Source organism: Ahaetulla prasina, chromosome 3, assembly GCF_028640845.1.
Source record: "Ahaetulla prasina isolate Xishuangbanna chromosome 3, ASM2864084v1, whole genome shotgun sequence".
Classification (NCBI taxonomy): Eukaryota; Metazoa; Chordata; class Lepidosauria; order Squamata; family Colubridae; genus Ahaetulla; species Ahaetulla prasina.
In genome coordinates, this window is record NC_080541.1 from 18,872,277 (window position 1) to 18,944,365 (window position 72,089).

Here is a 72,089-nt window from a genome sequence, read left to right on the forward strand (position 1 = left end):
GGGGCCCAGAAACAGAGCCTTTTCTGTTGTGGCACCTGCCCTTGTGCACAAATGGAGTTTATATGTCGTGTCCCACTCCTCCGCTGACGGCTGGGTCAGGGAAATCCGAATCAGGCGTGCCTCTGCAGCTCTGCCAAAGTCCTAGCAAAGTCCTCAGGGCAGGCAGGAGACCAGAAAGTGACTTCAGCAAGATATGTTTAGACTTTGCCTGACTCAGAGAATGCCAGAAAGCAGGTCCTTTATATAGGCCATGGGGTGTGGCTCCATGACTCAGCACTTATCCAGGCCTGCCCCTCCCTTCCTTCTGTTGCCTCCGTCTATCAAGTCTTCTGACGCGAGGGTCACTCCAGTCTGCAGCTGTTGGTAATTGACCTCCCTCAGGCTCACATGCTGTGGAGGAGGGGGAGGGGTCTAGTTGCTCCGTTTGCCTGGGCATGGAGCCAGAGCTGGGGGCTGGAGATACTTCCTCCTCTTCAGCCTGTCTGGGCATGGAGCCAGGGCTGGGGCCGGGAGGCATACTAGGACATTCCTCCGTGTTCGGAAGCAGATAAGAGGGCCCCGGCTGTGGTGAGATCGGACGAGAGACACAACATTATATGTGAGCAGACATTTGCACACAAGTGTAAAGCACCCTCCACCCACACAAATGTGTGCTTGCCTGTTTCTCCCACGGTCTGTGTTGGAGATCCCTGAAATAATGGAGAGAAGCAGCACGTGTGGTGTCGCTTTGAAGATACAAGTCACGCTTCCTTACTTTACTATCAAGAATGCGGAATTGTGTGTGCTCCATTAAAGCATGTCTTTAGAAAAAGACTGGACAGCTATTTGTCTGGGATGGAATAAAGTCCCCTGCCTTGATCAGGGAGTTGGGACTAGAAGACCTCCAAGGTCCCTGCCAATCCTATGATTCAATAATAAATGAGTGATGCCTTATTTATTTAGAAAACATTTCTGTTCTGCTTTTCCTCATACTGGACACCAGGGTGGGCTCTTACATACACAATCAATTACTTTAAAAACCCAGAATTTTAAAACTTATTATCCAAGAGCGTTAATGATAGGTGGCTGTAACAATTTTTTTTTTTAATACAGAAGCAGATGGAAATGTTATGCCAATTAAAATGCTTGGCTGAGATGCATAGCTTAGCTATACCTCTTTGGAGAAAGCATGTTAAAACCGGGGTTGCAACAGAGAAGAAAAACATCCCTTAGTATAAAATAAAGCATCATTAGTATAAAGAAGATACTAATTAATAGCAATTTTAAAAAAAACCTAAGGAGATAGGAAAAAAGACAGACCTTGTTTTAATACATTCCCAGATTAAAACTTTCTGAAAGAAAAAAAAATTTACAAACCACTTTGTAATTGTGGGCAATGTGGTGGCTCAACAGTTAAGACACTGGGCTGTTAGGCAGCTGCCCAGGTTTGAAACCCAAGCGCCACACGATGGGGTGAGCCCCGATCCTTGCTCCTGCCAACCTAGCCATTGGAAAACATGCAAATGCGAGTAGATAAATAAGCACCACTTCAGTGGGAATATCACAGGGCTCTGTCATGCTGGCCACATGCCCACAGAAATGTCGAGACAGTGCTGGCTTCATGGCCTGCAAATGGAGCTGAGCACTGCCCCCTATAGTCATGTACAAGTATATAGTACATAAAGGTAAAGGTTCCCCTAGCACATATGTGCTAGTCATTCCCGACTCTAGGGGGTGGTGCTCATCTCTGTTTCAAAGCTGAAGAAGCCAGCACTGTCCGAGGACGTCTCCATGGTCATGTGGCCGGCATGACTAAGCACCAAAGGTGCAAGGAACGCTGTTACCTTCCCACCAAAGGTGGTCCCTATTTTTCTACTTGCATTTTTTACGTGCTTTCAAACTGCTAGGTTGGCAGAAGCTGGGACAAGTAATGGGAGCTCACCCCATTACGCAGCACTAGGATTCGAACTGCCAACCTTTCCATCGACAAGCTCAGCGTCTTAGCCACTGAGCCACCACGTCCCCTATAGTACATACATGGCCCTCTGTGTCAACCAAGCAACCAGGCTCCGCTTGCAGACTTTGCCTTTATATTTTTAACAGATCATCTGGGCCGCTCCCAACGAAATAATATAGATATTTTCATGAAGTCAGCAGGAGTGAAGGTGAACCACACCCAAGAGGGAGCGCGCAAGAGAGAAATATGCACTGGAGGTGGGAAGGTTGTCTGATTTGGGTTGCAAAACTCACCCCAAGATTGAGCCAGGAATTGGGGCTTTGGGCTGCCACTCAACGGCCACCCGGATTTTTGCAGCCAACTACAATAATGAAAGGAAGCAAAAGGGTGGGGGGGCGGTGATCTGCGGAGAGGTGGGCGTGGCTGGAATCTCATCCTTCCCCGCATCTAATAAGGAGCAGCGGGACGAAGGTGGAGACGTAAAGAAAAGGCTTCTCTCTCCCCCCATTGGCTGGAAGGCGTGGGTGGGAGGGGGAAGGCGGGGCCACGGCCGGTGGCAAGCTGAAGCCAGTGCGCCTGCGTGGCGCCGGTCTGCCACCTCCCTCCTTTCAGTCCCGCCTGACAGGCGAGGCGGGAGCTGCGAGGCGGAGTTTGTCGCTGCCGCGGTTTCTATCTGAGGAGAGATGCGGCGGTTGGCCGGAGACATCCTCGGGCTCTGAGTCGCCGGGACCGCCGGGCAGGGCGCGGCCAAGGAAAGGCTCGGGACAGACTCATGAGCACCGCTTTCCCCGCGGCCGGGCGTCGCCGCCCTTCTCCTTCCCAGCGCCGGTAGCCGAGCCGGCGGGCGGGCGGCATGTCGTCGCCGACGTGGCTGAGCTGCCGGTTGGCGTTGCGTTTGGGCTCGGCCGGTTCCTCCGGGCGGGCGTCTCGCCTCGGCGGGTGCCGCTGCCTCCTGCTCCTCCGCCGGCGCCTCAGCGCCCTCCGCCGCGCCCCCCGGCCCGAAGAAGACGGACTGTGGCTGCCGGCCGCGGCCTCCTGCTTGGGTTCCCCGCGGCCGCTGGGCACGCACCCCAAGAAGGAGCCGATGGAGGCGCTCAACACGGCGCAGGGGGCCCGCGACTTCATCTACAGCCTGCACTCGACGGAGCGGAGCTGCCTGCTGAGGGAGTTGCACCGCTTCGAGTCCATCGCCATCGCACAAGGTGAGGAGAACAACACCCCCACCCCGCCACGGAGGGGGGTGGGAAGCCCAGGAACGACACCGCCCCCTGCTGCCCCCGTGCACGTGTGAACCGACCCCAGGCGCCGTGGCTCAGCTGGGGGGGGGTTTGTAAATCATTGCGAACACGGATCTCTTCGAATGGGGGGCGGGGGTGTCAGCGAGATCGTCGGCTTCGGGAAGCGCGTTTGGAGGAGGGGTGGGGGTGCGGCGGGCGTGCAACCCGCGTGCAAGGCTGGCCTCCTTGGGAAATCGAGTCAAACACGTGTACGCGCGCAGTCGGTCCCCGAGATGGAGATCAAACAGGGAAAAAAAGAGGCCAATTTGGGGGATGTTGGCATCGGCTCTTGAGGACTTTAAGAGAGTTGGAAGGGACCTTGGAGGTCATCTAGTTCAACCCCCCGCTCGCGCAGGAGATTCGAACCGGTGACCTTTCTGATCGACCAGCTCGGTGTTTTAGTCACTGAACCACCTAAGTCAGGCTTTAGCGATCTTTCCTAGGAAATCTAAATTAACCAAACTGGGTCCGCGGCTGGTGTGTGGGTGTCTATGACAACTTCCCACGGCCAACTTAATCCTTGGACGACTCGCTGCAGGACAAAAGTGACGCTAATATCAAAGAAATACAGTGGTGGGACGGAATCATCATCATCATCATAAAAAAGGATGCAAAAGAAGGGACAGCATGAAATGCGAATGGCAAAAATTAAAATATTTTTTTTAAAAAATTACTTAAATAGAATTGCTAAATTGTCTCGCAGTGAGTTGTTTTCTCCCCCTCTAATTGGCCGTGGCAACTTCGTTGCAGCGAGTTGTCCCGTTCCGGAGCCCGGCCAATGCAGCGACTCTTGGGACTCTGTAATTCCGCTTATTATTTGCATTGAAATAAGCCAACGCTTCCAAATCTCGAATAGGCATGTGCATGCCTGCATTTTTTGCTGTAGGAAAATATTCTGCTCCCTGCGGATCCCCTGTGGGTGGCAGCCAATAGTTGGGCACGTGCAGTTGTGGTTTCTTTTTTGTTTGTTGTTTTTTTCTTTTGCTTTCTACTTGCTTTTCCAGCTGAATCCCACCCAGGATGAGTGTTACCTTACTGGCTGCTGTGACCTAAGTGATAACTGAATGGCCTCTTCTCATATTTTCCTTTAGCTGTTTCAGACTATAGTGCATGACTCTTTGTGTGCAACTTTGATTGCCTTTTCCAGCAGGTCTCTTTTATTAAAAAGAACAAAAACAATGATTTATAGAGGTGTGGAGTGTTTTCAATACTGTAGAATGTTTTTTTTATAGAATAACAGAGTTGGAGAAGGGACCTTAGAGGTCTTCTAATCCAACCCCCCCTCCTCCCACAAGGAAAAATCCTATACCATTTCAAAGGATTGTCCAATCTCTTTTTAAAACCCTTCAGTGTTGGAGCACTACAACTTCTGAAGTCAAGTTGTTTCACTGATTAATTGTTCCGTAAGGAAATTTCTCCTTAGTTCTGGGTTGGTTTGCTCCTTGATTAGTTTCCATCCATTTTTAAAGTTTTTTCTGGCACTTCAGCAGGTGGGATATCCCTCTGTTCTGGTTCTGTCTAATGGTACATTGGTGTGCCTGATAGTGTCCAACTGCAGCTTGCATGCAGGGACTGATAACTTTTTAGCACAATGTTTTGATGGAGCCTCCATTGGTTTGTTGATGTTTTAAGCAGTAGAACTTGAACAGGTACCAATCTAGAGTATTTACAGAGTTGGCTTAATTTCAGTCAGGAATCAAAGCCAAACAGGGTGTCAGCGTTCCAGAAGCTAGGCCAAAGGCATCCACACGCTGCCACAGGGATGTTTTTAAAAAACTTGAGCTAGGACATTGAAGAATATTGTGTCAAGTGTTACTGAAATATGCACGAAAATATAGGGGAAAGTACTGTGTTTCCCTGAAAATAAGGCCCTTTTTTGAACCCCGAAATAAGCGCTTGGCCTTCTTTTCAGGGAAGTCTTATTATTTTGTGGCACATGGAGCAAGACGGGGCTCCTCTTGCCATCTTACCTGATTTCCAGCTCTGTCTCCCTAACCCTAACCAGAGGAAATGGTGGGAACCAGCTGCACATGCATTTAAATATTTTTGGGGAGGGCTTATTTTCAGGGAGGGCTTATTTTTGGAGTGGGGGATTATTTTAGCGCATGCGCTCAAAAGCCCAATTGGGTTATTATCAGGGGATGTCTTATTTTCGGGGAAACAGTAGTATTTTTACCCAAGGTTTGTGTACCTTTAATTTATTTGGTTTATTTTTTTTCTGCACTTTGGATAATGTTGCCCACCCCAAAAAGGAATAATGTGTGTGTTCAAAACATCTGAGTTCACGTTCATTGCCAGTGTTGATTGTGGTTCTCCCTCAAATGTAATCAATTGATTTACTATTTGTTTCTGAAAGTATACGTAGACTACAACTTTCTTCAATAACTTAGCCCTGATAAACAAAACTAGGAAGGAGGCATACTTCTGAGAGTGCTACTAAATAACTACGTTGCATTGCATTGTGACAATACAGTTGCTAATGTCAGTTACTCCTAGCTTTTTTTTTTTGGTGCTAATTGGCAGTTTGTAATTAGCAGCTAACAGGTGCACATGTCTCAGTGGAACTTGAAGAGAGCTGCCACACTACATATATATAACACATATATGATGTTTTATCTAGAGAAGATTGAACATCTTTCAAGTAAAAATTATGTGATGTGGAGGAATACAGATACTTCTTGATTTACAACCACACTTGGGCCCAACATTTCCACTGCTAAACCATGAAGTTTTTCAGTGAGTTGCACTGCATTTTATAGCCTTTTTGCCATGGTGGTTAAGCAAATCATTGTAGTTATTAAGTGAATCAGATGGTCATTAAACAAATCTGGCTTATCCCATTGACTGCTTGTCAGAAGCCAGCTGGGAAGGTTGCAAATGGCAATCACATAACTCTGGGATGCTGCAACTAATATAAATAAATACTGGTTGCCAAGCACCCAAATTTTGATCATGTGCTGTGGGGTTGCTGTAACAATTATTTGTGTCAGGATTGGTCATAAGTCAGTTTTTTCAATTCTGTTGTAACTTTGATTATAAAGGAATGGTTGTAAGTTAAGGACTACCTGTAATTCCTTTTGTTTTGCTGAGAACAATTAGTGTTAGTGTAATGTAGCAAAGATAGTCTAAGGGCATCTTAAAATGAACAAATTTGTTTTTGCAAAATGTGGCTAGATATTTCCAGTGTCAAAGTACTTAGATATCTTATGCTAAATCTTGCTAAATGTAATTTGCTTTGCTTTGAAATAGCCTGATATTGATATCAAATCACTGTGATTTATATGTTAGGATTATAAATAAAATAGGACCCTGCCTTAGTCAACAAATGTTGGTTAAAGAACATACTGGCATAGCATGGTGTGTGAATTAAGCTTAACTATGAGCAATTGCATTAAATTACCAGTTACGTATGTGAGTTGCACCATAGTACAAATAATGCCCACTCAGCTTTTTCCAAAACAAATGACAGCTAATTATGAGTTTCAGTCTGCATGTGTGTAATTGTGCTCAAGACTAAAGTAGCTATGAGTCTACTATTATTTTCACTTTGATTTTTCGCTCTTTAAAAAAAAACGGGACAGCTGTCAGCCAGCTGATAAATTCAGAGCAGTTCTTCAGCTATGTCAACCTTTGAAATGGAAAATATCAAAACTGCTTGCTTTGCTTTTTTTATCTTCATCTGTTACAGACTATTAACTGCAAGCTATTATGCCTAAGTTTTGTATTTTATGTATTTAGGAAGTTGCTTGCATTTGACCTTGATCCGTATAATGGTGTCCTTGAAGATATTGAATGGCTTGAACTGTTCCTAGCCTGGGGGATAAGAGACTGGTGTAATTATTAAGTCTTGGAGGAATGCTCAATAGAAGAAACATTTTCCATCTCCTTCGTGTATGTTTATGTGTTCTTATTCTCTTAATTACAGGCTTTTTAAACTAGAATGTTTAAGTAATTTTCCTAGAGTTTAAAATCCCACCTACAAGTTTTTGCTAATATATGCTGCCAGTCTGAAGCCTATTTAATTTGTGACAATGGACACAAATATTGAAACTTCTATCAGATACCAAGCAGCAAGTGCATAATTTGTATGATGCATTACCATGTGCATGTTGCTATTTTCTACTGGATTGTTGTGATTTATAGTTGCTGTTGCCTGTTCAGAGGACTTTCATTCCAGCACTTCTGTTATATGTTTCCTCACACTTTCCTTAGTGAGAAAATATGTAACAAAGGTGCTGGAATAAATCTGGAATAAAACACTTTTGAATACCCTAGAAGAGAGCTAGCAGTAAATCGGTTCTGCTGAAAAATATTGTGTCTGATTTTGCCTCAGTCCTGTACCTTCCCCATGCTGGGAAGTCCACATTTATTTTTTTATGAATATTTTTCATTCGCAGTGATCTAGAAATGTTGTTTTGGGGTTTCAGCCTGTCAATATTTGAAACTGCAGTATGCCCTCAGTCTTATATATGGTATTAAAGAGGGCATTAGAAGACATACTATCTTAGGCATCCATGTGAGTATGGAAAACAATGGAGGTCTTTTAGTAACTTCATTCCTAAATAGTTTAGCCTAATCCAAGATAAAGAGCTGCATGGTGCAAAGTGCTTCTTTTTGATAGAGGAATAAAGGCAACAGACTTGTGAATTCACTTCACAGCATTAAGTTATTTAAAAATAAAGGTGGGATTAAAGAAAAAACCTTATAAGTGTATTCCTTCTCTTCTGTTGTGGAATAGATAGGAGAAAGAGAGCTGGGGGTTTGGTGAATGTCGAAGCCACTGTCTTGGATGAAACCCAGAGCATCCAGGAGTACATGGGTAAGATGGCATCTACAGGTGAGCTGCTGAGAGAATGCCCGAGATAGCAGAAGACATGGGAGGAAGATCACACAGAGAAAGTGCCATGGCAAGACCAGACCTCTGCATCGACAGACAGCTGAGGTGGCAGATAGGAAATCCTACCAGGGATTGGACTAAAAGACAGCAATTCTCATAGCAGCACAAGACCAGTCTACTACACTGTACAGGATCCAATGTGCAGACTAGGCTAAGCGGCCACAGAGACCGTTTCAACACATAGTGGCTGGATGTAAAATGCAGGAAGGCATAACATATACTTGAATGGCACAATGAAAGAGCATTATGTACAGAAACATTTGCACAATGTATGGTTTAGATCAGGGGTGTCAAACTTGCGGACTGAATGTGTCTCATGCTCGCCATGCCCACCCCCAGTTTAGCAAAAGGGGGAAAAGTTATAATATATCACGTGACAACATCACAAGTTTGACATCCATGGTCTAGATCCCCCCAACTGCAGATGGGGGATTCCACAGAAGGTTGTAAAGAACAAGAGAGCTAAGATTCTGTGTGTCTTCCAGATCCAACCAGACAGACAGGTCCTGGCCAATCTGCACAGAACCCTCAAACCTACTAGGCATCTGGTAGAGGACCTGAGATTGAGAAAGCGACAGACCATGAGAAGGGATGAGAAGAGAATGAATACGCACACAACACACAAGTCTATTGGAAAGGCTTAATTTTTTAATTATTCCTTATTTTGATAACAGTCTGAATATAATTGAAACAAAAAGCATGCTAACCCTTAACGTTTACCCTTAACTTTAACAATCAATCAAATATCATACAGTTATGATTTTGGATAGCATTTTGTATAGTAGAAAATCAAAACATTTGCTTTTATGCTTCCATTATTCCGAACTATCACAATAATCTAGTAATGTTCCTGGAAACAGAGTACTAGTAACTGGAAGATTTCTTTCTGTAACTAGATTTGATTCAGTGAGCTGTGCTTTAATGTTGTACCACTGTAATTCCTTTGGTACATTTACATGAAGGAATCAAAGTAGGTCATACATTTTTCAAGTGTAAAATAGTTTCCATAATTTTCTCTCAAATAAAGCAGAACTTATTAAAATAGATGAAATGAAGACTTAGATTAGCCAATAAATGGCTTATATAACATATAGGCATAAAAATAGGAACAGTTGAACAGCTTTCCTGAAAAAGGTGTTGTATGGGAGGACATGATAGCGACTCAGAAATAGAAATTTTGATTGCAGTTACAAGTGTCCCTTACTTTGGTTTTAAAAAAACTATTCAAAGCATAATCAGACATAATTCTTTTTATATTAATCAAGTTATATTAATTATGTGATATCAATCATGGTAGATTAACAGATGATTAAATGCTACAATCATGCCATAATATTAAAAATATTACAAAGAATTACAAAAAATAATGTCAAACTACGAAGAATAATGTAGAAAACTACAGAACTTTATTATTCCAACTTGCAAAAACATATCACTTGCTTTAGAAGGGTCCAACCTTGGCAACTTAAAGACTTGTGGACTTCAACTCCCAGAATTCCCCTGGGATGATTGTTTGGGGAATTCTGTGAGTTGAAATCCACAGTCTTAAACTTGCCAAGGTTGGACAGTATTGACTTACGTAATTATTTTTGCATTAGAATACATGCAGATCACAGATCTTGCAGCTAATTATTGTCCAAAGTCTTTCTGGAAGCTTTCCATCACATCATAAACATTGCGGGAAAACTGGAGTTATTATTTTACTTATTATCAGACCACAAATAAAAACCACAAGAATACAGCTTCGCAATAAGAATCTATAAAGTGCAGTGTGTTATTTTCATAAAATTCTTACGAATTCATATTCCATCTGGAAATTGAAGTTCTATTCTCTAAAGACTGCGATGGGACAATATTTGAGGAGGATTCTCTAGTTTGTAGTCTGGGCTTTTTAAATCCAAATACTTGCCAGTAAAATTGATGGTTGCTGCCGGCCTGCTGGCAGGGACTAAAAACACCTGTTTGCCTGTGGACTTGTTGACAGATTACTGCTACAAGGTTTTTCCCAACATGCAACTGAAACCTTTCTTCCTGTAACTTTATTATCTCATGTCTTGGCATGATGAAGAAGCTGTCTGGAGCTTCTGAATGAAAATTCTTAAAGTACCCAAGTCTCTGTTTCCAAACTACAAGTCATCCTAATTATTCTTCTCTGTCTTTGTTTCAATTTACTTGACTTTTCAAAGTCAGTTACAAACTCTGAACTCATGGAAGATGAATGGAAAAAAAGTATTCCCTGCTGTTTGGGAACTACTACTAAAATTTCATGTTCTCCTTGGTATTATTATTATTATTTTTGGGGCATGTACGGAATTGCTGATTCATTCACTTCATACTGACTGCTGTTCCTATGTCAGATTTTTTCCCCCTTTACAATGCCAGTTAGCTATTTCTGAGGCTGCTGGGGAGATGAAAAGTGGTCTGTCTGTCTTCTTAGTCTTTTGTGCCAGTTTCTGCCTTTTATAAAAGCAAACGAAAAAACAATTTTTCTCCCATCAGAAAGGGAGGGCTTTGTAATGACATGAGACATTCACTGACCCCTCTGAAGATATTGATTCCGTGTCTAAAGTGAAGAGAGTGGACTGAATATCAGACAGCTCTGTCATTGAATAGGGGTCAAGAGAGAAGGCCTGCATTTGTTCATGACCTTTGCATTTGTTCTGAATTACAGGTCACTAAGAAAGACAAAAAAGAAAAAAAGATTACATGTATCTATCTACCACTCATCTGTTTGGAACCTCCAATTACACCGTAGCCCAATTTTTTTTGGAAACTGGGTACCTCCAACCCCCTGATTTAAAATTGCAGTCAAAATCTGGGACCCATTACTTCCATGTAATTGAAATTTCAAGGACCTTTACAGCAGTTGTATTAACAAAGTTGTGATCGCTGCAGTGCCACCACACCAAATCGTTTTCAACTTAGAATTGCAGGCAACATTGTTTTGGCTGCTTGCATATTTTTTGTTATTTGGTCAAACCCTAATCCCCAACAACTCAAGGCACTTAAACATATACGTACCGTATTTTTTGGAGTATAAAACGCTCCGGACTATAAGATGCACCTACCTTTTTGGGGGAGAAAAACAAGAAAAAAAATCTGCCTCTGCCTCCAAGCAATTTGCTTCCTTTCAGCAAACAGCCTGCTGTATTCATTTTCAGCACAGCCTGATTAGCACAAGAAAAAAAAATCTGCCTCCCAGCAATTTGCCTCCTTGCAGCAAACAGCAGAGGCCCGCGCGGCAATAAGCAATGGAAATCCCTGCAGCCTGAAACAGCTTAGGGTCGGGAGGCCGATCCAACCAACAATCAGCTGCTTGTGCTATTCAGGCTGTGCTGAAGCTGAAACAGGCTGTTTGCTGCAAGGAGGTAAATTACTGGGAGGCAGAGGCCAATGGGTGGGGGCCAATGGGTGGGCAGGGCTACATTCCGTGTATAAGACCCAAATTTGCACCCTCTTTTGAAGGGGGAAAGTGTGTCTTATACTCCAAAAAATATGGTAGATAAAATCAAGAATAAAATAGCATCTGGGGTGAACAGCAACCATTGCCCCCAAAACAGACCAAGAAGTCCTCCAGTCAGCCTAATATAAGAGCTGGTGAAAGAGCCATGTTTTCAAGGCTCTTTTAAAACTGATAAGCTGGGGACAAAAGGTCTACTACCTGAGTCCTGCTAGATGATGTTGAATTGATGGAACAAAGAATGAGCCAACTGTCGGATTTATGAGATGAGCAAAAAAATAGGAAGCAGGTAGTCTCCCAAATAACCTGGCCCTATGTCACATAGGGCTTTAAAGATGTCAGCCGCCAGCTTAAATTGCACCTGGAAGTCAGCCAATAACATGGGCATGATGCAGTCCCCATCATTGCTTGTGTTGCTACATTCTGTATCTTCCAAATGGTTTTCAAGGGCACAGGGCAATGTTGCATCTCAAAGCGACCAAATAAATGATTGTAAGAAGTGCCTTCTGATTCAGAAAAGGGTACAGCTAGTGCCAGATATCCCATGTGAAGGCCCTCCTGAGCACAGCTACCACCTGTTTTTCAAGCTGCAGCTGTGGAACCACCAGATTGCCCACAAGACCTAAACAAGGCAATGTAGCCCCATTCAGGAACACCGTTGGAGGATTCCCAACACCAAGGCCCCAGACACCCACAGCGACTCAGTTTTGCCAGGTTGAGTTCAGCTTGTTCCTACGTGTCCAAACTCTCACAGCATCTAAGCCAGGGATGTCAAACTCGCGGCATCACATTGTCATCAGGGGATGATTGACAATCCCGGTGTAAGCATTGGGACATGATTGCAACAGCATTGCTTGTCCAGTCAAAGGTCAAGATACATAAAAAGCATATTGGTGCTAGTTGATCTTGAATCAGCAAATGGACTTACTCAGTGGCCTCCTGTACATGTAAAACAGATGTGAGAGCATCAGGCTTTGAGGTACCCTGGGTGTGTAGGTTTTGTTGGGTAGCATTTTTTTGCCCTACACTGTTGCTCAGTTGAATGGTGGACTGATTGTTGCACAAGTTGTTTATAACATTGCAAGAAAGACATTGGTAAGGAAAACCACAGGATACTGGGAATCAGTCTATGATGCCATAGTGACACTGAAAATGGTTTGTGAAAATGTCCCATCATCACCTGGTCAACAACGTTTTGGGTTGGAAGCATGAAAAAACAAACTGTACTGCCATTGATTGTGTTTTATTTTCGTAATGAATTAATACTGCCTTAGAATTCAAGTCAGAAAATCTTCACTCAACTAAACTGTTTCCTGCTGCAAATCACAAATATTTCAGTTTTTTTGCATGAGAATTCATATGTTTGTTCAAATGTTTTTATGAAGTGCAGTGGACCAGAGTAAATGAGAATATGGTTACAATATTTAACTTGGTGAAGGTGAAGAGAAAGTTCGCTTTCAGTTTAATGTTCCATCCTATAGAGTAAATTCCATTAGTGACACAGTGAGAGGATGCAAGATATACAGTATTTATAATGAAGTAATATCCATTAAAATCAGTGACTGTTACGGTTACTTCTAAATAAATAAACTTGGGATTCTAGATTTGAATAATGAAAATTTAAAATTTTCAGCTGAAAGTAAAATAACATGATGTTTCTTTTGTATGAAAACTTTTTAGCATCCAGATTTCCTAAACCGCTGGTACCATTTAAGATGTCAGTGAAACAGGTAGCATCAGCAGAAATACCTAGGGCTTTGGGTACAGTAAATTTTGCTATTTGTTGATAAATAAGGCATGATGTGAGTAAATGGTGCTGGTCATATAATAACCGAACATGAACTTACTAATGTTTCCCCCATCAAATGATCTGGCATGTTCTTATATAAATGCTTTTGGTTAATTCTGTCTGCATCAGCATTTGATTTCTTTCAGAGTAACAGTAAGAAGATGAGGACTTTTGCTTCTAAAATAAAAATTATCCTAATTACTGGTAACTGCCGAACTGGTCTAAATTCTTAATTAAAATTTGCTTGCAGTTTAGTTTAAACTGATCCCACTTTAATTACAGGACTTACATTAGTGTTTTAAGCAGGTACATTAGTTTAGATGAAGTGAGAATGGTCTGAAAAGCTTATACATTCTGATAAGGCCTCTAACATATGTTTTACTATGGGTTATTTTCAGTTTAATTTAGGACATTTTGACATTTTTGTCTTGTTTGGATGCAATAGCAAACCATGGAATGAAGAATACTTCCCAGTCAGACCAAATAATCTATCATTTTGTTATGAAGATCTGCTTGTAATAACTAGTTTAACCCTGAGAACAGCAGTCTTTTTCTGCTGCTTGCTTGCTTCCAAGATTGTCTTTATTTTATTAATATTGTTACTCTAAAAGATATTTTTGAAGAGGCATTTGGCTTTGGACCACATCTAATGTTAGGCTACAGAGGGTTTTTTTGCATGAGATTTAGAAACTCGCCCCAAGTGGCTTAATCTGCTCTTTTGCATTTGAAACAAACGGTTGTTGCAATTGTAATTTATGGAAATTAATTATTACTGTAATGATGAAAACAGCTGCTTTTCTCTGCTTACTTTTTCTGCACTGGCTGAAATTTCATTCATTTCTTCTCCCAATCAAGGTATTCCTGCCCATCTGATAATTTTCTTACATTTCTCAGCATGTGTTGCAGACAAAGCATGATTCAAATGTGGGTGACTCAGAAAAAAATGGTTCATAACTTGATAATACAAGCACGTCCTTATTCTTCCCTCTCCATTTACTGATCCAGCACAAATGCAAGCTATAGTTCATAGGTATAATACCAAACCGTTACCAAGAGTGATGTGATTGTAGCACACAGTGGAAGAGAAAATACTGATAGTCTTTGACTTAACAGTAATTCATTTAACAACAGTTTGAAGTTGTGATGGTGCTGAAAAAAATGACTTATGACCAGTTCTCACATTTATAACCACTGCAGCATCTCTACTTTCAGGTGATCAGAATTTGGACACTTGGCAAATGGCATGTATTTACAAATGACATGTATTTATAACGTTTGCAGTGTCCTGGGATCATATGATTGCCATTTGCAACCTTTCCAGAGGGTTTATGGGACTGTGGTGGTGCAGTGGTTAGAATGCAGTATTTGCAGGCTAATTCTGCATACTGCCAGCAGTTCAATTCCTGCTGGCTCAAGGTTGACTCAGTCTCCCATCCTTTCAAGATGGGTGAAATGAGGACCCAGATTGTTGGGGGTCAGTGTGCTGACTCTGTGAACCGCTTAGAGAGTGCTATAAAAACACTATGAAGCGGTACAAACATCTAAGTGGTATTGCAATTTCCAACAGGCAAAATCAATGGGGAAAGCTGGGTTCGCTTAGCAACTGCAGCAAAATAGGTCATAAAATTAAGCAGGACTCACTTAAGGGCTGCATCACTTGGCTATGGAAGTTCCAATTCCAATTGTGATCATAAGTCAAGGACTATTTGTAAGAAAGGTTGAAAACATTATAGAAGATGATACATTTATTTATACATTTTGAATGTGGGTTAGTTTTAATATTTAATATTACGCAGGAAGGTACATATCTGAGCTCCTGGGATTTTTTTTATCCATGTTTGAATGATAACTACTTTTTTGCACTAATGAGGCCAAAGGCACAAAGTTATTGATAAAAGTACGGGTTGATAAATATTTGCATATTCATGTAAAACCTGCAGATGAGCCATTCAATTGAAACCTTTTGTTCTCATAATCTGTTTATGAGAGAATATTCCACTTATTGAAATAAGGTTAAAATATTGATTTGATTGCTGTGCCTCTTATCCAGCAGTGCAAACATCTTTTATTGTACTGTGCCATTTTTAAAGGATTCTTGAATAAAATCTTTGTACAAAGAGGGGAAACAATGCTTTTTTGTAATGCATTTAAGATTCTCACCATCAACTGATTTTCTGACTTTGCCTTAACAGACAGATTGGAGAGGGAATACATATTTATATATTCTGAAATAGTACCAGATTTGAGGTACAGAAAGTAAACTCAGGGAAGATAAAATCTTTCATTCCGTCTATGTAGAATTCTTTATGTCAGGTCATCATTCTCTCAAAGGCTCTGAACTGGCATATATTTATTTTGCATTGTATTGTTTCTATTCCCTCCTCTTATCCAGGAGCTTTGCATGGAGAAACAGGTTAGATTGTGCTAAATAGTCACCAGTAAGAGCAAATTTTGATGCAATATAGTATTGTGTGTGCACATTACTCAAAACTGTAATGGACTCTGGGTTTTGTTGAATGTGATTTGGGAAAGCAGCCACTGTGATTTGCAAACCAGGAGTCAAAACTTAATGTTAGCCTTGACACCTGACTTGTCTGAAACATGATTAAATGGTATCCATTTGCCGTAATTTTTTGCCAACCATGATCAGTATGTTTGTTAAATCATAATCAACTCCCTATAGGTAGCTTATTACAAAAAATGGATTTAGAGCGTATGTCTGTAATTGTTTCAGTCAAGTGAATCTAAGCAGCTTAAATAGAAATATACTACACATGGCAAACAGAAATTAGAATCTTTATTTAATAAACCACAAAACTTAAACTTCATAAAATTGCGATAAATTTTACCATATGGTTGCCAGATACCTCCTCATGACATCCTTAATTCTCTATTTATGGCTGGTGAATATTAGTTTCGCTGCCAATTTCTGGTGATCTACTGCTTGAGCAATATCTTTCATTGTTAATTAAATCAATTTTTATTTCCTGAGTAATCCTTGAAGTCAGTGGAAATTGATAAAAGATTTCTGTCATGGAACTGTTTGATAGCCATAAACTAATGTTACAAAATTATTCTGGGCAGTTTAATATTTTTTATAGTGCTGGTTCAGATGTTAAAGTAGTTTTGCCTTTCCTGGTTAAGTATGAGTTTTATCTAGAATAATGAAAATATCAATGATTTTTTCCCCCCAAAGTCTGCATCTTGCCCATTCCTTGAATATGATAAGCCATTTTAAATTGTGGGACACTGATTATAGTGATAACAAAGTTAAGAAAAAATGTTGTGTCATATTTAGGGACTGAAGAGAGGTTTTTTAAAAATTCCAATGAAGTTTGTTATATATTTTTTTTGTTAGAATTATTATTTTACATGTTCACATTTAAACACTGCTTTACAAAATAACTAGCCAAATTTGTCTATGCTTATAGATTCCTTTTTTTTAATTTAGAGAAGCTGGAGGTTGCACCACCATCCACTGGACAACTGAAACATGGTAAATGCTTATATCTATTTTATATATTTTTTTTAAAAAAATCAGATATTTCCATGGGTTAAGGAATTGAAAACCTCCAAGAACTGCAGTGTTGCCACTCTTAGTATTTGGTGTTACTTTTCACTTTGGTGGGGTGTGGGGAAGGGAATGAGACACTATTAGCCATGCTAGTTCAGGGTCTACACAGAGTCTGCTCTGATGAGGATCTCTTGAATTCTTCCTCATTTCTCTCTCTCCCAGATACAGATTGGCTAACATCCCTTGTTTAGCTGTGTCCAGAGCAATTCCACCAGTGACTGTCACTGATTCCTCTATGTATGTGCTGCTTTTCCCCCTGCGTCATTCTACTGCAATGGAATTATCTAGAAAGTGCTCAGAATGGATCGGGCCTTTCAGAGATAGTCACTTTGGTGTTGGCGATCACAGCATACAAATTGCTGGTGGTTAGCTGTATTCAAAAGACTAGGAAAAGACCAGTGGTGAAATGTAAAATTTGTTACTACCGGTTCTGTGGGCGTGGCTTGGTGGGGGGTAATGTGACTGGGTGGGTGCGGCCAACTTTTTTTTTAACTTTTAAAAGCATTTTTTCTACAACCTTCGGATGAAGAGGTTGTAGAAAAAATGCTTTTAAAAGACACTGACAATCCCAGCTGAGCCGCATGATCATCTGCTGAAGAAAAAATGCTTTTAAAAGTAAAAAAAAAACCTGATGATCACATGGCTCAGCTGGACAAGGGGTGGGGGGAGAGGGATTTTTGCTACCGGTTCTCCGAACCACCTGCCGCCATCGCTACCGGATCAAGTGATCCGGTCTGAACCACCCCTGGAAAAGTCCCTTTTGGTTTAGATAAATAACAAACAATGCCATATTATTTGATATAATTGCAAATGGCGATTAAAACATTGTACACCTCTCTTTTTGTTCTAGTGTTCTTCCACAATGCACTACCTTTTGTAGGCTTTGGATTTTTTGATAATGCCATTATGATTGCTGCGGTAAGTCATCTTGATACCAATCTGTATATATACTGAAATATTTCTAGTTATTGCAGCAATGCAGCATTGCTAGTTTCAGTTCTGCTTTAACACACCATTATACCAATGCAGTAAAATGCATATTGCTTTGGGGTCTTCTAGAGCAGGAGTGTCAAACTCGATGTCATTGAGGGCCACATCAGGGTTGTGTTTGACCTCGGGGTGTGTGTGCTGGTGGGCATGGCCACCTTGATGTCACCTGCGGTGGCCAAGTACTAAGGCAGGACTTCCCTCAGAGCCTCCCTCACTCTCATTATAATCTCCCTTCTTTCCTTCCTTCCCTCTTCATTCTTCTTTCTTCTTCCCTCCTCTTTCCTTATTTTCCTTCCTTGTTGTCTTTCATCTTTCCTGTCCTTTCTTGCATGAATTGCAAAAGGAGAAGATTTCTCCTTTTGTTTTGATTTTAGTTTGTTTTGCTAGCTCTCTGCCAGTGAAAATAGAGCCCAGGAGGGCTGCATGTGCCCCCCGGGCCCCGTTTTCGGCCGCGATAGCCTCCTGCAGACCTCTGCCACTGAAAAAGGGGCTCAAGAAGGCCGCACACAACCCTCCTGGGCTCCATCTTTGTTGGCAGAGGCACCGTGGGCCAGTCCTTTGCTGTTTCTAGGGCAGCCCTGCGGGCCAGATCTAAGCATCTAAGGATCCAGCTCACAGGCCTTGAGTTTGACACCCCTGTTCCAGAGGAACTGGTGAGCAGGTGTGCCCTCTTCCTCTTTTTACACTTGCATTGTTCCTTACAAGTGATTCCTGACACATTGTCTACAAATGGGCCTCTGGTGGCTCAGGCTGGTAAGACAGTCTGTTATTAACAGCAGCTGCTTGCAATTACTGCAGGTTCAAGTCCCACCAGGCCCAAGGTTGACTCAACCTTCCATCCTTTATAAGGTAGGTAAAATGAGGACCCAGATTGTTGGGGGCAATAAGTTGGTTTTGTATATAATATACAAATGGATGAAGACTATTGCTTGATATAGTGTAAGCTGCCCTGAGTCATCGGAGAAGGGCGGGATATAAATGCAAAAAAAAAAAGGTTATGGGTGATAATGAAACTCTCTTGTTATTTTTAGGGCACACAGATAGAGTTATCAATAGGGATTGTGCTTGGAATTTCTACCATGGCAGGCAAGTAATGAAGGTCATTGCTGTTTATGTGGATTTTTATAGCTGTTTATTTATCATTTAAGTTTATGTGCACAGTGAAATTCATAGGACCCTTTGCTGCTGTTTGAGGAAAGCATGCGCTTAACATCAGTGGAAAATTTTATCATGGGATAAAATTAGGAACACATCCATCTTTGTCTGACGTTTCCTGATATTTTTCTTCTACTTCTTCCAACACAGTTTTGAGAAAATCGTATCTGTAATAATATAACATTTCTACTCTTTCAGAAATAGCTGTATCTGAGTGCTGTTTCCTTATATGGATACAAAAATATGGGGGAGTTTATTTTGTAGAAATAATTGAAAGAGTATGGATTTATTTATTTTTTTGCAAAGGGCAAATAATTATGACTTACTGTCTGAACAATAATTGGATGATTTATTATTGTCTTTGGAGGAAACAATGGTTTGGTTTAGTGACCAAGGCACCAATGTAGAAACCAGGAAACTGAATTCTAGTTTTGTGTTAGGCATGAAAAACAGCTGGGAGACTTTGAGCCAGCCTACAATATCAGCCTCGGGTGACAAGTCAGTTGGTCAATTCTTGTTGCAACCAATGGATCAACTGTCAATTCATTCGAAAAGAAGCAGATCTTGCACTTTTGGGGGTGAAAAGTGAGGAAAAGGAAAAATAGGTATTATTGGAGGAAAGAAGCCTCTATTGACCTGTCCTCCTGTTTGGACACAGCTTTTTGATTGCTTTTCTAAAAACAGATTAACGGATGAGTCACTTGGCCTTAGGCCATTTTGTGATGTTGGATTTTGGCTAAATCTGCTGTTAACAGTTTAACAGTCTGTGGTTTAGTGTGAATACGGTATATACACCCAGACTCTCCATATGAAGTATTGGCCTCCTCATTTTACTTCCAGCTTTTGAAGAAATTTGTTTTATCTTTTACGTGTCGTTATTCAATACTTTGACTTTAGAAAGTTTTGATATAGTTTTGAGAAATAGAATATGCTTTCTTTCAAATACCATAAACGCTATTATACGTAGTTTTAAATTGAATTTTGACTATTAGGTTATTGTAGATCAAAGTTTGTCATGATCTTGCTCTAAAGCAGTGATGGCTAACCTTTTCCGGACCGAGTACCCAAAGTGTGTACATGCATGCAAATGCACATGTGCCCGAACCCCAAAATCCAATGTGTGTGTGGCCCCTGCCCATGCACATGCGGCCCCTGCATGTGTCCTGCCCCCTGCACGTGTCCCACCCCCTGTGCATGTACACGTGGCCCCTGAACGTGCTCCATCCCCCAACATATGCATGTGAGCCCTCCCCCGTACGTGCCCCGCCCCTACGCGCTTGTGCAGCAGAGACCCGAAGACCAGATGGTTGGTGGGAGGCACACGCACATGCGCGGCAGAGCTGAACTGGGGCGACAGCATCTGTGCCCACAGAGAGGGCCATAGGTTCGCCATCATGGCTTTAGAGAATATAAACAGTATATTGTTGGAGCAAATTAAAGATCTGTCATATCAACATTCCCTTCCCATAGAGGCCAGTGGGATATACCTGCAGAAAATAGCACTTAGCTTTCATGAGGCTTCATTTCTATTTTGAGCTAATCATCCATCCATATTTATACTAAAGAGTGGAGAATGGAGGTATAGTCATTGTGGGACATTAAGTAGTTTACAATTCATATTAATTTCCCTGGTTTCCAAGTTGTTTCTGTGCTCAGATCAAACTCGTGTTTTGATTTAAAACCGCTTCTTGGGAATTGCCCATTTAAAAGAATTTTTTTTCTTCAAGTTCCTCTTCTGAGGACTGTGTTTCAGATTCTCTTGAGTACCCCCCAAAAAAATAAAAATCTGAGACAGCTGCTTTAATTTTAATAGCAATAAACCTAGATGTGCTTATGCGCCTCAGGATCAACCATGGCCAATTACTGAACAATTTTGTAAATTATCCTGCTAAATTTGCGATGTTCTCATACTTTTTAAAATTTTCATGACGGTTGATTGACTGATGTATATTTTTATACTATGTTGAAAAGCAGCTTTTATGAGGTACATAAATCTAGCCAATAATAGTCTTAGAATAGAAGAATTTTAGTTTTAAGCAATAATATGGTTATAAAACATTTTCTGGGTATTCTGCCATGTTACTAATTTATATAATCCTGTAATTTTCCAACTAGCTGCTGCTTTGGGAAATCTTGTCTCAGACTTAGCTGGATTGGGGTAAGTTTAATTATATTTTTTTCATGGACTTGCAGTATTTTTCTATAATAGAACCATTTGAAGCTCAAAATGCCTTAGTCTTAGCTCAGAATGAAAGCTGGAAAAGCACCATAACATTTTGAGTAACTAACAACCTGATTTGATCATGGACATGTTTTGCATGTTCCCTCGTGTTTTTCAATTTTGATATACAGGTAGTCCTTGACTTACAACCACAATGGAGCTCAAAATTTCTGTTGTTAAGTGAAACATTTATTAAGTGAGACATGTCCTATTTTACGACCTTTCTTGCCACAGATGTTAAGGGAATCATCGCAGTTGATAAGTTAGTGACACGGTTGTTAAGTGAATTTCCCGTTGATTTTGCTCATCAGAAGGTCACAAAACATGATCACATGACCTTGGGACACAGCAAAGGTCATAAATGTGAACCAGTTGCCAAGCATCTGAATTTTGATAACAGGATTATGGGGATGCTGCGAAGTTCATAACCGTGAAAAATGCTCGTAAGTCACTTTCTTCAGTGTCTTTGTAACTTTGAACGGTCACTACATGGACCGTTGTAAGTCGAGAACTATCTATATTTATTGGGATTTGAGGATAGGCTGGTACAGAGTACTATAAACTGGAACTCCAGTTCAAGTTAGGGTGTTGGAGCAAAGTGTGTAACTTCATAGATTAGTCGAGCCTGCTCAGTGTTGAGATCTGAACTGGTTTACTACTGGTTCGCTGGCTGCACATGTACTCGCATTTGGTGCATGGTGCGCACTGTGCATGCGCACGTGCAGTGTACACCAAAGGAGGCATGGGGTAAGTACAATGGTGCGGGGAGAGGGTGATCAGCTGTGGCGCACAATCTTTTTTTTTACTTTTAAAAGCATTTTTTTACAACCTATTTGGCCGAATAGGTTTTTTTATTATTATTATTATTATTTATTTTTTATTTGCATTTATATCCCGCCCTTCTCCGAAGACTCAGGGCGGCTGAGGTTGTTAAAAATGCTTTTAAAAGTAAAAAAAAAAGGCGCTGACGATCGTGCAGCTCAGCTGTGATTGTCAGAGCCTTTTTTTTACCTTTTAAAAGCATTTTTTAAAAGAAGCGGCAAGCAGGCGACCGGGTGATTGGGTGGGGGACCAGGGATTTTTGCTACCAGTTCTCCGAACCACCCGCTGCCATTGCTACTGGATCGATTGATCTGGTCTGAACCGGGAACATTTCACCCCTGTGCCTGCTGCTTTCGGTCAAGTTCATATTTCCTCCTTCTGTTTTGAATTCTTACCTAGTTCTCAAATCAGGTAAGAATAGGTGTTTATGTGAAGAAGAATGGGAACTTCAGGAGCTGACATTGTAGTATGACCCACAGAATCATCTAGCAAGGAGCTGTGTTTTTATTAAATTTATATTCTGGTTTTCCAGGGAAAATTGGGCATTTAAGCAGGTTTAATAAATTTAACATGATATAAGAATATAATGATTCAAAACAAAAATATTTCACATTAAGTATTTTTAAAAAGGCAAGAATGATAAAAACACTCAAAGTGGAAAGGAAGGAGTTTAAGTTTATGCCACCTAATCCATGCCTAAATTAGAATGTCCATGCGCTTACAAATCATGCAAAACAATATTACATTCAAGATTAAAAAGGCTCCCTTTTCTACTATAAGTTGAGTTGTCTGAGTTGTCATTGCAGAATTTTACACAGCTTGAATTTTCTACAGTTAATCAGAATTAAGCAAAACTGGTCTGTTTGAGAGATTCATGTGCTCAATCTATTTGTATTTTTTTCTCCCAAGTCTTGCAGGCTATGTTGAAGCTATGGCCTCCAGATTGGGCCTTTCAATTCCCGATCTCACCCCCAAACAGGCTGACATGTGGCAAACACGGCTTAGTGCACACTTGGTGAGTATGTGTATTTATGGATTGAGACCACAAGGGAAACCAAGACAGAGAAAAATAGCAACTTCAATATTGCCTAAGCATTAGAATTTGGATACCAATTATGTATGCATTATTATCAGTTATTCCTGGGGGGGATAAAAATAGAAACCGAATCTTTTAGTGTAGATAATAATCTGCATCAAACTGATTTTAACAAGAGGAATTCAAATCTACTTAATTGCACGTTATTTCCTGTGCAAAGTGATGAGCGCCTAATCTGAAAGCGTCAGCCTGAACCACAGGTAGTCCTCGACTTACAACAGTCCATTTAGTGACCGTTCAAAGTTACAACAGCACCGAAAAGTGTGACTTTATGACCGTTTTTCAAAGTTGCAACCTTTGCAGCATCCCTGTTATCCTGTGATTCAAAATTTAGATGCTTGGCAGGGCTACTGCTTCGTACTTACGACCGCTGCTGTGTCCCAAGGCCACGTGGTCCCCTTTTGTGACCTTCGGACAAGCAAAATCAGTGGGGAAGCTAGGTTCACTTCACAAACAGGTTACTAACTTATCAGCGGCGGTGATTCACTTAACAACCATGACAAGAAAGGTCGTAAAATGGGGCAAAATTGGCTTAACAACAGAAATTTTGGGCTCGATTGTGGTCGTAAGTCGAGGACCATCTGTACATAAAATGATGTTAATTGGATGTTCAGTATTGGATGTGATCCTAAATCTCAGGTCTGCAAACTTAGCTCTTTTAAGACTTGTGGACTCCAACTCCCAGAGTTCCTCAGCCAGCTTTGCTGAAGTCCACAAGTCTTAAAAAGAGCCAAGCTTTGCTGGCTGAGGAATTCTGGGAGTTGGAGTCCACAAGTCTTAAAAGAGCCAAGTTTGCAGACCCCTGTCTGAAATGAACCTCCCATTCTCTTTGTCCCCCCCTCCCCATGTTTTTTAGGGTAAAGCTATTGGAGTGACCATTGGCTGCCTTTTAGGAATGTTTCCGTTGTTCTTCCTTGGAGATGAAGAAGACAAAAAACTGGATGGGAAAAAATAACCTTTTTACAATGTTATCTATACATATATAAACTAATGTACCTCAGATATACAACTATGCTGTCCAAGTATATAGGAATTTAGAGACAATAACAAGCAGCATGCTATTTTACAGAAGCACTTAACTTATTGTGGCTGTGTCTTAGTAACATCTTTTTTATAAAGGGTTTTTCCTTTTTTTAAACGTAAATTGTTGACATGCAATTTCACTTAACACTGATGGTGGACCTTTACCGTATCTCCCTCTTTGTTGGTTTCCTTCACCTGGATTGTTACTTTGATTACCTGTCATCGATGCCGTGTACACCTTTTGGGTTTGCATTTTTCTTAGCCTTCGGAAACGCATGGCACAAATTGCCCCTGGATACCCATGAAATCTTCCGCTCCAGATTTAGTGTAGTTAGGTGACAGCTGCCCTAGGAAATACCATGCTGTAACTTCCTTGCTTTTATTTGTCTTGTGGCCATATTTGTACCCAGGTGCCTGAAGCAAAGCCAGTTGGAAAAAGTGTTGACTTGTGAAAAGAGTGATGGAGAGATATTTTGGCAAGGCTAATGTACAAGACCCATTTTATGGTCAGAGTCCCCATCCCCACCCCCGTGTATTGCTAAATTACCCAAGTGGCAGCTTAGATCAAAGCAACCCCTACAAATTGATATTGCCAATAATAGATAGCATGCAATGCAGCAAATTTGGAAAGTGTCTAAAGCATCTTGCCTCTGCAAGATGCTTTAGAAGTATTGGCCATCTTCATTCTCAGATTTCCAGTACCGAATATTCTCACTAAATTATTTGTGTGCATGTTTGTTTTGCCATAGTAGTATATTTGACTCCACTCGACCCGTGAACTTCCCACCTAGTTTGTCTTTCTAAACAAGAAACAAGCATAATATTAATTAGGCCAAACTCCGTTCCTGATCTGAAGGCATTCAGAAAAGGGATAAAGAAATTGGATGCAGAAGAGAATTGAGCCGGTATGATGCCAAACAGAAGAGCTGGGTGAAGGGGAGCAGTTGGCAAAGATGAGAGCAAAGGAGAGTTTAGAAGGAAACTAAAGCAAAATATTAAGCCTTGACATATATGGCTGTCTCTTTCTCTCCCCCCCCACCCCCCCAAATGCGCTGATTCTACTGTAAAACAAATTTCTGCCACTGTTGCATGTTTTTTCTGCTTCAGCAATTCAGGAGTAATGATATTTGTGTCTTTGTCTGTGAATGTCAATGGGGGAGAATGGTAATCAGGTGGTCTAAAATTGATCCTGTCCGGACGAGTGATCAGTCTGTGCAGAGTTTAATTTACAGAAATAAACTTGTTTACTTTTCATTTAATAGGGTTTCTTTTCATTTTGCCTTGTGCTTGCAGTTAAGTGTGCAGTATTCAAACGAACTGAAACTTCCTAAAGAGCATTATGTTTTCTTGATTATGTGGTGGGTATATTCTAAAGCATTTTGTTTTTATTAAATAAAGAGGACCATTTGTTCATCTGATGTTTCCAGTGAAATGTATTTACTGAAAGACCTAAATTTGATCGCACGTTTGATCACAAAAATTCAGGTGCCTCATGTTCTGCTGTCTAGAAATTTTACAATAAGTCAGAATTGGCAAAGGGTGGACCACTTGCAGTTCCCAACTCCCAACATCAAGAATTCCACTGCTAAAATTACTGACAAATTACTACATTGGAGGAACACCGCAAACCATTGCTCATATAGGAATGGACCAATCCGGAAAAAGGAGAACAAGTTGGGGAACATTATTTGGCTTTAAACACCCACAAAAATGTAGCGAAACAACATGGAAACTTACCCTGGTCCTCTATAAATCATTTTAAAAATACAACCACTTATTCTAAATAATCCCAATCCCCATCTTAAACTTCCATATAATTCCTTCTAGTAGGTGAAACTACTTATCCGCATATACCTTTACTTTCTGGGTGAAACCAGATAAAAATTTGATAAAGGTAGTGAAAAAATGGGCATTGCCTTGAAATAAAAATGGAAATCCTTTAGTTTCCCCTCTTGCCTCTAAACATGTACATTGGGTGAGACACACAAAACACTAAGCTCGAATGCTGTACATTTAGCATTTTGGAACAACCGAGGGCTGTCATTGCATGATCTAGAGAAAAACAGATGATGAAATAATACTTGTAGGCTGATATTATGGAGACTCCTGTGTGGCCTGAGGCATCTTTTGGCCCTTGAAGCTCAAGAACTGTACATCTCTTCAAAGCTACTTTGCACATACCGGTAACACTTAGATTTATATATCACTTCACAGTGCTTTACAGCCCCCTCTATGCGGTTTACAGAGTCAGCAATCTTACCCCCCAGCAATCTGGACCCTCATTTTACAGACCTCGGAAAGATAGAAGACTGAGTCAACCTTAGGTGTGATGAGAATCGAACTACTGGCAGTGGGCAGAATTAGCCTGCAATAGTGCATTCTAACCACTGAACCACCACAACTATCATACCAACCAGCTATTGTGGTTTGGTTTGGTCAGTAAGCCATGATTGATTAAACCAGCTTAGTATAGTGGTTAAATAATATTCCTTTGATTATCGGTTGTTGTTTTTTTTGTTTACATTTATACCCCGCCCTTCTCCGAAGACTCAGGGCGGCTTACAGTGTATAGGGCAATAGTCTCATTCTATTTGTATATTTTTACAAAGTCAACTTATTGCCCCCCCAACAATCTGGGTCCTGAAGTTTGTCTTCAGAATGTTCAGAAATGGACATGTAATAGTAAATACAATTATTTTTGGTTGTTCAGTGCATTAATTTTGCATCAAAACTCTCATTATTAAATATATATTCCTTGTTTCACATTGAATTTTCATTCTGGTTTCAAGAAGTTGCATATAAATGGTAAGTATACATTTAGTGATTTTTATTTTCTGTTGAAATATTTTGCTTCTTTTTTCCTAACTTTTGGCTTAACTTTTATGTTGTGCCATTTGAAGGAATTGGGAATATCCTTCAATTAGACAATACACTTATGTGAGCTGACAAACTGATTGGACACAGCATTCTTTTTACACAAGAAAACAAAACCTATCCAATAGGGCAGCAATATTTCGTGTTCATGGAGTATGTACCTTAATCTTCATTTGTGCATTTGATTATATTTTGTTGCTATTATGTATCAATTTATTGAAATGGAAAACATTTTTAACAAAGGGAAATGAACTACTTATCTGATACTATACAGCATATCTGGGCATCTTATGCTCCCTGGGCCACATCGGGTTCACATGAGGTTAATCAGAAATTAGAAACCAAATATAAGTCTATGCCAGGCATGCAATACAACTGGATTACTTTTATTTTGAAGATGACTGCAATTTTTATTTATTTTAGTATGTGCGTGCATGCTTGCCTATATACCTTCACAGTCCCTATTTGGCCTTCTACAACAATCCATGTTTCTCATGTGGCAACTTCAGAAAATTATTGCCCATCTTTGCAGAGTATGTATTCTTGTATGAAATGCTCCTTGCTGTCATACATTATAATGAATAATGACAGTCATCATGATGGGTCTATTAAGTAATTTGATTTGTGCTAATAAAAATGTGCCATCATTCCAAACAGCAATGTAGAATCAGAGTCACAAATTCAACAGTTGACAGAAATCCAGGATTCCAATTAAATTTGGCCAGACTTTTAATCGGCACTGCAACAGATGTGGGTCTCACAAACGTGCAAGACAGGGGCACACAAAACACAGCAAAAAGTTCTAATCATTTTGGAATGTAAACTCGTAGGTAATCAAAGCCAGCAACCATTGACTTTAGGGAGCCTGTCTCTAAAGCAATATTTGTACTTTTGTAGATTTTTTTTTTTTTTGGCTGCTGCTCTGGATATGAAGACGGAACCAAGCCTCTAGAAGTTACGTTGCCTGTTGATCCTTTAGTGTGATCCTGAAATCAAAACATCATTCAGAAATCTTGTAGATTATTCTCATTTATGGTTTGTATGTTAGAGTTGGGCAGAGATTGGTGGAGTTTTGATCAGTTGAAAGCAAGTCACTCTGTTTCCATCTGGACGCTAAAAGGGTTTGAGAAAATAATCCTAGCATAAAGCAAGGGAAGCCTGTAGTTATGATACTATTATCTAGCCACTACAGATGCTTCACAGCATACAAACAATTCTATTCATTGGAACAGTAATCCCTGTCACACAAATTTATTCCTCCACCGTTTTCACACAAAAAAAGGGCTAAAAAGCATTACACGTTTCAACAGTTGTGTTGTTTGGAAATGGGGGTTTTGGTATCTGGTACTGTCATTTTCATGATGCTATTAAGTTCATGTCTGATTTTATGATTTTTTTTGTCCATGGTTGTTAAGCAAAACGTAAGTGAAAAATCCAGCTTCGCTGCTTGTTGGAGGCCAGCTGGGTGGCTCACATATGGCGATCATATCATTCCAGGATGGGTGGAACTGTGGCAAATACACATTAAGCATCTGAATTGCTGCGATGGTCGTAAGTATGAAGACCAGGCACAACCACATTTTCCAGTGCTATTGTCACCTCAAATAGTCACTGGACAAGTGGTTGCACAGAGGTTAGAGTGCAGTTCTGCAGGCTACTTCTGCTAACTGCTGGCTGCCAACAGTTTGGCAGATCGAATCTCACCAGGCTCAAGGTTGACTCGGCCTTCCATCCTTCCGAGGTCAGGTAAAATAAGGACCCAGATTGTTGGGGGCGATGTGCTGAGTCTGTAAACCCCTTAGGGAGGGCTATAAAGCACTATGTAGTGGTATATAAGTCTAAGTGCTATTGCTAAGGGCTAACTATATCCTTTCACATTAAATAGATGTCATTAAATATATTTCAGCAACTCCTTTCTGGGGTCAGAAGTTAAGCCGACAAAGGCCTGGTTAGCGTTTGGATGGGAAACCTCAAGGACCATTATGATCGGAGATTAGGCTTGGAAGTGGAGCATAGTCTGGGAAAAGGCAATGATAAAAGCACGTCACTTGTAAACTGCTGCCAAGAAAACTTCATGGGTGTAAAGTCACCTGGAATTAAGCCTGGCCAAAGAGAGTAACTTTTTATTATAGAACTAAGGAGGCATTTCCTGACAGAACAATTAATCCATGGAACAACTTGCCTCCAGAAGTTGTGGGTGCTCTAACACTGGCGGTTTTTAAGAAGAGATTGGACAACCATTTGTCTGAATTGGTATTGGGTTTCCTGCTTGGTGGGTTGGACTAAAAGACCTCCAAGATCCCTTTCATCTGTTACTGTTATTCTAAGTTTCTTCTCTCCTTGATCAGTTTCCATCCATTGCTTCTTGTCCTGCCCTCAGGTGATTTGGAGAATAGCTCGACTCCCTCTTCTTTGTGGCAGCCCCTGAGATATTGGAACACTGCTATCATGTCTCCCCTAGTCCTTCTTTTCATTAAACTAGACAGACCCAATTCCTACGACCGTTCTTGCAACCATTCTTTCTATCATAAAAAATCCCAATTATGAAAAAAATATTGGATTGAGGCTAAGTGATGCCATCTTGGAGACCTCTCCAAAGACAATACATGTCCACCAGAGTGATTACATAGGGAGGCACAATAGTTATTGTTCATTAGACACATTTCTGTCACACAGCTATTCTGCCTGAGCATAACATTTTATCCTTGGTTTCTGTTGCACGGAGCAAGGTTCGTCACACTTAAGGGGGAAGGCTTGGTGCAACTTTACAAGTATAACGTTGGTATATTTACTTCTCCTGGGGTTAACTAGAGGTTATTGGTATCCCCCAAGAATTGGCTCTTTTGTGGCTGCTACGCAACATGCCAGTTGGGATTGCACTTCACAGCATTGTTCTGAATGCATATGCTTCCACTATCAGGTTTGACTCCTGCCTGTACCAATGGCATGTACCAGATCCCTGATTTTTTTTTTTAACCTTGGCAACTTTTAAGCATGCTGGATGGGGAATTCTTGAAATTGGGAGTTGCCAAGGTTGAAAAACACTACTCTGGATTCTGTTTTTGATGAGAGAAAACTGCTGGAATAAATCTCCATAACCAATAAAGAATAGAATAGAATTGAATTCTTTATTGGCCAAGTGTGATTTTTTTTTTTTTTGCATTTATATCCCGCCCTTCTCCGAAGACTCAGGGCGGCTTGCACTATGTCAAGCAATAGTCTTCATCCATTTGTATACTATATACAAAGTCAACTTATTGCCCCCCAACAATCTGGGTCCTCATTTTACCTACCTTATAAAGGATGGAAGGCTGAGTCAACCTTGGGCTTGGTGGGACTTGAACCTGCAATATTGCAAGTAGTTGCTGTTAATAACAGGCTGCATTAGCCTGTTGCGCCACCAGAGGCCCTTGGATTGGACACACAAGGCATTTGTCTTCGATGCATAAGCTCTCAGTGTACATAAAAAATACATTCACGTAGACTCAGAAGATACAACACTTAGTGATAGTCATAAGATACTTTCAATACTTTCAAAGTCCCACCAGGCCCAAGGTTGACTCAGCCTTCCATCCTTTATAAGGTAGGTAAAATGAGGACCCAGATTGTTGGGGGCAATAAGTTGACTTTGTATGTAATATACAAAAGGATGAAGACTATTGCTTGACATAGTGTAAGCCGCCCTGAGTCTTCGGAGAAGGGCGGGATATAAATGCATATATATATATATATATATATATATGTATATAGGTCTTTGGTTGTTCGGGTTTTCTCCCGTGTAAAATTGGAAGTGTCTTGGCGACGTTTCGACGAAGTCTCATTCGTCATCTTCGGGGAGGAAATCCACCATCTGACCAGGACCTATGAAAAACTAGAAGTCCAAAGAGCTTCCATTTTATGTGACCTCGCATTCCTACGAAACTGCCGCGATGAAAATTTAATCCCCAAATGCTTCCAATTGAAATTCCACTCCAACTCTGCAGCCACCAAACGCATCCTAAAAAGAACAGAATTGGCCTTAATCAGAAATGAACTTCACACAAAAAGATTCCTCCTAGATCAAATCAACAAAGATCTCCTCACACTTCACCTCAAACTCAGCAACAAGATGCACCCGCACTTTGGGACAAATCCAAACAACTTGCCGCCTGAGAGCCAAACACAGACCACCCTCAAGACAGACACGCACACCAACAAACTCAAGACTACAAGAACGCCAGAAACAAACCCTCCACCCTCACAGCAACACATGAAACAAACAGTGCATAACATCTCAGATAGGATCCTCACCAAAGCTGAAACCGATGTCCTTTCCAAAGGATTCAACTTTGCAGTCACTCCCAAATACATCCCCACTGAGACCATTATATGCGGAGTTGAAACCAGCCTGACCAAAATCAACCCCGATGACGCTAACAAAATCAGACTCAAATCACCAACATCCTCTGCAGCAGCAAGCCCACCAAAAGCAACTTACACAAAGAGGAACATACAGCACTACTTAACCTGAAAAAAGATACCAGCATAATAATCCTACCAGCAGACAAGGGCAACGACACGGTGGTTATGAACACAACTGACTACCAAACCAAATTAACCAACCTACTCCAAGACCCTGCATACAAGCCCCTAAAACAGACCCCACCACCTACCTAGAAAAACCACTAGATCCAAAATAAAAGCCTCCCCATCAGCGAAGAAATCCAACAAAGAATCATTCCCAGAGAGAAATCATCCAGATGCCCTAAGCTCTACGGCCTCCCAAGATACACAAAGAAGGAACCCCACTCAGACCCATAGTCAGCTCCATAGGCTCACCTCTACAAAACCTAGCCAAATTTCTCGCCAAACAACTACAGCCCTATGCAGAATCCATCGCCTCACACGTAAAAACTCATTCCAGTTCATAGAGATCATAAAGAAACAAAACTTACAGCCCAGCGACCTACTCGTGAGCTTTGATGTCATATCCTCTTCACCCAAGTGCCAATCAAAGAAGCCTTGACAGCTATCCAAAACAAATATAACCCCCAAGCACATACTAGATCTGACCAACCACTGCCTATCCAACACATACTTCATCTATAACGGACAAAATACAAACAAATAGAAGGAGCACCCATGGGATCACCCTCTCACCTGTCATTGCCAACCTCTACATGGAACACTTTGAAACCCAAGCACTAGAAAAATCTGATCACAAACCCAAACTCTGGCTCAGATACGTAGACGACACCTTCATAATCTGGCCACACGGGAAAGAAAAACTTGAAAACTTCCTCACACACCTCAATAGCCTACACCCCAAAATACAGTTCACCATGGAAACAGAAGTTAACAACCAACTTCCTTCCTAGATGTCTTAGTCTACAAGAAACCCAATGGCTCCCTAGGACACACCATCTACCAGAAGAAAACACACACAAACCGCTATCTGCATGCACTCTCACACCACCACCCAGCACAGATCAACTCCGTAGCCAAGACACTCATCTCTAGAACAAAATGCTTAGCTGACGAACAACACCTAAAACCGAACTACACACTCTCACAAACGTACTAACATCCAATGGATTCCAGAGAAATAAGATTACCAAACTAATCCAAAAGAACCCCCACTAAAACCCAAGACAGAGAGCAAGAAAATGGCACAGCCCTCCTCCCATATATAAAAGGCACCACAGACAGAATCAGCAAGATCCTCCACAAACATAACATCAAGACAGCATTCTGCACAAACCAAAAATATCCACCATCCTAAGAAACCCCAAAGACAAAATTGAGTTAGAAAATCAAGGAGTATATGAAATCCCATGCACCGCCTGCCCCACCACATACATTGGACAAACCAACAGAAGAATAAGTGCACGATTGAAGAACACAAGAACTCATTCAAAAAAGAGGAACCAACTTCTTCCCTGGTCCAACACTTTAAAGTCACAGGACACGATATTGACTTTAAAAAGACCAGAACTATCGCCAAAACTGAACACTTTAACAACAGAATAATCAGAGAAGCCATCGAGATAGAAAAACGCCCACACAGCATGAACAAACGAGATGATACCTCCCGCCTACCAGCCATTTGGAAACCTGCCCTTATTGACAAACGTGTCCCTAACACGAGGAATGACACCAGACCCACACTCACGAGGTCCACACAGGATGTCACCACCACACATCCACCCAGAAAGCACACCCAAACCCACACTGATCAGGAAGCACGACCAAGGACCAGAAGCCAGACCGCAGCTGCAACATTAGCCACTTCAAACCCCTCCAATCCATACATGCAGCAGACTGACACCCACTACGAAGATGTAGCACGACCACGAACACGAAGCCAAACAGCAGCAGTGCAGCTCACCAGCTCAAATCCCCCTGCAGCACAGATTGGGAGTTGCCAAGGTTGAAAAACACTACTCTGGATTCTGTTTTTGATGAGAGAAAACTGCTGGAATAAATCTACATAACCAATAGAGAATAGAATAGAATTGAATTCTTTATTGGCCAAGTGTGATTTTTTTTTTTTGCATTTATATCCCGCCCTTCTCCGAAGACTCAGGGCGGCTTACACTATGTCAAGCAATAGTCTTCATATACAAAGTCAACTTATTGCCCCCCAACAATCTGGCTCCTCATTTTACCTACCTTATAAAGGATGGAAGGCTGAGTCAACCTTGGGCTTGGTGGGACTTGAACCTGCAATATTGCAAGCAGTTGCTGTTAATAACAGGCTGCATTAGCCTGTTGCGCCACCAGAGGCCCTTGGATTGGATACACAAGGCATTTGTCTTCGATGCATAAGCTCTCAGTGTACATAAAAAAATACATTCACTTAGAATCAGAAGATACAACACTTAGTGATAGTCATAAGATACTTTCAATACTTTCAAAGTCCCACCAGGCCCAAGGTTGACTCAGCCTTCCATCCTTTATAAGGTAGGTAAAATGAGGACCCAGATTGTTGGGGGCAATAAGTTGACTTTGTATGTAATATACAAATGGATGAAGACTATTGCTTGACATAGTGTAAGCCGCCCTGAGTCTTCGGAGAAGGGCGGGATATAAATGCAAATATATATATATATATATATATATATATATGTTTGAAACATGGATTCTGAAGGTGGAAATTCACTCTCTGAGCTTGTGGGTTGGTTTCCAAATATTTCATTACCAGGCTAGGCAACATCTTGAGCTGAGTTTATTCTTCTGAGCTCTTCTGAAGATGTTACCTAGCCTGGTAACGAAATGTCCGAAAACCAAACCAACCCACAATCTTGGAGAGAGAACCTCCATCCTCATCCTACAACCAAACTACAGATATTTGCCACCATCGCATATGGATTCTGTTCAAGCTATTCTTTTAAAATCCCGAATGGACTATTGTGACATTACTGCCAGTTGCAAAGCACCCAAAGCGCAATCGTGTGTGACCATAGGATAGAATAGAATAACAGAGTTGGAAGGGACCTTGGAGGTCTTCTAGTCCAACCCCCTGTTCAGGCAGGAAACCCAACACCATTTCAAACAAATGATTTTGTCATTGGATGTTTGGGTTGGTCATAAATGCAAGGATTGATTGCAAAGCCGGTGGTTTTTTTAAAAAAACACCGTTCTAACTGAACAGTTGCTGAACAAGGCAATCAGTAAGTGAGGCCTGCCTGTACTAGCAATATTAATTGGAGTAATTATTCAAATTAATTGCCTGTATAATAAGTTATTTAGCTGTTATTAGCTCCACCTCAATTCAACTGAGTTTCATTGCAGGAATTAGCTGCTGCCAGTTTCTAGATATCCCTTCCACTTCCCTGTCTCTTTGCCATTTACTTATCACTTTTCCTCCTATGCCCCCTTTTTTCAGAATAGAATAGAATAGAATAGAATAGAATAGAATAGAATAGAATAGAATAGAATAACAGAGTTGGAAGGGACTTTGGAGGTCTTCTAGGCCACCCCCTGCTCAGGCAGAAAATCCTATACCATTTCAGAAAAATGGTTGTCCAATCTCTTCTTTAAAACTTCCAGTGTTGGAGCATTCACAACTCCTAGAGGCAAGTTGTTCCACTGATTAATTGATCCGTCAGGAAATTTCTCTTTATTTCTATGTTGCTTCTCTCATTGATTAGTTTCCATCCATTGCTTCTTGTCCCACTCTCAGGTGCTTTGGAGAATAGCTTGACTCCCTCTTCTTTATGGCAGCTCCTGAGAGATTGGAACACTGCTATCATGTCTCCCCTAGTCCTTCTTTTTATTAAACTAGACATACCCAGTTCCTGCAATTGTTCTTCATATGTTTTAGTCTCCAGTCCCCTAATCATCTTTGTTGCTCTTCTCTGCACTCTTTCTAGAGTCTCAATATCTTTTTTACATCGTGGCGACCAAAACTGAATGCAGTATTCCAAGTGTGGTCTTACCAAGGAAATTATAAACTGGTATTAACACTTCACATGATCTTGATTCTGTCTTAATATTTGCTTTTGTAAGCTAAGGGCCTGTGGTAAGGATGCCTCTGGACATTGCAATGTCCTTGAAAGTGCTAGGATTTAGTTCAATTATTTCAAGCATCTGGAACACCAGCAAAATATGTAACTTTGAATCTTTAAAGGAAGGGAACTTTCAGTTTATGTCAATATGCTTTGCAAAGGTTCCCCTGGCTCAAGAAGATACAGGCAATCCTTGACTTACAACCACAACGGAGCCCAAAATTTATGTTGCTAAGTGATAATAATGGTTACGTGAATTTGACCCCATTTTACGACCTTACTTGCCCCAGTTGCTAAGTGAATCACTGCAGTTGTTACGTTAATAACATAGTCATTAAGTGAATCTTGCTTCCCTATTGACTTTGCTTCTCAGAAGGTCGCAAAAGTTGATCACATGACCCTGGAACACTGCAACTCTCGATATGTCAGTTGCCAAATGCCCAATTTTGGTCAGGTGATTATGAGGATGCGGCTACAGTCAGAAGTGTGAAAAAATGGTGATTAGTCTCTTTTTTCACTGCTGTTATAACTTCAGTCACTTAATGAAAGGTTGTAAATCGGAAACTACGCGTAAATCTGGCCCAGGATATACCTCTGGAATAGAAGCAATGGTAGAGCTGGAATTTTTTTCCCTATGTGTTCTTAATTTTCCATTGAAATCCCAAGAGTAGAGTAGATGTTTGTGATTATTTCTAAACCAAAGCGGCAGATCAGTGTTGGTGGATTAGAATTTAATCTTTGGTCTTTTTTCCCTCTCTCGAATGGAGTAATTTGAGAGATTATTTAGCCCTTGAAACACTCTCTCCCAGAGGAAATATGGGGCAGCTCAGATATGTTTAAGAAACCAAATGGATGTTTTAAGTCTCTGACAAGAATGCAAGCATCTGCTTTTCTCAAATTACTCAGAATTACCCTCCCTAGAAAAATAAAGCAAAAGATATATGCTCTGCCAGTTTGGGATATCCAGATTTGTCCACCATTACCACAGTGGAAAAAGATGAGAAATTATTTCTGGGGTTAGAAGATTATCCTTGCTGTAGAAGGCTTATAAACCAGGAGAAGGTTATTTATCTTGGTTTATTTGGATTAAGAAACTGCAGAATGCCTTTGGAAAGATAATTACAGATTAAAACGCACAACAGCCCTTATTGCATCAAAAGGTCTCTATTCTGCCAATTAGAATCCATGACTCATCTTCTTCACAACAACTTCATTTCTTTTGTTTAGAGATTTCACATTTGTCATTATTCTAGTATACCATGTATGAATGTGAACAATTCACTCTTACTTTTAAAAAATCACTGAAGAATGAGATCTACAAGTTTCTGCAAGCTAGCTTTGTTTTATGGTTCCTATGCTGGAGCCATCTGATTCCACAATAAAGGCAACCTTCACTCACCAAAATTAATGGGATTAGGGAGGCAAACATGTCATTTCATTGAAATCAATGGCCTTCTTACCTATATTGTCCACCGTGGTATAAGGAGGAATTTTCTGGCAGTGAGAACAATCAACCCATGGAACAGAAGTTGCCTTCAGAAATTGTGTTGTGTTTCATCAGTGGAGGTTTTAAAGAAGACTGGACAACCAATTGTCTGAAATGGTTCAAGGTTTCCTGCTTGGGCAGGGAACTGGATTAGATGACCTCCTAGGTCCCTTCCAACTGTGTTATCCTGTTCTATTCTGTTCAATATCAGGGCTTAGAATAATATGGACTCAAAATGAGCAGGACAAGTTCCAAAAGTTCAGGAGTCACAAATAAGGGTAAAATGTAGGGAATTGTTCCTCAATTCCATATCTGTTCCTGATTTATTCTATGTCCAACTGGCAGAAACTGTTTGGGATGGGGATGGGGTGTAGCGGGGTAGGTATAGAAAATAATTTTTTGAAAACTAGACACTCTAAGACATTTGACAAATCCATTCTGACCTTCAACTAAAGAGTTTTTCTCTTCTTGACAGAAAACTCCAGTGTCCTTAGACCAGGGCTGTCAAACTTGTTGTTGTGACTCCAGCCCCCGAACCTGGCCCCATGCCCGAAAGTGACTCCGAGAGTGAGGGGAAAGGGCCAGTAAGGCTTACCTCGGGAGCTCCGATGCCTTTGGCCCGGCTCCAGGAGCCAGAACCAGGCCAGTTGGAGGACATAATGAGGCTGTCATCCCCTGATTCCTCCCTTCCTCAGGCTATGCCTTCAGACTCAGCTGATAATAATAATAATAATAATAATAATAATAATAATAATAATAATAATAATAATAATAATAATAATAATAATCAAGCTTGGATTAACCCGTGCTTCAGAAGATTAGAGAGGCAGCGTCATCAAAGGGAAGGGTGGAGCAGGATCCCCACCCCACAGGATATATAAGGAGCTTTGGGACTGCTCGCACTCCACGGGGAGCAAAAGCTTAGCTGAACCGTTTCAAAGAGAGCTGAAGTCTTACTCTGTGTGTCATTTGTTTGAACTTTGGCGGGCAGCTGCGATTTCTCTGCCAGGACTGATAAGAGCCGTGAATCCACTGGCTGAAGGCCAGCTCATTACTCCGAAGTGGGGAAGGAGACAGAACACTTGTGGCCCACAGGCCAGATGCGTCACGCGCTGGCCACGCCCATGCCCGGTTTAGCGAAGGGGAAAAAAGTTACGGTACGTCATGTGATGACACCGTGACGATGCGAATTTGACACCCCTGCTGTTAGATAGGGCGAATGAAGAGATGGGAAACCAGGCTCATAGAACTGTTTTTTATTGTAGATCTGTAACATTCAGCAAAACCCCTGCCTGACAGCTAGCCCTTATATAGGGAGTGTTAGGCATCTCAACGGATCAGGTTTAAGTATTTTTCCCGCTCATTCAGCAGACCTGAGTGAAGCCTATTGCTCATTAGACACATTTCTGTGAAGCACCCACAACGACAGAAGGCAAAGCTGTTCCACTGGTTGATTATCCTCGCTGTTAGGAAGTTTCTCCTTAATTCCAGGTTGTGTCGTGTCCCACTCCTCCGCTGACGGCCGGGTCAGGGAAATCCGAATCAGGCTTGCCTCTGCAGCTCTGCCCAAAGTCCTAGCAAAGTCCTCAGAGCAGGCAGGAGACCAGTAAGTGACTTCAGCAAGATAAGTTCGACTTTTGCCTGACTCAGAGACTGCCAGAAAGCAGATCCTTTATATAGACCATGGGGTGTGGCTCCATGACTCAGCACTCATTAAGGCCTGCCCCTCCCTTCCTTCTGTTGCCTCCGCCTATCCAATCTTCTGATGCCAGGGTCACTCCAATCAGCTGTTGGTAATAAACCCTCCTCAGGCTCACATGCTGTGGAGGAGGGGGAGGGGTCTAGCTGCTCCGTTTGCCTGGGCATGGAGTCAGGGCTGGGGCAGGGAGGTGCTCCTTCTTCTGCAGTTTGTCTGGGCATGGAGCCAGGACTGGGGCCGGGAGGCATACATTCCTCCGTGTTCGGGAGCAGATAAGAAGGCCCCGGCTGCTCTGAGGGCGGGCAAGACACAACAGGTTGCTTCTCTCCTTGAATCCATTGTTTCTTGTTCTGCCCTCTGGTGCTTTGGAAAATAAATGGACCCCGTCCTCTTTGTGATAGTTATTTATTTATTTATTTTGTTGGTAATATTTGAATATTACCAAATATTTCTTGCAGAATAAAGAAGATGCTGCTTTTGGAATAGAGCTTGCTTTTTTTTAAAAAAAATTAAAAAGTGCTTAAAATGCGAAGTTCTTTCTTCCTTTCAATGAGAACTTCCAAGGAATCACATCAGGCTGACGGTATGAATGAGGCCTGTGGCTACTACATTCGTCCCTAGGGTTTGGTTAAGCTTGATGGAAAATAGCTTTAGCACATTGTATCGGCTGCAGCTGTAGGTGTGGTTTGCCTCAATAGGAACAGAGGGGAAGTGGCAACCCAAGCAGAGTCTCTTGATCAGCTATGGTTGATGATCTTACAGAAAATCGATGCCCCAAAGAAAAATGATTCTTTTAGCCAACAAGAAAAGGAAAAAGAAAAGAAGGAGGTGGGTGGGAAGGATATCAGAAAGCAAGTAAGCAAAAAAATCAGAGAGGGACATGACTCCAGTCTCAAAATGGTATTCCTGCAAATTAGAATGGGTAACCTCTTCAAGGAGAAGATCCAAAAATAATGATAAATAATAAGATAATAATACCCTAGAATTAATAATTAAATCAGGGGTGAAATCCAGCAGGTTCTGACAGGTTCTGGAGAACTGGAAGCAGAAATTTTGAGTAGTTCAGAGAACCAGCAAATACCACCTCTGGCTGGCCCCAGAGTGGGGTGGGAATAGAGATTTTGTAATATCCTTCCCCCCAGGAGTGGGGAGGGAATGGGGATTTTGCAGTATCCTTCCCCTGCCACACCCACCAAGCCACACCCACAGAACCTGTAGTAAAAAAATTTGGATTTCACCACTGAATTAAACTCCAAGTTAAACAACTGTCAATAAAAAAGATGATGGACGTTGTAGAACCTGGAGACAGCAAAAAAGAAGAGAAAAACTGGAGAGAATCACAAACTATAAAGACCTGGAAATAGAAGTAGAATGATTATGGCAAAAAAATAAAGCAAAGATAGTACCAATAATGACAGGCTTCTTGGGTGCAAATCCCCAAAAATCAAAAGCACCATTTGAACACCATCGGCATTGACAAAATCACTGTTAGTCAATTGCAAAAAACAGCTTCACTGAATTCTGCAACAGTACCATTAATACCTTCAAACAACAATATTTGCCTATATCAGGTATTTGGAAAGGACTCAACAAGTGGGTAAGAATGCCAAATTCAATCTAAACATCTGGCTGGTTATGCAACCAATCATAATGCCTACGTTTCTCAAGGTGACAAAATTTTGTGAACACACAAAGAAAGAACCCCCTGGAAACAACGCCCCGTTTTGTGCTCTCCAGAGCAAAACAAAGGAATCTTCAAAAGCCAAGGGAAATTAAGTTAAAAGAAATTCCCCTGTAAACTTCAAAAGGTGTGCACCTATATCATACACATACAGGTAGATGAACAAATATGTCTTCTCCAGCAGGTTGTACTGCTATGCTCATGAATAATTCTAGTTCTACAGAGAAATTATTGAGTCCGTCATCTGCACCTCTATAACTGTCTGGTTTGCTTCTGCAACCCAACAAGACAGACACAGACCTCAGAGGATAATTAGAACTGAAAAAAAAATGCTACCAACCTGCCTTCCATTCAGGACCTGTATACTACAAGAGTCAAAAAGAGGGCTGTGAAAATATTTACAGACCCCTCGCATCCTGGACATAAATTGTTTCAACTCCTACCCTCAAAACGACCCTATAGAGCATTGCACACCAGAACAACTTGACACAAGAACAGTTTTTCCCCGAACGCCATCTCTCTGCTAAACAAATAATTCCCTCAACGCTATCAAATTATTTGCTAAATCTGCACTACTATTAATCTTCTCATCATTCCCATCACCCATCTCCTTCCACTTATGACTGTATGACTATAACTTGTTGCTGGCAATCCTTATGATTTATATTGATATATTGATCATCAATTGTGTTGTAAATGTTGTACCTTGATGAACGTATCTTTTCTTTTATGTACACTGAGAGCATATGCACCAAGACAAATTCCTTGTGTGTCCAATCACACTTGGCCAATAAAATTCAATTCAATTCAATTCAATTCAATTCAATTCAATTCAATTCAATTCTATTCTATTCTATTCTATTCTATTCTATTCTATTCTATTCTATTCTATAATGGTCTTAGAATGATAATGCAGGTGTCATGTCATTGTGCAAATGATCCAAGATCCAAGTGTAAGGACAGGAAAAAATCACGGGTTCACAAGGTGCTAAGTAACAAAAACTCACTTAATAGAAAGCATAAAATGTGATCTGGCAAATATCCAAGGACACAAAGGTATGAAGATACGAGCATTGTGCTATATTTTAGGTTCAGTTCAGAAGTAGTGTGGGAGAAATTTCACTCCTGGAATAAGTCGCAGACAGGTGTTGCTTTCAGATTCTTGTGTATTCTCCATCTTCCGAACTGAGTTCACAGCTTTGCATAATTTTAACAGCTCTCAATATTTGGTGTTGCTGTTATTAAACAACATTGCAAAGGTGTTGTCTGGGCTGAAAATGGATTTATGAACTCAACATTGAAGTGACAACGATGAGCAGTTATGAAATCTTCTATCTGAAAACCATGATACAAAGCTGAATCAAATTCTGGTGGCTATTTAATTCTCTTACCCGCAGTCCCACTTAAATCTTCATTAAGCTGAAACTGAAACCAACAGAATATTCAAGTGACACTTTTTTGTTTAACTTCTTCGGTATCTGGTTCAAATTATCCACATTGCAAGGAAGTGAAGATCTGGCAGAGTTTTAGATAGAAACCCAAGAATTTGGAGGACAAATAAATCAGTATTCTATATACAAGGCTGGGATCTAGCAACAAAATTAGAGCAAATGAAGTTTTCATTTAGACCAGGGGTCTCCAACCTTGGCAACTTTAAAACTTGTGGACTTCAACTCCCAGAATTCCTCAGCCAGTTGTCAAGGTTGGAGACCCTGATTTAGACAGCTTATTGTTTGTTCAGTAGTGACCACTCAATGTGACAAACAGTGATACCAAGACACTAAGCAAGCAAAACAAATAAAATAGGATCATGAACAAATGAGTGGAAGTGAAGATTATCTGGGGTATCTAAAATATATCACCTGACCAAGGCTAAAAAGCAACTCAAATCATTGATAATATGAAAGAGAAGAAAAGTCATTTGCTATCTAGACTAGAACTCACAGTCTCCTGGTGATTGACTTAAAGTCACCCAGATGGCTGGTCATGTCTAAGCCAGGACTAGAACTCACAGACTCCTGGTGATGGGCTCAAAGTTACCCAGATGGCTTTCATGTGAAACGCAGAACTAAAACTCACAGTCTCCTGGTGATTGACTCAAAGTCACTCAGATGGCTGGTCATATCTAAGACAGGACTAGAACTCACAGTCTTATTTATTTATTTATTTTTATTTATTTATTTTGTCAAGTACATATTAGACAATATATATATATATAAGTATAAGCATGAATTGAATACATAAAATGAATACAATTAAAGGGAACATTAGGACAGGGATGGTAAGCATGCTGGTGCTGTTATGCACGCCCCTTACAGACCTCTTAGGAATGGGGTGAGGTCAACAGTAGCCAGTCTTAGGTTAAAATTTTGGGGGTTTGGGGATGAAACCACAGAGTCAAGTAGTGCATTCCAGGCATTGACCACTCTGTTGCTGAAGTCATATTTTCTGCAATCGAGTTTGGAGCGGTTCACTTTAAGTTTGTATCTATTTTGTGCTCGTGTATTGTTGTGGTTGAAGCTGACGTAGTTATTGACAGGTAGGACATTGTGGCAGATGATTTTATGAGCTATGCTTAGGTCATACAGAAGGCAACGTAGTTCTACATTTTCTAAGCCCAAAATTTGAAGTCTGGTGGCATAAGGTATTTTGTTGCGAGTGGAGGAGTGGAGGACTCTTGTTGTGAAATATTTCTGTACACGTTCAATTGTATTAATGTCTGATATGCAGTGCGGGGTTCCAGACAGATGAGCTGTATTCGAGAATTGGTCTAGCAAATGTTTTGTATGCTCTGGTTAGTAGTGTAATATTACCAGAGAAGAAGCTACGCAAGATTAGGTTTACAACCCTTAATGCCTTTTGAGCGATGTTGTTACAGTGGGCTTTGGCACTTAGATCATTTGATATGAGTACTCCAAGATCATTTTCAATCACTTCTAGTGATTGCCCCAAAGCCACCCAAATGACTACAACCAAAAATGAATTAACTTATCTGTAGTCATTATAAAGGAATCAAGGCTGGAGAATTGGCAGTCCAGAGCAGGGCTCCCCAACCTTGGCAACTTTAAGACTTGTGGACTTCAACTCCCAGAATCCCTTAGCCAGCAAAGCAGGCTGAGGAATTTTGGGAGTTGAAGTCCACAAGTCTTAAAGTTGCCAAGGTTGAAGACCCCTGGTCCAGACGGTGTTATAGATTTGGCAAACTTTCTGGTGGGCTGCCTAACAGATTGTTTATGGAATCACAGGGATTCTTTTAGAAAAGTTGTGACTGGAACTCTACTGAATAGGGATGAAATACATTCTCAATACTTTATTTTCGAGGCTCAAATGTCTTTTAATTTGCCATTATACTTGTCCTCAAAAAAAAAAAAAAAAGAAGATTCGTTTCTGTCCCCAAATCTTTTTTTTGCTGCCCTTGATATATTTCACTAATTCATAATAGAAGACTTTTGTTATCTTTTTTTCCTAGGCAGACTGACTTATTTATTGGTTCGCTACACTCTTAATCTGCAACCCTTATCGGCAAACAAAAAGGTACTTAGATATGCAAGTTTTCCTCCGGAACCTATGAAGAAATATTTTGTCTTCTTTGCTCCAAAAAGAAAATTATTTAGAAAACTGAAAAGACCTCTGCTGAACTCCGTTTTTAATTATCCAGTGCAATAGAACACAACGAATAATAAAAATCTGTTTCCTTCTGATAATAAATATAAACCGTGTGCAATTTCATTTCACGGCCTAGAATGAGAGAACTCAGCCAATGCGCCATAGATATTTTCCTTTTATTACATTTCTAATTTACTTCTGCAGGGTTAGGATTTAAAGGATAAGATAGGATAAAATTTGATGGAGATATGATAGTGATGATGATGATGATGTTATCCGACCAGTCTTGTCCGACTCTTGGTGATTCTATGGTCCAGGTCTCTCCACATCTTTCAATCTTGCACTGTTTTTCTATGTTCTGGGCTGGTGTCAGTTTTGTTGGTGGATGTGATAGTATGGGGACACAACAGAGGGAAAAAATTGCTAGGGAAAACTAGAGCCTATTTAATCTAATGGTTAAGGTGCTGGTGTAGGAACCAGGAGACTGTGAGTTCTAATTCCCCCTTAGGCATAAAAAACCTGATGTCAACTCTGAAGCGAACCTGGCTGAAGCCATCTTGTGCCACCTCACAGTGGCCACGAACTCTGAGAGGGGGAAAGGGAGGGGGAAATAGATAGACCAGCTAACAGTCAAAACAAAACTTTTCTTGTGGGAACCAAGGTCATTCCAACAGGTGGCCCTTGAGGGAGGAGAGGAGTGACCAAGTAGCCTGCCAGCTACTATCATTGGACAATGTGACCGGTGACATCTGGGGAGGGAAATATTTGCTCTTTTAATTAAGGAAAAAATCTGTGGGAACTTTTAGAGTTGGTTTTCACTTGCCGTGCCGATATGGTGTATCCAATAAACATGTTATTTGAGGATTTATGTGCCTCAAAGTTCTGATTTTGGTGGATGCGTTACTCAGAACGCTGGTACCTGACTTGCTGACTTTGGGCTGGTCGCTCTCTCTCAGTCCAACCCAACTCACAGAATGGTTGTTGTGGGAAAAATAGGATAGAATAGAATACAATTCTTTTTGGCCAAGTGTGATTAGACACACAAGGAATTTGTTTTGGTGCATACGCTCTCAGTGTACATAAAAGAAAAGATACATTCGTCAAGAATCATAAGGTACAACACTTAATGATAGTCATAAGGTACAAATAAACAATCAAATCGTACTAGAAAACAGTCAATATAAATTGTAAGGATACAAGCAACAAGGTTACAGTCATACAGTCATAAGTGTATGAGGAGGAGATGGGTGAGAGGGAGGAGATGGGTGATAGGAACGATGAGAAGATTAATAGTAGCGCAGATTTAGTAAATAGTTTGACAGTGTTGAGGGAATTATTTGTTTAGCAGAGTGATGGCCTTCGGTCAAAAACTGTTCTTGTGTCTAGATGTTCTGGTGTGCAGTGCTCTATAGCGTCGTTTTGAGGAATTGAAACGGTTTATGTCCAGGATGCGAGGGGTCTGTAAATATTTTCACAGCCCATTTTTTGACTCGTACAGTATACAGGTCCTCCATGGAAGGCAGGTTGGTAGTAAGGTAGTAGGACAAGGAAGAAGTATTTGGGTATGTTTTCTACCTTGCGTTATTTATAAACAATAATAATGATGAGATAAAAATCAGACAAACAAATATTTCTGCTATGGTTAGATGCAAGTGAGAAAAAGCTTGCAGATAGATATGCTGTGGGGTGGGTTGGTTTGAGAGAGAGTGACTCATCCAGCCGGCTTTCATGCCTAAGGCAGAACTAGAACTCACAATCTCCTCATGATTGGCCCAAAATCACTCAAATGACTTTCATGCATAGGAATATCTAAATGGAAGAAACTTCGGAGATTACCTGCCCGTGAATACAAAAAATCAGAGAAGTGGTCTCAGTGGTGGAAGGACCACTTGAAGCTGTGACTCTTAAGGTGAGGGGGGGTCCAACAGACCCCCAGGAACAATATCAGAGCTCTGATGTCCAAAAGAGCACAGTGTTAGGAACAGCTAAGATACTGCACAGAACCTTCAAATTCCCAGGCCTCTGATCGAGAACCTGAGATTGCAAAAGACACATACCTCCTTATAGGATTAGAGATTAGAGATAGTCCTTGACTTACAACCATTTGTTTAGTGATCATCTGAAATTACAACAGCACTGAGAAAGGTGACTTATGAATGTTTTTCACAGTTATATACAGTGGTGGGATTCAACCAGTTCGCACCACTTCGGGAGAACCGGTTGTTAACTTTCTGAACAGATTGGCAAACTGGTTGTTGGAAGAAATCTTTAGGGCAGAGAACCGGTTGTTAAATTACTTGAATCCCACCACTGGTTATATAACCATTGCACATCGTCATGGTCACATGATCAAAATTCAAATGCTTGGCAACTGGCTCATATTTATGACGGTTATAGTATCCCAGGATCATGTGATTATTTTCTGTGAACAAGCAAAGTCAATGGGGAAGCCAGATTCACTTAGCAACGGTGTTACTAACTTCACAATTGCAGTGATTCCCTTAATAACTGTGGCAAGAAAGGTCGTAAAATGGGGCGAAATTCACTTAACAAATTGTCTCGTTTAGCAACATAAATTTTGGGCTCAATTGTGGTCATAAGTTGAAGACTGCCTGTATATATAATTTGCTAAATCCAGCAAGGCAATTCTTAGTGGTTATTTGCTATCCTCAATCTTCTATGTTCTTGGATAATGTTACCACTACTACTATAGCCATTTGGGATGAGTTTGAGTCTGTGACTCTCGAGGACGTGGACAGGTTGTTGGGAAGGTTACATGCAACCACATATTTACTGGACCTGTGTCCTTCCTGGCTGGTGCTGGCTACTCAGGAAGTGACACGAGGCTGGCTCCAGGGAATTATAAATGCTTCATTGTTGGAAGGGGTTTTCCCCGCCGCCTTGAAAGAGGCAGTGGTGAGACCCCTCCTCAAGAAGCCTTCCCTGGGCCCAGTTATTTTGGGTAATTATCGTCCAGTCTCCAACCTTCGCTTTGTGGCGAAGGTTGTAGAGAGTGTGGTTGCATGGCAGCTTCCCCGGTACCTGGATGAAGCTGTCTATCTAGACCCGTTCCAGTCCGGCTTCCGATCCGGTCACAGTACGGAGACAGCTTTGGTCGCGTTGGTGGATGACCTCTGGAGGGCCAGGGACAGGGGTTGTTCCTCTGCCCTGGTCCTATTAGATCTCTCAGCGGCTTTCGATACCATCGACCATGGTATCCTGGAGGGATTGGGAGTGGGAGGCACCGTTTATCGGTGGTTCTCCTCCTATCTCTCCGACCGGTCGCAGATGGTGTTGACAGGGGGGCAGAGGTCGACCGCGAGGCGCCTCACTTGTGGGGTACCTCAGGGGTCGATTCTATCGTCCCTCCTGTTCAACATCTACATGAAGCCGCTGGGTGAGGTCATCAGTGGTTTTGGGGTGAGTTATCATCTGTACGCTGACGATACGCAGCTGTACTTTTCCACCCCGGACCACCCCAACGAAGCTGTCGAAGTGCTGTCCCGGTGCCTGGAAGCCGTACGGGTCTGGATGGGGAGAAACAGACTCAAGCTCAATCCCTCCAAGACGGAGTGGCTGTGGATGCCGGCACCCCGGTTCAGTCAGCTGCAGCTGCAGCCGCAGCTGGCTGTGAAGCGGTTATTGGCTAGCGGAGGGTGCGCAACTTGGGTGTCCTCTTGGATGGGCGGCTGTCGTTTGACGATCATTTGGCGGCCGTCTCCAAGAGGGCCTTCCACCAAGTACGCTTGGTGCGCCAGTTGCGCCCCTTCCTTGACCGGGATGCCTTATGCACGGTCACTCATGCCCTCGTGACTTCCCGCCTGGATTATTGCAATGCTCTCTACATGGGGCTGCCCTTGAAGTGCACCCGGAGGCTGCAGTTAGTCCAGAATGCAGCTGCGCGGGTAATAGTGGGAGCAACTCGTTGCTCCCATGTAACACCACTCCTGCGCAGTCTGCACTGGCTGCCTGTGGTCTTCCGGGTGCGCTTTAAGATTTTGGTTACCACCTTTAAAGCGCTCCATGGCTTAGGACCCGGGTACTTATGGGACCGCCTGCTGTTACCGTTTGCCTCCCACCGACCCGTACGCTCTCACAGAGAGGGCCTTCTCAGGGTGCCGTCCGCCAAACAATGTCAGCTGGCGGCCCCCAGGGGCAGGGCCTTCTCTGTGGGAGCTCCCACGCTCTGGAACGAGCTTCCCCCTGGTTTACGTCAAGTGCCTGATCTTCGGACCTTTTGCCGTGAGCTGAAAACGCACCTATTTATTCAAGCGGGACTGGCCTAAAATTTTATTGGGGTTATTTATATTTTAATATTTTAAATCGTTTTAAATTTGGCCACCTTATAATATGTTTGGTTTTAATTTTTTTTAAATATTTATACTGTTATTTTTTACTTGGCTGTACACCGCCCTGAGTCCTTTGGGAGAAGGGCGGTATAAAAATTGAATAAAATAAATAAAATAAATAAATAAATAAATAAATAAATCAGGGGAGAAATTCAGCCGGTTCAGGCGAACCAGTAGTGGCAGTTGAGGGAGTCTCCACCCACATGTGCTGACATCATAACGTCGCATTTTTGTGATGATATTAAGCCTCTGCACATGCGCGGACGATGACACACACACATTTGTGAACCGGTATGGAAGGTAAGTGAATTTCACCCCTGCATTCCATCAAGTTTATACATACAAATAGCTGATGCAGCTCACACAGCTTTTCCAATGTGCTGGAGGACAGTTTTCTGTCAAAAGAAGCAAATGCAGGAAAGAAAAGAAGCAATTTTAAAAAGGGTAATAGTGTTACTTATTCAAGGGCCTCTGTGGCTCAGGCTGGTAAGACAGTCTGTTATTAACAGCAGTTGCTTGCAATTACTTGCAAGTTCAAACCCCACCAGGCCCAAGGTTGACTCAGCCTTCCATCTTTTATAAGGTAGGTAAAATGAGGACCCAGATTTTTGGGGGCAATAAAAAGTTGACTTTGTATATAAATATACAGATAGGATGAAGACTATTGCTAACATAGTGTAAGCCGCCCTGAGTCTTCGGAGAAGGGCGGGGTATAAATGCAAATTTTTTAAAAAAAGGTGGATGCAAACTCAGGAGCCAGGGACAAGCGTGGTCTAGAAGTCATGAGTATGGCTTCTAAAACTTGCCATTGAAATAGAAATTTTAATGTGACACAGAAGGAAAAAATATGGAATACATGGGGGAATAATTACGCACAAGTCCACGTAAGTGTAAAAAAAAAAGTTTATTCAGTCAAATTCCAGTTCTCCTTAGTCCTACCTATTTCTTTGTCTTCCTCACTCCATTTGCTTTTGGATACAGCCTCTTTCATACTAGGCCCTCTAGAGCTCAGCTTTGTCTAAATCACGAGGGCCAGTTTGATGCTGTGATTGAAGGCACCAAGGTAGAAACCAGGAACAGGACACAAGTTCATATTCATCCCTTAGGCATGAAAGGCAGCTTGTGACTGTGCATCAGTCACTCTCTCACATCCCAACCCACATCACCAAATTGTTGTTGGGAAAATAGGAATTGGGAGCATTAGCCGTGCTACCTGGATTTGAACAAAATAAATGCATAGACCTGTGGGCCTTACTTTTTGGTAAAAGGCAGGTTTGAGCCTTGGTGTTTTTTTTAATTTTTACAAAATAAAGAATAACAGAATTGGAAGGGATTATGGAGGTCTTCTAGTTCAGGGATCTCCAACCTTGGTAACTTTAACTCAACTCCCAGCTTTGCTGGCTGGGGAATTCTGGGAGTTGAAGTCCACCAGGCTTAAAGTCGCCAAGGTTGGAGACCCCTGTTCTGGTCCAACCCTGTGTCCAAGCAGGAGACACCATAACATTCTGAACAAATTGCTGTCCAGTCTTCTTAAAAACCTCCAGTGATGGAGCACCCACAACTTCCTGAGGCGAGCGTTCAACGGGTTAATTGTTCTCTCTTAGAAAAAATTTCTCTTTAGTTCTAAGGCAGGGGTCAGTAACCTGCGGCTCTGGAGCCGCATGTGGCTCATCCTTCTGCTGTGGCTCCCTGTCGCCGGTCAGCTCCACAATTGATAGGGCTTTCAGTTAGGATAGGTAGAGGAAAAAGGATGCTGCATTAGGAGGAGCCACTATGGTGGTGGGGAATCAGACTTCTGGTTGGCTCCAGAACTGAACAGGGCGCTTCCAGTTAGGGCTTTTGTGGCTCTTTGAGTGTTTAAGATTGCGGACCAGTGGTGGGATTCAGCCAGTTCGCACCACTTCGGGAGAACTGGTTGTTAACTTTCTGAGCAGTTTGGCAAATTGGTTGTTGGAAGAAATCATTAGGGCAGAGAACCGGTGATTAAATTGCTTGAATCCCACTACTGTTGCCGACCCTTGTTCTAGGGTGATGGGCATTGTTTACAAGCCCTCCAAAGCAAAGATATATTGATTTTCAGCAGCATATTATATATTCATTTCTTTCATTCTCTAAGTTTATTGTTAATGGGAATCAATACCTTCTGACATCACATCAAACGTACCCTTAATGCTACCTGATTGTGCCTTATAGTTTAGATCATCAGCTGGAATTATACATCTTCATTATTTGGCATGCATTTAACTGAAACATGCATCTAAAGGACTATTTGAGCGTAAATGAGGTGGCAATCAACTTCAGAGGACATTTTCCTTCTCCCTTTCTGTGTATTTTTAAAGAGATGGTGATTTATGTAGAGTACAAGGTTGTTTATTCGGATCTGGTGTTATGTTGCTTCTGATGAACAAGGACAGAGTGGTAGCTGTGAAAAACTTTGATTACAGGGTTTAATCAACAGGCTGCTGTTCTCTCTTAAATCTTAGCTGGTGGCAGCAGCTGTCGAAACTGCATTCTTGTATTCCAGTTTGTCATCCTATTAGGAACAGCAGTTAATTTGACAACTGTCTTGAGATCGAAACAGTTATGACTAATGGCTTAGTCTGGGTAGTAAACAGCTACAGAGAATATACTTTGAAGCAGGAGGGCATTATGGCAATCCTTGAATACTTCCTTGAGCACTGTAGAGAAAATGCAGGGTTATAAATTTGTGACAAGTAATTCCAGTTTTCTCTACTCTTTGTTCAAACAAGCTAACATTCCAAAGCATGCAAGGATATCTCACATCTAATACAATAGATTCTCTATACCTTACAATAGAGGTCCAGAGAATGTGTTCACACCCAGATCCACAGGACACTTGACCTCTTCAGAGGTCAGTAATGCACACCTCTGCTCCGTCATAGAAAAACACAAGAACATAGCCTGTCAATGATGGGTGAAGGAGGATCATATCCCTGGGTGGGGTAGAAGACTTGATATTCCCTTAGTGTTCTTTGTTGTCACTCACTGTTGGAATTCTACAAGAGAAGACAATGAGAATTTGGTGTGAGAATTGACTGGGCAGGCTAACCAACCTCATGGAGTTCAACTGGGCTAGAGCCAATTGCTGATAAAAGGAAGGATGTCACACCCAAGGGAAGGATGCCTGAGGAACATCTAGGGAACTAGGGGAGATGTGATAGCAGTGTTCCAATATCTCAGGGGCTGCCACAAAGAAGAGGGAGTCAAGCTATTGTCCAAAGCACCTGAGGGTAGGACAAGAAGAAATGGGTGGAAACTGATCAAAGAAAGAAGCAACTTAGAACAAAGGAGAAATTTCCTGACAGTTAGAACAAGTAATCAGTGGAACAACTTGCCTCCAGAAGTTGTGAATGCTCCAACGCTGGAAGTTTTTAAGAAGATGTTGGATAACCATTTGTTTGAAGTGGTGTAGGGTTTCCTGCCTAAGCAGAGGGTCGGACTAGAACAGGTGTCTCCAACCTTGGCAAAGCTGGCTGAGGAATTCTGGGAATTGAAGTTCACAAGTCTTAAAGTTGCCAAGGTTGGAGACTCCTGGACTAGAAGACCTCCAAGGTCCCTTCCAATTCTTCTCTTCTCTTCTCTTCTCTTCGCTTGTCTTCTCTTCTCTTTTCTTCTCTTCTCTTCTCTTCTCCTCTCCTCTCCTCTCCTCTTCTCTTTCAACTTGTCATAATCTGCAAATTAAGAGAGGCAAGGATTAGTGGCAAGTCATCTCCTCAACTGAAGAGCGAACGACAAGAACATGAAAATGTGTGACTCCTTCGCTATAGATTGGAGGAAGACGGAGAAAAAAGGTTTCTTCTTGTAAATTTCTGAATAAGCAAGATAATTTCGTAGCTTGTACAGATAGTCCTCGACTTATGACCACAACTGAGCTCAAAATTGTTGTGCTAAGTGAGACATTTGTTAAATGAGTTTGGCCTCATCTTACGACCTTTCCTGCCACGTTTGTTAAGTACATCCCTGCAGTTATTAAGTTAGTAACACGGTTGTTAAGTGAATCTGGCTTCCCCATTGACTTTGCTGGTCAGAAGGTCGCAAAAGGGGGTCGCTGACTTTGGGACACTATAACCATCATGAATACAAGTCGGTTGCCAAGCATCTGAACTTTGATCACGTCACCCTGGAGATGCTGCAACGGTTGTAAGTGTGAAAAACAATGATAAGTCGCTTTTCTCAGTTGTCACTTCAAACAGTCACTGAATAAACTATTGTAAGCCAATTACCTGTGGTGTGCTAACCCTGGTTTGAGAAACCTTTGAGCTATGCCAGCCAACCCAGTAACAAATTACTTTGGAGAGCTGCATGCTTTTCGTTGTGACTCCGGCCCTTGAGCCTGTTCCCATGGAGGAGAGTGACTCCTGAAAGTGAGGGAGAGGAGCCAGCAAGGCCTCCCTCGCCAGGACCTTCCTCGCTGGCACCGCCCCAAGTTCCAGCTGCATGCCAGGAGAAGGAGCTGACAAGGCCTCCCTCTCCCGCACCCTCCTCCTCCTCCCTGGCAACGCCTCAAGTCCCAGCTGCTGACCATCAATCCTGGATTGATCCGAGGCAGCGACGTAAAGATAAGCGTGCGCAGCAGAGAAAAAGGTGTGGCAGGCTCAGAGATTGCTGAGTCACTGAGCCACACCCCACAGGGTATAAAAGTGGGTGGAGCTGCCATGCGGCCCTTGTGACGGACAAAAAAGCTACCAAGGGTGCATTGCAGTTCAGTTGTTGGAGGGTTAAAGGACTTTGTCAGTGTGTTTTGGCAACGGATCTTGGACACGAGATAACGGACTCAGAACTTGGCAGGCCTTTGCACGGTCACTGCCAAGTATTTCCTCAACTGAAGAAAACCAGGTCTGTAGCAAATAAAAAGACTGGGAGACACGCGTCTTGGCGTTTGCTTTGTGAAGTGGGGAGGGGGACATAACACTTTTGATACAAAAATAGCAACAGCACTTAGACTTATATACTGCTTTATAGTGCTTTACAGCCCTCTCTAAGCAGCTTACAGAGTCAGCATATGGCCCCCAACAATTTGGGTCCTCATTTTACCCACCTCGGAAGGATGGAAGGCTGAGTCAGCTTTCAACCTGGTGAGATTCGAACTCCCAAATTACAGGTAGCCAGCAGTCAGCAGAAGTAGCCTGCAGTACTGCACTCTAACCACTGCACCACTGTGGCTCATAGAGCTATTTATGTAACAGTGACCAGTCTTGTCCAATTTCCTGCCTAATTCTGGTATATTGTACCTAATGGTAGGGCTGTCTTTGTTCACCCAATTTCGGTTTTGGCGTCCTGGCTCCATTCATATTATGATACATTGACTGACACACATAAGGAACATGATGTGCAGATATGGAGAAGTGACAGTACAAATCTGCTTATGATCATTATCTCCTGAAGCAGGCAACTCTTATTGGATTTTCATCTGGGTAAGCCAACAGATTAACTAATTGAGTATCAGCCGAGTGTTAAAGGATTTTCAGTTCTACTCTATAAACAATGGGAAACTCTCCTGCATGTAAACAATGTGGAACCTAGAAGTATTTGATTGGACCAGGTACTCATCAGAGGTGGAATTAACATAATTTACCTACCAGTTCGCCCAGCACCAAAAATGTGAGCGCTCGCTTTGCTTGCATGCGCCATCTCCACACACGTGCCCGGCCTTCTGCACATGCACTTTGCTGGTGTGTGCTCCTTCCATGCATGTGCCAGGCCTCAAAAACGTGCCTAAATAGGACAGCATAGAGCCTTGAGCAGACCCAATCACGATTTCCGCTACCGGTTCGCTGGAACCGGTTTGAACCGACTGACTATCACCTCTTGTACTCATATCAAATAATGGGAATTTTGTCTCTATGCAATGATTCAATAACTAATTGTCACATTTCTCTGTTCCTGGAATAAGTACACAAGGAAGCATAGGGGAGCAAGCAGAACCTTCCTGTATAAAAAGAACTAGCGAGCTATTTTTGGTAATGGTCAATCAACACCTTAAGAGAAGACAGAGCAGCCCTCTTCACATGTCTGAGAAGGTGCCACATAGAAGAAGGTCAAGATCAACTCTTCCTTGTTCCAAAAGTGCAAGACATAGAATAAAAGAATTAAATTATAGGGGTATTAGAGTAACCGCAGTGCACAATTTGATAGTGGGACCTGTTATTTAGGGATTTAGGGAGGAGGGTGTCCTTCATCAGAAGGCTTCAAAGGAAGGCTGGGCAGCTGTCTGTCTGAAAAGGTTTAATTTGGATTTTTTATATATATATAAATTAGGGGAGGAAGAATTTGATGGTCTATATTGCCCCATCCTATCCTAGCCTCCTGATTCTCTCTTGGAGAAATTCACAAGCAAGGCACGAAGACAAAAATCAGTGGCGTTATCTGCTTTCTTCTTTTTAATTTAAAGTCCTTCGAACTTTCCTTTTTGGGTCCTCATTTTACCCACCTCGGAAGGATGGAAGGCTGAGTCAGCTTTCAACCTGGTGAGATTCGAACTCCCAAATTACAGGTAGCCAGCAGTCAGCAGAAGTAGCCTGCAGTACTGCACTCTAACCACTGCACCACTGTGGCTCATAGAGCTATTTATGTAACAGTGACCAGTCTTGTCCAATTTCCTGCCTAATTCTGGTATATTGTACCTAATGGTAGGGCTGTCTTTGTTCACCCAATTTCGGTTTTGGCGTCCTGGCTCCATTCATATTATGATACATTGACTGACACACATAAGGAACATGATGTGCAGATATGGAAGTGACAGTACAAATCTGCTTATGATCATTATCTCCTGAAGCAGGCAACTCTTATTGGATTTTCATCTGGGTAAGCCAACAGATTAACTAATTGAGTATCAGCCGAGTGTTAAAGGATTTTCAGTTCTACTCTATAAACAATGGGAAACTCTCCTGCATGTAAACAATGTGGAACCTAGAAGTATTTGATTGGACCAGGTACTCATCAGAGGTGGAATTAACATAATTTACCTACCAGTTCGCCCAGCACCAAAAATGTGAGCGCTCACTTTGCTTGCATGCGCCATATCCACACACGTGCCCGGCCTTCTGCACATGCACTTTGCTGGTCAGAAGGTCGCAAAAGGGGTCGCTGACTTTGGGACACTATAACCATCATGAATACAAGTCGGTTGCCAAGCATCTGAACTTTGATCATGTCACCCTGGAGATGCTGCAACGGTTGTAAGTGTGAAAAACAATGATAAGTCGCTTTTCTCAGTTGTCACTTCAAACAGTCACTGAATAAACTATTGTAAGCCAATTACCTGTGGTGTGCTAACCCTGGTTTGAGAAACCTTTGCCAGCCAGCCAACCCAGTAACAAATTACTTTGGAGAGCTGCATGCTTTTCGTTGTGACTCCGGCCCTTGAGCCTGTTCCCATGGAGGAGAGTGACTCCTGAAAGTGAGGGAGAGGAGCCAGCAAGGCCTCCTCTCCGCACCCTCCTCCTCCTCCTCCTCCTCCTCCCTGGCAACGCCTCAAGTCCCAGCTGCTGACCATCAATCCTGGATTGATCCGAGGCAGCGACGGAAAGATAAGCGTGCGCAGCAGAGAAAAAGGTGTGGCAGGCTCAGAGATTGCTGAGTCACTGAGCCACACCCCACAGGGTATAAAAGTGGGTGGAGCTGCCATGTGGCCCTTGTGACGGACAAAAAAGCTACCAAGGGTGCATTGCAGTTCAGTTGTTGGAGGGTTAAAGGACTTTGTCAGTGTGTTTTGGCAACGGATCTTGGACACGAGATAACGGACTCAGAACTTGGCAGGCCTTTGCACGGTCACTGCCAAGTATTTCCTCAACTGAAGAAAACCAGGTCTGTAGCAAATAAAAAGACTGGGAGACACACGTCTTGGCGTTTGCTTTGTGAAGTGGGGAGGGGGACATAACACTTTTGATACAAAAATAGCAACAGCACTTAGACTTATATACTGCTTTATAGTGCTTTACAGCCCTCTCTAAGCAGTTTACAGAGTCAGCATATGGCCCCCAACAATTTGGGTCCTCATTTTACCCACCTCGGAAGGATGGAAGGCTGAGTCAGCTTTCAACCTGGTGAGATTCGAACTCCCAAATTACAGGTAGCCAGCAGTCAGCAGAAGTAGCCTGCAGTACTGCACTCTAACCACTGCACCACTGTGGCTCATAGAGCTATTTATGTAACAGTGACCAGTCTTGTCCAATTTCCTGCCTAATTCTGGTATATTGTACCTAATGGTAGGGCTGTCTTTGTTCACCCAATTTCGGTTTTGGCGTCCTGGCTCCATTCATATTATGATACATTGACTGACACACATAAGGAACATGATGTGCAGATATGGAGAAGTGACAGTGCAAATCTGCTTATGATCATTATCTCCTGAAGCAGGCAACTCTTATTGGATTTTCATCTGGGTAAGCCAACAGATTAACTAATTGAGTATCAGCCGAGTGTTAAAGGATTTTCAGTTCTACTCTATAAACAATGGGAAACTCTCCTGCATGTAAACAATGTGGAACCTAGAAGTATTTGATTGGACCAGGTACTCATCAGAGGTGGAATTAACATAATTTACCTACCAGTTCGCCCAGCACCAAAAATGTGAGCGCTCACTTTGCTTGCATGCGCCATATCCACACACGTGCCCGGCCTTCTGCACATGCACTTTGCTGGTGTGTGCTCCTTCCATGCATGTGCCAGGCCTCAAAAACGTGCCTAAATAGGACAGCATAGAGCCTTGAGCAGACCCAATCACGATTTCCGCTACCGGTTCGCTGGAACCGGTTTGAACCGACTGACTATCACCTCTTGTACTCATATCAAATAATGGGAATTTTGTCTCTATGCAATGATTCAATAACTAATTGTTACATTTCTCTGTTCCTGGAATAAGTACACAAGGAAGCATAGGGAAGCAAGCAGAACCTTCCTGTATAAAAAGAATTAGCAAGCTATTTTTGGTAATGGTCAATCAACACCTTAAGAGAAGACAGAGCAGCCCTCTTCACATGTCTGAGAAGGTGCCACATAGAAGAAGGTCAAGATCAACTCTTCCTTGTTCCAAAAGTGCAAGACATAGAATAAAAGAATTAAATTATAGGGGTATTAGAGTAACCGCAGTGTACAATTTGATAGTGGGATCCGTTATTTAGGGATTTAGGGAGGAGGGTGTCCTTCATCAGAAGGCTTCAAAGGAAGGCTGGGCAGCTGTCTGTCTGAAAAGGTTTAATTTGGATTTTTATATATATATAAATTAGGGGAGGAAGAATTTGATGGTCTATATTGCCCCATCCTATCCTAGCCTCCTGATTCTCTCTTGGAGAAATTCACAAGCAAGGCACGAAGACAAAAATCAGTGGCGTTATCTGCTTTCTTCTTTTTAATTTAAAGTCCTTCGAACTTTCCTTTTTTTGGGTCTTCTAACAGCTAATGCTGTAGAGATTGATAAATACAGGTAGTCCTTAACTTACAATCATTCGTTTAATGGGCATTTGAAGTAACAGCGTCACTGAAAAAAAGTGACTTATGACCGTTTTTCACATTTATGACTGTTGCAACATCTTCGTAGTCACCTGATCAAAATTCAGGTTGCTTGTCAACTAGTTCATATTTGTGACGGTTGCAGTGTCCCAAGATCATGTGGTCACCTTTTGTAACTTTCTGACAGACAAAGTCAATGGGGAAGCCAGATTCACTTAACAAACACAGTTTCAAAATTCCAGTGATTTATTTAACAACTGTGGCAAGAAAAGTTGTAAAATGGGGCAAAACTACTTAACAACTGTTCTTGGTTGTGAATTTTGGGCTCAATTGTGGTCGTAAGTTGAGGACTAGCTGTAAGGAAGTTTTATTTTCTTCCTAAAATTCATTTATATATTAGCAGATTTATATATTTGCTTTTGCTCTGTTTTTATTTTTTATATTTTCTTTTAAAGTCCCCAAGCTAATAGCAATAGCCCTTACACTTATATACCGCTTCATCGTTCTCTACAGGACTCTCTGAACGATTTACAAATGTCAGCCTATTTCCCCCAACAATCTGGGTCCTCATTTTACTGACCTCAGAAGGATGGAAGCCTGAGTCAATCTTGAGGCAGTGAGAATCGAACTGCCGAACTGCTGGCAGCCGGCAGTCAGCAGAAGTAGCCTGCAGTACTGCTCTCTAACCACTGTGCCATCATACATACTTTATAACCATACTGTCAGCGTTCCAAGTAATACACCCATAGAAAGCAGAACTCCAATATAGGTAGGTAGATTCCTCAAAGAATGTTTTCATTGGAGATATCATATTGGCACAACTAGTGAAAACCGACTCTGAAAGTTCCCATGGTTTTCACCTAATTAAAAAGTGAAAGTTTCCCCTTTCCCCACACAATCAGTCACATTGCCCAATCAAGGTGCTGGCCAGTTGTTTGGTTACTCCACTCCTCCTCTCTCCAGACACCTGTTGGAATGTCCTTGGTTCCCACAGGAAACTATTCTGTTCTAACTACAAAACTTCAGCTATCTATGTTCCCACCCTCCCTATCTCTTTCTTCTGCAGTGTGGCAACCCTGAAGCCTCGAAGAGGGCCTCAGGCAGGTTCACTTCAGAGTTGACATATACTTTATTCCAATTTTGTTTTTTTAAATATATCTGTGTGAGAAGAACTTTAACCAAGAAACCCATTTCAGTATGTTGATATTATAGAATAGAATAGAATAGAATAGAATAGAATAGAATTTTTATTGGCCAAGTGTGATTGGACACACAAGGAATTTGTCTTGGTGCATATGCTCTCAGTGTACATAAAAGAAAAGATATGTTCATCAAGGTACAACATTTACAACACAATTGATGCTGAGATGGCCAACTGATGGTTTTCTAACCATCTTTTTTTTTTTTTAATTTTGTCACAACATTATATACAAGCACATACAATGAAAGGAAACAATAGGACAGGAACGGTAGGCACTTTTGTGCCCTTATGCATGCCCCTTATAGTCCTCTTAGGAATGGGGTGAGGTCAGTAGTAGACAGTTTTTGGTTAAAGCTTTTGGGAGTTTGAGAAGAGACCACAGAGTCAGGCAGTGTGTTCCAAGCGTTAACAACTCTGTTACAAAAGTCACATTTTCTGCAATCAAGATTGAAACGTTAAACAACTTAAACAACTTGCGGTTGTTAAACATTCAGGACCTGTGCCAGGAAAATGAAAAGGCTCTAATCTAAGAAAGCTCGTAGACCTGCAGAAGAAAAGGCTGATGGACAGAGCAATATGTATTCCTTGCTTAGGCTGGAGTCATGCCAGGGAGATTTTTTTTTCAAATGCCAAGGTCAAACATACACAAACAATGAAACAAGTTCCATATGAATGTTCCAAGAAGGCTTTACGGCTCCTATGGATGACCGACGACCATAATCCAGTACAAAACTTTCATTGCTAAGCGAGATAGTTATTAAGTGAGGTTTTTTTTTTGTTTTTTTTTACATTTATACCCCGCCCTTCTCCGAAGACTCAGGGCGGCTTACAGTGTATAAGGCAATAGTCTCATTCTATTTGTATATTTTTACAAAGTCAACTTATTGCCCCCCCAACAATCTGGGTCCTCATTTTACCTACCTTATAAAGGATGGAAGGCTGAGTCAACCTCGGGCCGGGCTTGAACCTGCAGTAATTGCAGGCTTTGTGTTCTTAATAACAGGCTTTACCAGCCTGCGCTATTCACCGGCCGGAGTTTTGCCCCATTTCTCACCTTTCTGGCCATAGTTGTTAAGTGATAGTTGTCACTGCAGTTGCTAAGTAAGTAACACAGTTGTTAAGAGGATCTGGCTTCCCCATGGACTTCGCTTGACCGAAGTCACAAAAGGGGATCACATGACCCCCCCGAGACACTGTCATAAATATCATAAATATGAGCCAGTTGCCAAGGATCTGAATTTTGATCAGGTGACCATGGGCGATGCTGCAACAGTCGTGTAAAAAAATGGTCATAAGTCAATTTTTTCAGTGCTGTTGTAACTTCAAATGGTCACTAAACAAAGAATTGTAAGTCAAGAACTACCTGTACTCCATATTTCAAGAAAAAGACCAGTTGGAGGCTTCCTCTCCCCTCCATATACTGCAAGAAGGAGCACAGATACCGAAGGATAAGGCTTTATTTACAAAATATATAAGCAGAAAATAATGTAGAACAGAATAGGATAGGATAGGATAGGATAGGATAGGATAGGATAGGATAGGATAGGATAGGATAGGATAGGATAGGACAGGACAGGATAGGATAGGATAGAAACAGAGTTGGAAGGGACCTTAGAGGTCTTCAAGTCCAACCCTCTGCTTAGGTAGGACACTTCTACCATTTCAGACAAGTTGTCCGATCTCTTCTTAAAAACTTTTTTTTTGTCACAACAGTATACACAAACAAATGTCATAGATAAAACAGCATAGCTTGAAGAATATATATATATATATATATATATATATATATATATATATATATATATATATATATATATATATATATATATATATATATATAATTAAAATTATGCATCAACTATATTAATTGGATATAATGAAGGGAACAATAGGACAGGAACGGTAGGCACATTTGTGCTCTTATGCACGCCCCTTATAGTCCTCTTAGGAATGGGGTGAGGTCAATAGTAGACAGTTTTTGGTTGAAGATTTTGGGATTTTGAGTAGAGACTATGGAGTCAGGTAATGAGTTCCAAGCATTAACAACTCTGTTACAGAAGTCATATTTTCTGCAATCAAGTTTGAAGCGATTGACATTTAGCTTAAATCTATTTTTTGCTCTTGTAATATTGCGATTGAAGCTGAAGTAGTCTTTTACAGGAAGGATATTGCAATAGATGATTTTGTGTGTTAAACACAGGTCATGTCGAAGTCGACGGAGTTGTAAGTTTTCTAATCCCAGGATTTCAAGTCTGTCGGTATAAGGTATTTTGTTGTTTTCGAAGGAGTGAAGAACTCTTCTAGTAAAATATTTCTGGACTCGTTCTGTTGTGTTTATGTCAGAGATGTGGTATGGGTTCCAGACGGATGAGCTGTATTCAAGAATTGGTCTGGCAAATGTTTTGTATGCTCTAGCACCTCCAACTTCTGTAGGCAAGTTGTTCCACTGATTAATTGTTCTAACTGTCAGGAAATTTCTCCTTAGTTCTAGGTTGCTTCTCTCCTTGATTAGTGTCCACCCATTGCTTCTTGTCCTGCCATCAGACATTTTGGAGAACAGCCCGACTCCCTCTTCTTTGTGGCAACCCCTGAAATATTGGAACACTGCTATCATGTCTCCCCTAGTCCTTCTTTTCATTAAACTTGACATACCCAGTTCCTGCAGCCATTCTTCATATGTTTTAGCCTCCAGTCCCCTAATCATCTTTGTTGCTCTTCTCTGCACTCTTTCCAGAGTCTCTACATCTTTTTTACATCGTGGCGACCAAAACTGGATGCAGCATTCCAAGTGCGGCCTTACCAAGGTGTTATAAAGTAGTATTAACATTTCACGTGGATCTTGATTCACATAAAGTGGATGGTATTTTATCCCATCACTGTGATTTCTGCCTCATTTATAAAACACATGCAGTTCTTCAACCTGTTCTCATGAGAATGCTTTTTTTCCGGGCTGCGTTTATAATATCTCCTTCTGATGATTCCAACAACTGCAGAATAAAATAAATTTCAGGCTCGTAGGACAGCAGCCCGTAATCTTTTGGGCACCAAGGACTGGTTCCATGGAATGAGTTTTTTTCATGGATCAGAGGGTGTGTTTCGTGTGCTGCCTGCATCCTGTGGATGGGCTTCGCTTGTTTGTGCAGACCTGGCATGCCATGGACCGGTACTGATCCACGATTGGGAAGAGTAGTAAATTTTATCCCATTTTACAACCTTTCTTCCACAGTTGTTAAGTGAATCCCTGCAGCTGTTAAGTTAGTGGCACGGTTGTTAAGTGAATCTGGCGTCCCCATTGACTTTGCTTATCAGCAGGATGCAAAAAATGTTTTCCAGAAAATAAGACTGTCTTATATTTTTTTGAACCCCGAAATAAGCGCTTGGCCTTATTTTCGGGGAGGTCTTATTATTTTGGGGCATGTAGAGCAAGATGGGGCTCCTCTTGCCCTCTTACCTGATTTCCAGCTCTGTGTTTAAATATTTTTAGGGAGGGCTTATTTTCGGGGGGAGGCTTATTTTAGCACATGCGCTCCAAAGCCCGATTGGGGTTATTATCAGGGGATGTCTTATTTTCGGGGAAACAGGGTAATAATATAATAAGAGTAATATACATGTTGCACAGAATATAGAATAGAATAGAATAGAACAGAAATTTTATTGGCCAAGTGTGATTGGACACACAAGGAATTTGTCTTGGTGCATATGCTCTCAGTGTACATAAAAGAAAAGATACGTTCATCAAGGTACAACATTTACAACACAATTGATGGTCAATATATCAATATAAATCATAAGGATTGCTAGCAACAAGTTATAGTGAGACGATTAATAGTAGTGCAGATTCAGTAAATAGTTTGACAGTGTTGAGGGAATTATTTGTTTAGCAGAGTGATGGCCTTCGGGGAAAAACTGTTCTTGTGTCTAGTTGTTCTGGTGTGCAGTGCTCTATAGTGTCGTTTTGAGGGTAGGAGTTGAAACAGTTTATGTCCAGGATGCGAGGGATCTGTAAATATTTTCACGGCCCTCTTCTTGATTCGTGCAGTATACAGGTCCTCAATGGAAGGCAGGTTGGTAGCCATTGTTTTTTCTGCAGTTCTAATTATCCTCTGAAGTCGGTGTTTTTCTTGTTGAGTTGCAGAACCGAACCAGACAGTTATAGAGGTGCAAAAGACAGACTCAGTGATTCCTCTGTAGAACTGAATCAGCAGCTCCTTGGGCAGTTTGAGCTTATTGAGAATATGAGAATATGATGTACATCATATGATGTGCATATCACATCAATATGTGCATATCACATCATGATATGTGCATATCACATCAATATGATGTACATACTTGAGAATATGATGTACATATGGAAACGTATGACTAGTTTTTTTCCCTAACTCCTTGTATAGGAGCCTGCAGAAGTTGTGAATGCTCCAACACTGGAAATTTTTAAGAAAATGTTGGATAATCATCTGACTGAGATGGTGTAGGGTTTCCTGACTTGGCAGGGGGTTGGACTAGAAGGCCTCCAAGGTCCCTTCCAACTCTGTTGTTATATTATATATTAAGGATTATTCTTTATATCAGGGGTCTCCAACCTTGGTTCCTTTAAGACTTGTGGACTTCAGCAAAGCTGGCTGAGGAACTCTGGGAGTTGAAGTTCACAAGTCTTAAAGGGACCAAGGTTGGAGACCCCTGCTTTATATTATTCATATTGTCTTGTATTCTTGTATGGACGGCATCAGTAGAGGCTAAACCAATTTCGTTGTATACATGATGTACAACGACAATAAAGGCTTTGAACTTTGAACATGACCCCGGGACACTCATAAAATATGAGTCAGTTGCCAACTTTTTTCAGAGCCGTTGTAACTTTGAACGGTCATTAAATGGATTGTTGTATGTCGAAGACTACCTATATCCGTTTTGGCTTATTCCACTTCCAAAGAAAAAAAGACAATTGTGGGTCTCAGGTCAGCAAAATGCCATTGGCTGCTTCATGCAATTTGTCTGTTCCTGCTTGACAGCTAGTCCTTGACTTATGACCCCAGTCTGGGCCAGACTTTCCATTGCAAAGCAAGATGGTTGTTAAGTGAATGATGTCAGATTTTACAACCTTTCTTGCCACAATTGTCAAGTGAATCCCTGCAGCTGCTAAGTCAATCGTGCATTGTGAATGGATCTGGTTTCCTCCACTGACTTTGCTTGTCAGAAACCGGTTGGGAAGGTCACAGGTGGTGAGCTCATCATCTCAGGATGCTATAATTGTGCTATAAATACAAACTGGTTGCCAATCTTCCAAATTTTCGTAATGTTTCTCTAATGATGCCGCAGTGGTTGTTAAGTGTGAAATCATAAGGCACTTTTTCGGTGTAACTTTGAATGTTGCTAAGCAGATGGTTGTAACTAGAGGATTAAAGGTAAAGGTAAAGGTTTCCCTCGCACATATGTGCTAGTCGTTCCCGGCTCTAGGGGGCGGTGCTCATCTCTGTTTCAAAGCTGAAGACCCAGTGCTGTCTGAAGATGTCTCTGTGGTCATGTGGCTGGCATGACTAAACGCCAAAGGCACATGGAACGCTGTTACCTTCCCACCAAAGGTGGTCCCTATTTTTTTCTACTTGTATTTTTTACGTGCTTTTGATCTGCTAGGTTGGCAGAAGCTGGGACAAGTAACGGGAGCTCACTCTGTTACGCGGAACTAGAGGATTACCTGTATGCAAATGCTTAATCTGTAATTATTCGCTTTCAAAAATCTAATTTGTCATCCCTATGAGAAAAACAATACAGGTAGTCTTCGACTTACAATAGTTCATTTAGTGACCATTCAAAGTTACGAAGTCACTGAAAAAAAGTGACTTATGAACGTTTTTCACACCTACAATCATTGCAGCATCCCCAGGGTCACGTGATTCAGGTTAGGGTTAGAGTTATTGCCAAATTCAGACACTTGGCAACGGACTCATATTTATGACGGTTGCAGCGTCCTGGGGTCGCATGATCCCCCTTTTCAAAATTCTGACAAGCAAAGTCAATGGGGAAGCCAAATTCACTTAGTGTTCTGACCTAGGCTTCCTGAGACAATAAAAAGCACACAATTAGTCCCAAAAACCCTCTTCTTATTTCAACAGCTGTGAATTCTGTTCATTCCCAGCCTATGATGAATCACAAATAGTTTGTAAAGAGTCCGACAGAAGTCTGCCACAGTCCTTCGAGATAAGGCTAATAAGCACCCACCTTTATCTCCCTTGACACGCTGCCAACGATCTAATTGGCAATTGGCTTTGCAAGGCCACACGGAGCACAAAGTCAAAACGGAGCTTCAGAATCTAAACTGACCTGCATAAACAAAGTTGCTTCCTACAAAGGTTTACATGCCTTTGTTCCTCCTTTATGTCTTATGGGAGGGGCCAATCATCTCCAAGCCTTACTCCTGAGTCCCCCCTTTTGTCTTAACTGTTCTTGCCTTTTGGCAGCTCTGTGCATGCGCGCACTGGGAACAGGCTGCCCCTGTTCCTCTGCCTTGCTCTGGAGGCTCCAGAGTCAGCACGTAACTCCCAGATAGTCCTGGCCCCATCGCTGCCTCCAACGCAGAGCCCTCGTCCAAGCCTTCCCCATACTCCAGGACTGGCCCATGTTGCTCCCTAACCCCCCCACTGACTGACTCTGCTGTCAGCTCCGCAGGCTGCCAGCGGACCACAACACTTAGCAACTGTGTTACTAACTTAACAACTGCTGAGATTCACTTAACAACTGTGGCAAGACAGGTCATAAAATGCAGCAAAATTCATTCAACAAATGTCTCCCTTAGCAACAGAAATGTTGGGCTCAGTTGTGGTCGTAAGTTGAGGACTACCTGTATAGACTCCAAGACCTCCTAAACATTGCAAGTGTTTGAACAGATCTTAGGAAACAGAAACCAGCTCATGCAGAATGTTTTTGTAAATAGCAATTTACAGGCAGTGTCAAAATGTCCCCAGTATCAAAAAGAGCCAATTCTCCTTATTAGTAATTGAGCAAAGAGGCTGAATTAGCCTGGAAAATCTGGTATTCTTGCTGTATCTTTATAGCCCACATCTTTGTAGTTCAGCTTCATTACCACTCTCCAATTTCATCTATTTCAGCAAATGTGGCAGACCTGTTTGAATGATTCTGATTCTATTTGTTCCTGGGCTCAGTTCTGTCCTTCCCCTTCCTTCTGTTCTATTTTTAACATGAACCAAATCCCGTCTATTTGTAGCCACCTGGTAGGAATTTATTATCACTTTCTATATATAAACTAGAGAAGACTTTTTCTAAAACTCCTTGCCACAATGCTGTGACAGGTAGCGTTAACAGTGTTTTAACGGTTTTCTCAAGCTGCATTATTAATTGGAGGTGTGTGTGTGTGTGTGTGTGTGTGTGTGTGTGTGTGTGTGTGTGTGTGATCTTTTGGAGATGTCATTCATCTCCATGGGGTGAAAAAAAATAACACTACATTGTTAAGCATTAATTCTAATGGATTTTGATTGCCAACGTTTGTCACATTCTTAAAATTAGTTCATTCTTAAAATTAGTTCTCTACATATATTTGTTTGTTTGCTTGCTTGTTTAATTGCCTGCATTGTGCTCCTCCTCATATTTTTCTCTACAACGAAAACCCTGTGAAGCAGACTGGATTGAATCAAAATCACCCAGGGAGCTTCTACGACTGAATATGAATCAGAATCTGAAGTCCTCTACTCTGAATTTGAAGCTTTAACCACTACCTTGTACTGGCTTTCTAATTAGTAACTAATTGATGGGATGAATCAGTTAATCAACAAAACTTAATACAACAATTCATTAATTGATGTGACTAATTAGTATCTACTTAGAGATAATTTTCAATGTGTGAAGTTTTTTTCCTTAAAAGAGATAAGACATTGAATTGTGTACTGTTATTTAGCATTGCCTCAAAAGTCTATGTAATATTTGATGTGCAAGACTTTTTAACAGGTAAATTTAAAAAAAAACAAAAAACGATTATGATTCAGGTAATCCTCAACTTACAACCATTTGTTTAGTGACCATTCGAAGTTACAATGCCACTGAAAGAAGTGAAGAAGTGTCTAAAGAGAGTTATGACCTTTGCAGCAATCCCTCTGGCCATGGGATCAAAATTTAGATGCTTGGCAACTGGCTCATATTTATGACAGTTCATGGGTCACGTGATCTCCTTTTGCGACCTTCTGACAAGCAAAGTCAATGGGGAAGCCAGATTCACTTAACAAGCGGGTTACTAACTTAAAAACTGCAGTGATTCATTTAACAACGGTGGCATAATGAGCCAAAACTCACTTAACAACTGTCTCCCTTAGCAATGGATATTTTGGGCTCAATTGTCGTCATAAGTCAAGGACTACCTGTACAAAAGCCAAAGTTACGTATTAACAGCTGTTTATTTGGAAACGTTGAATCGGAATTGAAAAGAGAAAGAAAGCCCTAAGGATGCCCCTTATCTCCTCTGTTATTTATTTGTTCAATAGAAATACTGTTGCAACAAATCAGACGGAATTGAGAAATTGAAGGATTAAAAATGAGATGACAAGAATATAAAGTTCAGGCCTTCGCTGACGACTTGGCATTTATTATAGAAGAACCCTTCGAGACGGGATTACAGGACATAAACCAATTTGGCAAAGTGGCAGGGCTCAAAATAAATAAAGAGAAAACTAAAATAATAGCCAAAAATTTAACCAAAGATAAAATGAAGAAGTAGAGGAGAAAATGGGAATTTTAAGAGCAAAAAAAATAAAAAAATAAAAAAATATCTGGAAATATGGCTGTCAGCAAAATGTAGTATGATAAAAGAGGATAATTATAATACACTGATAAAACAAATACAAAAAGATTTGGAAAATTGGAACAAATTACAGATATCACTAATTGGCAGAATCTCAACAATTAAAACAAACATATTACCCAAATTGTTATAACTTTTTCAGACGATCCCGGAATGATTAGAGAAGAATTTTTTCGAACAACTAAACCAAATAATATCCAAATTTATATGGTAAAAAACCTCGCATTAAATTTAAGCTGTTACAAGATAGTAGGAACCACGGGAGTTTCGGCCTCCCAGACTGGGAGCTCTACTACCAGGCAGCCGTGCTAACATGGTTAAGAGATTGGATTCAACTCAAAAACAAAAGAATATTAGTATTAGAAAGACATGATCTCCAACTAGGTTGGCACGGGTTTCTATGGGAAGGTAAAAATAAAACACATTCATATTTTCAGAGGCATATAATAAGGAATTCTCTATACAATGTCTGGGTAAAGATTAAAAAACACCACTATATGAAAATCCCAAATTGGCTATCGACCTTGGAGGCAATGACACACCCAGACACAATACACCTCAGTAAAATGGTAAGATACTCAGAAATTTTAAACGAGATTTTAGACGAGAAAGGAGAATTAAAATCAGTGCAAGCATTGAAAAGAGAAAGAAGCTGTTATATTAGTAACTACAAGGTTCAAAGCAATGCCAATGTAATAAGTACCTTTCAGACTGATTTACCAAGGTCGAGTCCTGTAAGCATCTGCTTCACATCTGCTTCACATCTGCTTCACATACAATTTAAAAGTTAAAAATAATTTTGTGATCATTTGTATTCTGTACACTTGAAACATCGAATTCTTCTTAGTATCTACTGTATGGGATTTTCAAGGCCTGCATCTAAATATGGCCCAACCATGCCTTAGCAACATCATTTGGAGCTTGAGTCCTCCTTGTCTTGGTGAAAGGACCGCTTTCTAACAGTTTCACAGGGATAGGGATGCATAAAGTCATCTTCAACATTCCCAAGCTCCCTAAAGCAGGGATTCCCAGCCCCAGTCTATGGACCAGCGCTGGTCCATGGCATGCCAGGAACTGGGCCACGCAAACAAGTGACGCCCTATCCATGGGATGCAAGCAGCATGTGAAACCACACCCCCTCCGGTCCGTGGAAAAACTTATCTCCACGAAACCGATCCCTGGTGCCGAAAAGGTTGGCGGCCGCTGCTATAAAAAAAACCTTGGCCTTTCACCAGCACAAATGGTGCTAGACAATTTGCCTTCTGTCCGTCATATGAACCGTGGTGGTGCAGTGGTTAGACTGCAGTATTGCAGGCTACTTCTGCTGGTTGCCGGCTGACTGCAATTTGGCAGTTCGAATCTCACCAGGCTCCAGGTTGACTCAGCCTTCCATCCTTCTGAGGTCGGTAAAATGAGGACCCAGATTGTTGGGGGCCATAGGCTGACTTTGTAAACCGCTTAAAGAGGGCTGTAAAGCACTGTAAAACAGTCTATAAGTCTAAGTGCTATTGCTACTGCTATTTCATTGTAGCTGCACCTCTTCATTCTGCTAGACCTTTGAATTTTAATCATGTGATGCTGCAGTGGTCATAAGTGTGAAAAACGGTCATAAGTCACTTTTTCCAGTGCTGTTGTAACTTCGAATGGTCCTTAAACAAATAGTTATAAACCGAAGACTACCCTGTACTAACTCGAAAGGCGAATTACTAATTGTAAATGAGAATAATTTAAATTCATGGAGGACAATCAAGGACTCTTAGATTCAGTGTTAATTCTAGGACAGATCAGATGCGGCCAAAGGTCAGTTGCAAGAGAAGAGCAAAGAGAGAGAGAGCTGTTATGTGTCCATCACTGGGCTTTGAACAGGTCAGAGGCATCTAATGGGCCCTTCTGAGGAGATGTTGGACCACACTGGGCCACGTCTGATTAGGCAGGGTTGCTATTATTCTCAGCATGAACAATTGCACAATGTTGGCAAGTTATTACAGTTTTTTTTAATTTACATTTATATCCCGCCCTTCTCCAAAGACTCAGGGCGGCTTACATTGTGTAAAGCAATAGTCTCATCCTATTTGTATATTTATATATTTATATATTTGTATATTTATATACAAAGTCAACTTATTGCCCCCCCCCAACAATCTGGGTCCTCATTTTACCTACCTTATAAAGGATGGAAGGCTGAGTCAACCCTGGGCCTGGTGGGACTCGAGCCTGCAGTAATTGGAAGCAGCTGTGTTTAATTACAGCCTGAGCCACCCATGGCACAGTGGCTTTATGCCTCTTCCTGACCCAACCCAATAAAACATAAATGACGAAGTTAGCCACACAGCACAGCTCCTGATCAAAGAAAAAGTAGCAGTTTATTCATTGTGCAACAGAACCTCTTTTTTAGATGAGGAAATGGCAAGCAACATTGTTTGAACCTTGACACCAGTGAAAATGACACTAATATTTTCTTCTTTTTAGTTATGCATTTCTTTATCATTAAAACATAATATCCATAATATCCCAAAACGCTTTGGGCACTTAGTGGGCCTACGCTTGCTCTCATATTTCACGGAATTCCAGAGGCAGGAAAAATAAAATTAATTGTAACCCTCTGGCTGCATACTTTAGGCAGAGTTATTCTTGCCAAAGGACGGCATTATCGCAATTTCCATTAGAATGCCATTTGCTGTTGAAAGCTGATAGAGCAAAAGGATTAGTTGACAGAAAGCAGTGACTGTGCTACTCTGTAGTCAATGATTCCTGCACAGCAACAACATACCTTAGGATCAGTGGTGGGTTGCTACCGGTTCACCTCGGATTGGACGAACCTGAAGCAGCAGTGGGAGGCTCCACCCACCCACCCGGACGTCTCTGCGCATTTGCAGAAGCATCACATGAACGCTCACATGTCCATGAGCAAACCGGTAGTGGCAGGATTTGAAACCCACTTCTGCTTAAGATGTTTTTAATTTTGCACAGCAGAGTTCCCAATTTCCATGAATTTTCACACAGGATCCTTGCCTATTAGTGCTTATTATATATTTTTCCTTTACCAAGCGCTTGTTCCCTCTTCCTGCGTTGCTAGTGGCATACAGGTAGTCCTAGACGTTCATTTAGTGACCATTCAAAGTTACAACGGCACGGAAAAAAGTGACTTATGACCGTTTTTCACACTCATGACCATTGCAGCATCCCCATGGTCACATGTTCAAAATTCAGATGCTTGGCAAGTGGTTCATATTTGTGACGGTTGGCATGTCCTGGGGTCATGTGATCAGCTTTTGAGATCTTCTGACGAGCAAAGTCAGTGGGGAATCCGGATTCACTTAACAATCATGTTACTAACAAATGCAACGATTCACATAACAACTGTGGCAAGAAAAGTCGTAAACTGGGGCAAAATCCCTTAGCAAATGTTTCGCTTTACGACATAAATTTTGGGCTCACTCATGGTCATAACTGGAGGACTACCTGCATTTGGCGATACCCAAGATGCATTTTTTCCCCATACTGATCTTTCTCAGACGTATTAAAAGTCTGGCACCTGCTTTGTTACCTTTCACTCCTTGGCTGAGTTCATACAAGACATTAAAATGCAAAATGGAAAATGCAAAGTCAGGGTAACGATTGCTATTATTGCACTTGTGTCAGAAGCACCAAGGAACTTCCAGGTTGAAAGGATTAGCCAGTGATAACACCGCTGCCCTGGGGATGCCCAGTTGGGGGCAACTTCCATGTTCCCGACAGCAGCTAGAGCAAAGGATGGGAGCTCACCCCATCCCATAACAGCACTCAGGTCTCGAACGTGGGCTAACTAACCTCCAACCCAGCATCCTAACCGTGCAACCCACTGTGCTCCTAACTGCTGTTATCACGTAACATGAAACAGATAGTCCTCAACATACGGCCGTAATAGAGCCTGCCCATTATGGTCATAGGTTGTGAGGGTTGTAAACTGAGTTGGTCATGTGACTGACTTGATTTTACAAATTTTTTTTTTGTAGTGCTCGTTAAGTGAACACAGTGGTTATTCAATGAACGTGGTGATCGTTAAACAAACACAGCAGTCATTAACTGAACCCATTGCAGGGGTGAAATGCTCCCAGTTTGGACTGGAATGGCTGATCCGGTAGCAAAAATCCCTGCCCCCCACAGCCCCCCACCGCCCATACCCACTCAATTGCCCAGTCACCCAC

At 41.5% G+C, this 72,089-nt stretch overlaps 1 protein-coding gene and 1 long non-coding RNA gene across 3 annotated transcripts in view; both read left to right on the forward strand.

Annotated features, from left to right (window-relative positions):
• Positions 1-2,535: 2,535 nt before the first annotated feature.
• Positions 2,536-25,653, forward strand: TMEM65 (transmembrane protein 65). Of its 2 annotated transcripts, XM_058177316.1 has the most exons (8): positions 2,536-3,138; positions 13,251-13,331; positions 16,811-16,855; positions 17,784-17,851; positions 18,955-19,009; positions 21,194-21,236; positions 23,031-23,136; positions 24,074-25,653. In XM_058177316.1, the coding sequence occupies exons 1-8, from the start codon at positions 2,790-2,792 to the stop codon at positions 24,170-24,172; spliced, it is 846 nt and encodes a 281-aa protein (XP_058033299.1). In that variant the 5' UTR covers positions 2,536-2,789; the 3' UTR covers positions 24,173-25,653. The 2 variants fall into 2 exon arrangements, with proteins under 2 accessions (XP_058033299.1, XP_058033300.1); XM_058177317.1 differs by lacking the exon at positions 13,251-13,331 and having other exon boundaries at positions 2,537-3,138.
• Positions 25,654-66,357: 40,704 nt separating this feature from the next.
• Positions 66,358-72,089, forward strand: part of LOC131195868 (uncharacterized) — an 18,762-nt gene continuing 13,030 nt past the window's right edge. The window contains exon 1 of the long non-coding RNA XR_009154563.1: positions 66,358-66,403. This is a non-coding gene — a long non-coding RNA (uncharacterized LOC131195868). The remainder of the gene's footprint in view (positions 66,404-72,089) is intronic.

Excerpts from the sequence above, each read along its gene's own strand:
- TMEM65 (XM_058177316.1), top strand. The coding sequence starts at position 2,790 with ATGTCGTCGCCGACGTGGCTGAGCTGCCGGTTGGCGTTGCGTTTGGGC. Across the intron at positions 3,139-13,250 it reads GTCCATCGCCATCGCACAAG|CATCCAGATTTCCTAAACCG; the intron begins GTGAGGAGAACA and ends AAAACTTTTTAG. Across the intron at positions 13,332-16,810 it reads AGAAATACCTAGGGCTTTGG|AGAAGCTGGAGGTTGCACCA; the intron begins GTACAGTAAATT and ends TTTTTAATTTAG.